This window comes from Lycium ferocissimum, chromosome 9 (genome assembly GCF_029784015.1).
Source record: "Lycium ferocissimum isolate CSIRO_LF1 chromosome 9, AGI_CSIRO_Lferr_CH_V1, whole genome shotgun sequence".
NCBI classification, from domain to species: Eukaryota; Viridiplantae; Streptophyta; class Magnoliopsida; order Solanales; family Solanaceae; genus Lycium; species Lycium ferocissimum.
In genome coordinates, this window is record NC_081350.1 from 34,798,139 (window position 1) to 34,870,227 (window position 72,089).

At 34.9% G+C, this 72,089-nt stretch overlaps 5 protein-coding genes and 1 long non-coding RNA gene across 6 annotated transcripts; 3 read left to right on the forward strand and 3 right to left on the reverse strand.

The window, feature by feature from the left end:
* Positions 1 to 2,109: 2,109 nt before the first annotated feature.
* Positions 2,110 to 2,484, reverse strand: LOC132069450 (uncharacterized). The gene is made up of 2 exons (XR_009417785.1): positions 2,247 to 2,484; positions 2,110 to 2,204 (listed from the first exon to the last, which is right to left on the reverse strand). It is a non-coding gene; the product is annotated as an uncharacterized LOC132069450 (long non-coding RNA).
* A 15,033-nt stretch (positions 2,485 to 17,517) lies between these two features.
* On the forward strand, positions 17,518 to 19,852 carry LOC132030426 (MYB-like transcription factor ODO1). The gene is made up of 2 exons (XM_059420051.1): positions 17,518 to 17,962; positions 18,801 to 19,852. The coding sequence occupies exons 1-2, from the start codon at positions 17,700 to 17,702 to the stop codon at positions 19,378 to 19,380; spliced, it is 843 nt and encodes a 280-aa protein (XP_059276034.1). The 5' UTR covers positions 17,518 to 17,699; the 3' UTR covers positions 19,381 to 19,852.
* Positions 19,853 to 42,858: 23,006 nt separating this feature from the next.
* LOC132031840 (flavonoid 3',5'-hydroxylase CYP75B138-like) lies at positions 42,859 to 50,164 on the reverse strand. The gene is given in 5 exon segments (XM_059421730.1): positions 42,859 to 43,249; positions 43,251 to 43,345; positions 43,348 to 43,476; positions 44,229 to 44,647; positions 50,065 to 50,164. Coding segments are annotated over 5 exon segments (1,134 nt in total).
* A 5,139-nt stretch (positions 50,165 to 55,303) lies between these two features.
* Positions 55,304 to 56,041, forward strand: LOC132031841 (uncharacterized). Its single transcript, XM_059421731.1, has 3 exons — positions 55,304 to 55,400; positions 55,479 to 55,668; positions 55,837 to 56,041. The coding sequence occupies exons 1-3, from the start codon at positions 55,304 to 55,306 to the stop codon at positions 56,039 to 56,041; spliced, it is 492 nt and encodes a 163-aa protein (XP_059277714.1).
* Positions 56,042 to 60,242: 4,201 nt separating this feature from the next.
* Positions 60,243 to 63,082, forward strand: LOC132030427 (flavonoid 3'-monooxygenase CYP75B137-like). Its single transcript, XM_059420053.1, has 2 exons — positions 60,243 to 61,364; positions 62,388 to 63,082. Exons 1-2 carry the CDS (start codon positions 60,414 to 60,416, stop codon positions 63,006 to 63,008), a joined length of 1,572 nt encoding a protein of 523 aa, XP_059276036.1. The 5' UTR covers positions 60,243 to 60,413; the 3' UTR covers positions 63,009 to 63,082.
* Positions 63,083 to 67,789: 4,707 nt separating this feature from the next.
* LOC132031843 (uncharacterized) lies at positions 67,790 to 68,284 on the reverse strand. The gene is made up of 2 exons (XM_059421732.1): positions 68,240 to 68,284; positions 67,790 to 68,137 (listed from the first exon to the last, which is right to left on the reverse strand). The coding sequence occupies exons 1-2, from the start codon at positions 68,282 to 68,284 to the stop codon at positions 67,790 to 67,792; spliced, it is 393 nt and encodes a 130-aa protein (XP_059277715.1).
* Positions 68,285 to 72,089: the final 3,805 nt, after the last annotated feature.

The window sequence follows — 72,089 nt, forward strand, 5'->3', positions numbered from 1 at the left end:
GTGACCATTAACCAATGAAGGGTAAAATACACTGACATTAAAACTATGTATTCCTATCTGCTCATGATGTTTCTTTTAGTCACGATGATTAATTTCAAAGGGTGTGACAGCGACTGTATATTTAGTGAAAAATAGGGGTCCACTATTTGCTATATTTCTTTTTATATACTAGTGTTTGATTGGTACAAAGTCGAGGAAAAATATATTTTGGATGACTAAATTAGTGAAATTTATTATAACTGTAGTATCTTTAGTATTTAGCCCAAAGAGAAAAAGGTAAAAGAAAAAGTTTGACGAATTTGATAGCTTACCATAGTGTCTTGAATAATGGGTGAAACAATTAGCGTGTAAACCGCACGTGTGACGAACACAAATCACTTCCTATGATTCCCTTGCACTAACTACAAATAAAATTAGTGTATTTTGGAGACAAAAATCCATCAACTCCAATCCATCTATCAGCATTCAACAAATTTATCTTTAGGATCTCGTCATTAAGTCACTAATTATGGAATTGACCTTAATCTGGCCTTTACTTGAAAAATCTTGAAGTGGGCTTAGAGTCCCCTCAATAAAGTTAATAAGAAAAACAACTATATAAAAAAGGAATACAATATTTTTAGCATGTATTCCTATGTTTTTAATTAGTAAGACTTAATGAGTGTTTTGTTTGGTTTAATGATGTATGCATTACATACAAATGACATCATTAACTTTAGTTAATGTCACTTTTGCTTAATCTCGTTCTGCCGTCCGACTATAGTGGAATTCCAATACAATTGGACTTAAATATTAACAGCCACGTTTTAATGCTGCAATTAGTTAGCTAATGAGTCGCTTTAATATAGTGCTTAAGCCATTATGACGTAATTGTTGCCTATACATTTCTTGCATTGGAGGAGATTATTAAAGTAATGAACAATGAAACTCGATTTAGATGATGCTATGAATTTAAATAACACCAATTATGGTCCTAAGTTTTCTTTCACTTCTAATTTAAGTTTCATCTTTGATGCTCTAAAAATGGTATACGCTCATCATATTGTGTCCTTTCTTCTTCTTTTTTATTTTTTTAATTTTTTTCCCCTTTCAATTTTATAATATCTTTTTAACTAGATTTTTAGATGAGGTGAGCCGTGAATAGAATGAGAGGGGAAAGTGGAAAAGCCGAAGGTTATAGAAATAGTAGTTTACTACAAGTGGTACATATCATGCAACAATTAATGTCCGCAAAACAAAATCACTAAATATATACATAAAAAGTTTTTTTTAAAAAGACAAATATATATGTACTAGATGGCTATGCGGCGTCTTTATGCCGCGCACGGGGCCCAACACTTCGGATTATAGTATCATGTATATGTAGTTGTGTTTAGATAATATATAATATATATATATATATATATATATATGTTCAAAATACGATTAATTTAACATTGTAGTTTGTGCTCTGTATCTAAAACTTTATTTTATTCGTGTTTGCTACGAAAATTTATTAATACCTTTTAAAAGAGAAGACTTGTTTAAAAAGAAACTATTTTCCTCTCTTTCGATAAAACAATAGCAATATTTTGAATATCGTTGATACTTTCAATTTTAATTCGATTAATTTAACGGTGTAAAATACTTATTATTTTTTATCAAATTTTGATTTAGATAATTCTAATTCAAATTATTAAATTAATTTTACATGTTTAAAATGAAACAAAGTAGAAATTAATTTTTTCCTTATTCTAAAGAGTCCATTATTATTGATTTAATTGTTTGATTTTCTAAGCATTTGTTTTTTAACATTGTTTGTTTTATTAATATGGGATTAACATTTTTTTTTTTAATATTGCTTGATTCTGTTAATATGGGGTCCACTTTTTTTTTCCCGTGAGTTTGGATGTGGTCAGTTCCACTTTTTTTTCTTCCTTTTTTTTTTAAAGGGACAACGGACGATGAAACATGGGTCTAAACCCATGCTTTATATAGTTTCTTCTTTTTTTATTTTTATCTTTTATATTGCTTGGTGTCGTTTAGTATGGGGCCCACCCTTTTGGACATTATTAGTTTGTATTATATTTATGTATATATATATATATATATATATATACACACACACACACTATGTTCAAAACACGATTGATATAACATTGTAATTTGTGCTCCGTATCTAAAACTTTATTATATTAGTGTTTGCTAAGAATACAAAGTCTGCACTTTTTTTTTGACATTGTTTATTTTTTTAATATGGGATTCACTTTTTTTTTTATTATATATATTGCTTGATTTTGTCAATATGGGATACTATGTTCAAAACACGATTAATATAACATTGTAGTTTGTGCTCCGTATTTAAAACTTTATTATATTAGTGTTTGCTACAAATACGCATGGTGTTTAATATGGGGCCCACAATTATTTTCACATTTATTAGAGTAAGGAAAAAATGAAAAAGTAATTAAATTCTATCTTATTTTAATATATAAGTATTTTAAGTATGTTTCGTACAATAATTTCATTTGCTCCCACTAATGGATTGATACGCACGCGTAATGAATCCATTATTATTGACTTAATGAGATACTTTGGAAATTACATGAATATTATTTGATTTTTTAATATGGGGTGCATTTTTTTTTGGACATTATTAATTTGCATTATTTTTAATATATATATATATATATATATATATATATATATATATATATATATATATATATATATATATATATATATATATACTATGTTCAAAACACGATTAATATAACATTATAGTTTGTACTCCGTATCTAAAACTTTATTATATTAGTGTTTACTATGAATACAAAGTCTTTTTTGACATTATTTTTTTTGAATATGGGGTTCAATTTTTTTTTTTTGATAATGCTTGATTTTGTTAATATGGGGTCTACTTTTTTTACCGTGAGTTTGGAGATGGTGGGTTCCACTTTTTTTTTTTATATATTGCTTGATGCTGTTTAGTATGGGGTCAATATATATGAGGCCCACAATTTTTTTTTTTTACAATTTTTTTTATGGGCCTTTTTAATATGAGGCCCAATTTTTTTTTTTTTTTTTTTTTTATATATACTATGTTCAAAACATGATTGATATAACATTGTAATTTGTGCTCCGTATCTAAAAATTTATTATATTAGTGTTTGTTAAGAATACAAAGTCTGCACTATTTTTTTTGACATTATTTATTTTTTTAATATGGGATTCATTTTTTTTATATATTGCTTGATTTTGTCAATATGGGATACTATGTTTAAAACACGATTAATATAACATTGTAGTTTGTCTCCGTATTTAAAACTTTATTATATTAGTGTTTGCTATGAATACGCATCGTGTTTAATATGGGGCCCATATTTTTTTTTAACATTGTTTGTTTTTTAAATATGGGATTCACTTTTTTTTTTCAATATTGCTAGATTTTGTTAATATGGGGTCCACTTTTTTTTCCCCGTGAGTTTGAATGTGGTGGGTTCCACTTTTTTTTTTTTAATACTGGATGTTGTTTAATATGGGGCCCATAATTTTTTTTTACAATTTTTTTTAATCGGATGTTGTTGAATATGGGGCCCACAATTTTTTTTTTTTTTTACAATTTTTACTATGTTCAAAACATGATTGATATAACATTGTAATTTGTGCTCCGTATATAAAATTTTATTATATTAGTATTTGCTAAGAATACAAAGTCTGTACTTTTTTTTTTTGACATTGTTTATTTTTTTAATATGGGTTTCATTTTTTTTTATATATTGCTTGATTTTGTCAATATGGGATACTATGTTCAAAATACGATTAATATAACATTGTAGTTTGTGCTCCGTATTTAAAACTTTATTATATTAGTGTTTGCTATGAATACGCATCGTGTTTAATATGGGGCCCGCATTTTTTTAACATTGTTTGTTTTTTAAATATTCTTGATTTTGTTAATATGGGGTCCACTTTTTTTTCCCGTGAGTTTGGATGTGGTGGGTTCCACTTTTTTTTTAATACTGGATGTTGTTTAATATGGGGCCCACAATTTTTTTTAATACTGAATGTTGTTGAATATGGGGCCCATAATTTTTTTTTTTCAATTTTTTTTTTTAGGGCCTGTTTAATATGGGGGCCAAATTTTTTATTTTTTTTATTTTTTATGTTGGTGTTGGGGGGGGGGGGGGGGTGGTCCACAGACGGACGACGAAAGAAGCACCAACCGGTGCTTCTAATATAGTAGAAATGATGTGTCGACATCACTTCAAAATATTGTAAAACCATGTCTTGGGACATAAAGTAAAATCTCACAACTCACATAAAGTTGAGTTGTGGTAACAAGTCTACATTGCTTATATAAAATTATGCATAGGCCACTGAATAAATTGAGGCTTGCAGCCAAGTAATGCAAAGTTGCAACTCTAAAATACACAAAATTTTCAGAAGATACATGCAATTAAATTCTATCTTTAGAAATATATGTGTAACTAGTCAATTTGTCAGCAGTTCGCGCGGTCATAAAAACAAATCAAATTTCGTCAAAAAATAAGAGAGAATCTTTTTGTGTATGTGTTAATACTTAGTTTTAATACTTAGTTTAGTTAGTTTACCTGTATAGTTACTTAGTTTAGTTAGTTTACCTGTATAGTTTACTTGTACACTTAGGCCCTTCTAGTTTAATTTATTTAACTCTTATGACTTGTGTATCTATATAGTGTTGTGTACAGAAACAAACTTGGTTGGTTCATTTGTAACAATAGAAATAAAAGCTTCTTTCTCTCTCTATATTCTCCAACCCCAAACTCGATTTTGTTGCTTTCTTCTTCAATGATTCCGTATTGTAACATGGTATCAGATCAAGATTTTTGTAGATTCGGATAGCTCTTCGTTTCCTCTTTCGATCGATGTTAGCCTTGTTAGGGTTTTCACATATTTCTATCAGACTCGTTGATTTCTTTGTGGAAAATTAGGATTTCTAGAATCACCTTGTTCTTCAACCGTGAAATTGGGGATTTCACTTCATTCGTTCATAAATAGCTGATTCAAAGGCATATTTGTCTGGTGCTATCTGTATTTTTTTTAATCAATTTTGGTTGTAGTGCCCTAATTCGAACTGATTTGTGTTGATATTGTCCCTATTTCAACTATTGTGTTGACTTGTGTTGATTTGTGGTGCGTTGCTGTTCCAGTATTTGTTGATTCGTGTGGATATATGTGATATTGTCTGTTTCAACATGGTTACTCTAGTAAATAATACTACTCTAGGAGGAAATTCAACTCCGATAGCTACTGCTACTACTAATGCTAATACGAACCTCAATGAGAATGCTGCAACATCTAGTGATGGTTTTACTCTTTTTTCTATCGAATCTTCACACCCTTATTATTTACATCCATCTGACAGTCCAGGCACCATCTTAGTTACTTCTAAGTTTAATGGAACCGGCTATGGTGGGCGAAGAAGGAGTATGTTGATAGGATTATCCTGTAAAAACAAATTAGGTATGGTGAATGGAGCCTTAAGTCGATCGACCAAATCAACACTCTTCTTATTTTGAGCCTTGGTGTAGAGCGAATGACATGGTTCTTGCCTAGATTTTGAATGGGTTAGAACTTGAAATTAGGGAGATTGATGTATACAGAGATTGAAGAACAGTTATGGAAGGACATTGAGAGGAGATATAGTTAGGCAAATGGTACAAAGGTGCACCAAATAAGGAAAGAAATTGCTTCAATCTCCCAAGGTTCCTCCAATATTTCTTCATACTTCTCTAAGCTAAAGAAATTATGGGGTGAGCTTGCTTATTCGATTACATATCCTGATTGCACATGTGGTTGCAAAGAGACTTTTCGTAAAAATGGAAGAGGAACAAAAGTTGCATCAATTTTTAATGGGCTTGAATGAAGTATACTCAGGTGTTAGAAGAAACATTTTGATGATTAAACCATTACCTGATGTTGATACTGTATATTCTATGTTGATCAATGATGAAAGTCAACTAGAAGCACACAATGTGAGTGCTTCTTTCAACACAGATGCTGCATCTTTTTCTACTGGTTTATAGAAGCCTTATTCAGGCTCTTACCCACCTAGAAACCAAGCCACCTATTCACAAAAGGTGAATTTTGACAACAAGAGAGACCACAGAAACAACAACAATCTGTTTTGTAGATATTGTAAGAACCTTGGTCATGTCATTGCAAATTGTAGAAACCTCTAGTATCTCAACAGTCTTAATAATGGTTCCACACTTCCAAACAATTATTCAAACCAAAATCAAAACCAGTATAAAAGAATTGCTGCTTGTGCTCAAGGTGTTCAGGGTCCAACTATTCAAGCTGATACTAGGACCGAATGTTGTGAAAGCCTAGCCAATCTGATGGTAAAGGAGCACAATTATCACCTGGTCAATTGAATCAAATGATGAGCGTGCTTCAGCAGATGAAAAGTTCTTGCACTGAAGAAGGAGAAACTGACACCATATATGTAGGTTTAGTAAGCAATTCTGATTTTAGTAATTGTTGCTGTTTTGCATGTCATATGTCTAGGGTAGGTGATAATCCTTGGATCATAGGCTCAGGTGCCAATAATCATATGACACCAGTTAAATCCTTTTTAACTAACATCACTTCTCTTCCCATTCCTTATCTCATTACTCTACCAAATGGCTACATGGTGAAAGTCACTTGTACTGGTACTATCACATTATCCCCAGACTTAGTTTTAAAAGATGTTTTGTTTGTGCCTTCATTTAGATACAACCTAATTTCTTTACACAAATTGTTATACCAATTCAAATGTGGAGCTTATTTTACTATTTTTAATTGTGTTATATAGGGCCCTTCTCTGAAGAGGCCACTGGAGCTTGGTAAAGTGTCAAATGGGCTCTATATTCTTTATCCTAAGTCTCTTGTTGTTTCTCACTCTGTAAATACCATTGCAACTACTGTTTCTATCGATAATAAAGCCGCATTATCTTCTACTGATTCCCAAAATGTTATGTCTGATTCTATTGGTTTGTCTTCACTTGTTTGCTCTTCTAATAATGCTTCTAATATTGATTTAATTTGGCATCTAAGACTAGGCCACATGCCACATCATAAAATGAAATCCATTCATTTCCTTAAAGACAAGTTATCTAAGAGACAGGACTTTATTTGTAAAATCTGTCCTATGGCTAGACAACAGAGATTAGCTTTTCCTGAGAGCTCCATTAAGACTACTTTTCCTTTTCAACTGATCCACATTAATTTATGGGGACCTTACCATACTAAAACTTACAATGGATATAAACATTTCTTAATAATAGTTGATGACTTTTCCAGGGCCACATGGACCCACTTACTCTCCAAAAAATCCAATGCTTTCACTCTCATCAAATTATTTATCTTCATGGTTCAGACCCAATTTCATACTTCAATCCAAACTGTTAGGTCAGATAATGCATTTGAACTAGGTTCCAGTTTTGTAGCAGCTTCCTTTTTCTCTTCCCAAGGAATAATCCACCAAACTTCCACTCTTTATACTCCACAACAAAATGGTGTTGTGGAAAGAAAACAGAAACATCTTCTAGAAATATCTAGATCACTTTTATTTCAGTCCAAACTTCCTGTTAAGTATTGGGGAGAATGCATCCTTACTGCTACTTATCTCATAAATAGGTTTCCTTCATCCTTACTGAACAATTCCACCCCTTATGCTCTTCTCTACAAGTCTGATCCTTCCTACTCCCACCTTAAGCCTTTTGGATGCCTTGCCTTTCTTTGCAGTTCCCAAACCTTACAGAGATAAATTCAAGTCTAGATCTCTTACATGTGGGTTTCTTGGCTATAGCATGACCAAAAAGGCTTACAAACATCTTGATATAACCAAGTATACTATGTTCTTTTCCAGAGATGTTCAATTTCAGGAAGCAATCTTCCCATACTCTTCTTCTTTCCATCTTTCCCTTTTTCCTCCTCTTATTCCTCTCATTGATGATTTACCTCTATGCTCCTACAACTATCCCATTTCCTCTCCTGTTTCTCCTTTTACTGAACAGTTTTCCAACCATCCTTCCTCTCCTGAAAATCCTGTTTCTCCTAGGTCTTCCTCTTCTGAAAATCCTGTTTCTTCTCCTGATTCTTCTTCCCCTGATTCATCTCCTCCAATTGCTTTGAGAAAGCCATCTAGATCTGCTGCTCAACCTTCCTACTTGCAACAATATTTGTGCTATAATTCTTCCCGTTTCCCCTCTTGTTTGCAAGTTAAATAAGTCTCTTTATGTCCTTAGACAGGCCTTCAGACAGTGGTATGCAAAGTTGTCATCTGCTTTACTATCTGGGGGATTTCACTCTAGCAAGAATGATTATTCTTTATTCCTTAAGAGTATAGGTTCCTCTTTTACTGTTGTAGCTGTTTATGTAGATGACATTCTACTTACTGGGAATGACTTGGTGGAAATTCATGCTCTTAAGTCTTCTTTGGATGCTCAGTTTAAGATCAAGGATTTAGGCCAAACTCACTATTTCTTGGGGTTACAACTTTTCTAATTTCCCCAGGGTATTCTTGTGACTCAACAAATGTTTCTCAATGAAATCTTACATGAGTTCAACTGTACTACAGTATCACTAGTGGTGTCTCCCTTGGATTTTCACATCAAGCTCTCAGTTCACTCAGGTGATCTTAAGCCTGATCCTTCTCTGTATAGAAAATCGGTTGGGAAATTTAATTTTCTCCAGCATACAAGACCTGACATCTCTTTTAGTGTTCAACATTTGAGCTAATTTATGTCTCAACCCAGAGTTCCTTATTATGAAGCAGCATTACCTGTCCTCAGATATTTGTTAGGCACTTCAAACTTTGGTTTATTTTTAACAACTCCCTTAGTTTTTCTCTTATGGGATATTGTGACTCTGTCTGGGCCAGTTGCTCCTCCAGCAGAAAGTCTGTGGTTATGTTCTATTAATCTTGTGACTCTGACTGGGCCAGTTGCTCCTCTAGCAGAAAGTCTGTAAGTGGTTATGTTCTATTACTTGCTGGTTGCCCTGTCTCCTGGAAATCAAAGAAGCAAGTCACTATTGCACTCTCTTTTGCGGAGAAATTTAGGCCGAGCATGTGGGCTCTCGTGCGTTGGTTGCTAAGATTGTTTGGTCGGTGCCCTAGACGAGCTACTCTTGCTCCTCCGTTGTTCCTGTTTCTGTGTACTGTGACAACAACTATGCCATACACATTGCTAAGAACCCTGTTTTCCATGAACACACTAAGCACGTTGAGGTTGATTGCCATTTTTTTCGAGATGTTCTTCATAGTGGCCTCATTACTCTCAATTGTGTCTCCAGTGATTCCCAGATTGCTGATGTGTTGACCAAAGCTCTCCCAGGTGTTCAAAATGGCACTTTCTTCTCCAAGCTTGGCATGGTGTCCCATTCCAGCTTACGGGGGCTGTTAATACTTCCTTTTAATACTTAGTTTAGTTAGTTTACTTGTACACTTAGGCCCTTCTAGTTTCAGTCATTTAACACTTATGATTTGTGTATATATATAGTGTTGTGTATAGAAACAAACTTGGTTGATTCATTTGTAACAATAGAAATAAAAGCTTCTCTCTATATTCTCCAACCCCAAACTCGATTTTGTTGCTTTCTTCTTCAATGATTCTGCATTGTAACAGTATGTGCATACAAAAAGCCTCAAGTTTATTCCATATAAATCCTAAAAGTGGAAAAATCATTAGTTAGTTGACGATCCCGCACATCACTACTCATGTTACACCTCTGAGTCACCTATTATATGATACACATGTTATCAATGTACGTTAATATAAATGTAAAATGAATATCCCACATTGAGGCTCCATTCAACCAAATATTTGAAAGACTTATGGTGACATATTACTGTTTTTATTCCCCCTATTATATTCTATTTTCCCCTTTTCTCAAGGGTGTGTGAAGTAACATGAATTTCAAGAATAAGGAATAGTGATATATGAACAAACGTACAACAACTGTTTGGACTATTGTAATTGTGCACGAATCATGATCATGAACTCACAACTTCTACAGTAATGACAGCACTTGAAACTAGAAATCATTATTAGAACTACAAAGCTCCAACTTTTTAAGCAATTCCACTTTTATGCAAGTTTCCTTTTCTAATTCTCCGCGTATTGTTAGGTACCGTACAACATATAAATATTTCGCTCATAAAGAATGAAGCAAAAAATAGAAAAAGTTATTGCCATAGAAGGTGGCAAACCCAACTCACACAATTTTAAGCAGGTTGGTTCATGATCACTCACATGATAATTTGATCCAGATGAACTTAAAATGACTTCATTAAGCTATTAGGTCAAAATGGTGCAACCCATGGCCACTTGAAGACATATCTACTTTAGGTTCGAGTTCAAAGTTCTATCAAAACCCATTTGATCTGTTGGGTTCAAAATCTATTATTTATATTTATTTGATGAATATTTTAACGATATATATATATATATATATATATATATATATATATATATATATATATATATATATATATATATATATATATATATATATATATATATATATATATATATATATATACATTTTAAGCCAAAACTACTTAGTATGCATGAACACATGATCTCTATATTCTAAGTCTACCAATTAACTCGCCGGATCAAAGTACAACCTATATACAAACATATAAGATCAAATTTGAAATTTAAGAATTATGACGTAATCTTGGAAGAACTTAAGAAAAATAGATTAATTTCCACATAATTTTTTTTTAAAAAACAAAAAGCATAATATAAAAGCAGGGGATTGCTAGCTAGGTTGGATCATGCATGTAATGCGAGTTGGATTATTATATCTTATTTAACTCATTTTGACGAAATTAATTCTACGCTATTTTAGTCCTAGCCTATTTATTAATTTGACCCGCTTTGGATGCATTAAGTTTGACTTAACATATTCATTTTGCACCTCTAGTTGTTTCCAAAGCGGGTATTTATTTCACTTCTAAGTGCAAAATATTTTTTGCTTAGTGGTTCATCTTTGTGCTTATGATCTACGTACTATATCCAACTTCAAAGAATTCCTTCGTGGAAATAAATAATTGATCAATCTTGATGAGACGTGGGAGATTATGAGAAGTTATAGGTGTTTGATTTTTAGTACATTTCATTGTTGTAAGATTGCAGGATACTGGTAGGTGTATTTGATGGCGACTTTCATGTATATAATACAAGAATGAAATATCCATCAGTTAACCTTCCTTAAGGGGAAAGTATATATTCCGAATAACCAGATACATGAATATTTATGAAAAAAAAAATTAGGACTTAGCAACGCACAAATTATGTAGCTAAATAAAAAAATTCGTCACATTTATATATAGCCAATAAATTATTAAAAAATCCTGTTAGCTACGAAATATTTACCAACATATTGCAACAAATTTTGTAACTAAAGCCAACATGGACTATTCATTAGTAATTTTTTTTAATTAGATACGAACTATTTATGCGTGTATTCGAACATTAAAACCAAGAAACAACATGCGATTTTCTCAATGTAGACTCCTATAAGCTAAGTCACCAACTAAGCTTTTCTCGGATTGTTTAATTTTCAAGAAGAGCTCTTCTTTAGCCACCTGTACTCTAACATGGCCTCACAAAAATGTTGTGAATTTCAGAAGCTGCCAAACTTATGCATGCATGCTAATAACAATTAGGATATTCTCCTTTTATCACCGTAAATTTTATATAATAAATCAAATATGTGTATTAAAGTAGATAAAAATATGTGTATTAAAGTAGATAATGTAACATATAGTTAATAGGTTTATCTGATCCGCACATTTTTTATACGAAATATAGGAGTATATATTTCGAAAAGATATATGTGAACCTATAATTTCAGAGCGTAATTTGAACTAATAATAAAAATCTAACCGTTGAATCGTCAAATTCAAATCCAGGAGCGACCTTTTTATAATAGTAGTAAATCAATACTGTCGAAATGACGTACGTCAACTTTGAAACATTAGTCACCTTAGTTAAGAGCTGAAAGTCAAAGACCAAAAATTTGGGCTTTTGATTACCTGTCCCCCTTCTGCAGTACTTCTGCTGATCTTGGAATATGATACACTGTATATAACATATGTTATAAAACATTTGTGTCTAGAGGCGGATTCAGGATTGGGCACCATTATCTTATCAGAAATGCTAACAAATTTTTTAATGACGACTGAGGAATAATACCGTATCGGATCAGTCACTAATAGCGTAGCAGTGGCAAAAATACAATTAATAAATAAAATTTAACACAGTGAAGCAAATGAAATAGATAGCTCGATATAAAGGGTTGCAATATATGTTGATGATGCGAGTTGAATCTAAAATAGCTCATTTAAAGCTTATTGTTTTTCTAAAAATAGGCTCAGAAAAATAATTAAAAGTGACATTCGAGTTCGATCCAGGGTAACATGTAAGGGAAGCAGCAGTTGCAACCAACGTGCCCCAAAGACACTTTTATTTGTTAGAGTACACAATTAAATATATACTAATTTCTCAAGATATATACATAATTATTTCCGAAACTAACGAGTGCACGTGCACTCCCACCCTTCCAAATGGGTCCGCATCTGTTTGTGCCTAATTGACAATTATATGTTACACAATACAAAATGAAGAGAATGAACCTTTGTTCAAGAAATCTCTCTTTTACGACACGAACTCGTAGCCAGAAATATGTACTAAAATATAAATATAACAACAGAACGGATAAGATCTCTTGAACCAAACTTTTTGCGGTTCAAAGCCATCTGTTTAATTTTCAATATAATCCAATTAGCTAACCTTAATTTAATTGCAATGGAATAATCTAGAACTGATCTCTATTAGGGAAACAGGATTGAGAATATTAAGTCATCGCTTGTGTCATCGCTTGTCAAAAATATACTATAGTAATTGATCACTCTTTGGTTTGATTGTTTCTTTAAGCCATGCACGCGTACGTATAGATGTTGTTCTGGTGAAGTAAACAGCAATTTTAGTGGTGTCGTCATGACACCTTTGCATGTGGCACGTACTGTTATTACTTACTTATATATATGTATTTGAGTATTATTTTAAACCATTTGTCATGTTTACGGCTAGGAAGTTATATATATAGTTATATAATATACATGAAAATTAATTAATTTAGGGATGTGCTTGATAAACGAGGCAGGAGACAAGTTTGTAGTTTGACGGTGATTCAACAGATGACTGATTGTATGGCTTGTAAGTATGGATTCAGTGACACATCAAAGTTTTTAACAAATACGTTCGAAATAAGACAACCTTATAAAAAGGAAAAGGGCCAATGTTCTGGTGTACTGTATATACGTTCAAGAAGAAATTACATGGCCAGATATGACGAAACTGAGAAGTGGAATGAATTATCTGGCAAAGGATACAAGTGATTCGAAAAAGAAAGAGAATAATCCAGCTTTAATCTCACAATTGATGTGGGAAACTCAACATCCCTCTCTCCAGGCATGTTCATGACGGAATGTCTGGAGCGGGAACAATATAACATGAAGGCCAATATTGGATATATTTAGACATGAGATAAATCTGACTATACTATGCTAAGAAATATACCCTGTGCGTAATTCTATCTTAAAAGCTAGCTTATGAAGTGAGGATTGCCTAAAATTATATAATGAGCCTAATATTTAAAAATCCCACAATCGATGTCACAAACTCAATAAAACTAGGCAAAATACGTGTAATGCGTTTTTCAATGTATTGGTATATATTGTTGTAAACCGAGCAAAATTGTAGTCATTTCACTAAAGTGTGGAGAAAACCCTCACACATATACAAGATAAGGCAGCGTCTATTCAATGTGGTAGTGACTTTTTTTCCCGCTACCCTTAATTAGACCTTTTTCTAACCCAAAATCTAGTAATAAACTGGAGCAAGTAGGAACTGGGAGAAAAAAACTTGACTTGAACTTCTATATTATCGGCATGTGTTTCGTTTTGTTTAATTAATTTCCATGGTTCCTGTGGTTGTTTTATTTCCCCTAAAATACTTGAAAACTACTTCAAAGTTGTGTTCAAACCACAAAATTATATCTGGGGACAAGAAAATGACATTCCACCTAGCTTTTTGTGACTAACATAGTTTCCTAGTACGCAAAGGGCCTTATCGACGTGTTATGTTAAAATGTGCAATTAACAAACTGTAGAATTTAGATCAAAGGAAGAATAATGGGGGTAAAAATACAGGAAAAAAATAAGTATGTTTTCTTGCCTTGTACAGGTCTACAGGAGACTCTGGCCGACGTGCTCTTACTGTGTGGAGCAAAGAAAAAGAATTAAGAAATAATATAGCAGAATTACTCTTCGAGAATATTCATTAAAATATTTATTTTAATACATATTTATATTATTAGTATTTTTTAGCCTATTATGATCAGGTTATTTACCATTTATTCTAAGATACCAGTTAATGTTATGTTAAATAGAGTTATTCGTGCAATTTTCATTTAATGATCTATTTGTGTAAATATTAGACAAATAACTCTTGTTGCTAAACATGAAAAATTCCTCATTGATCCTACTTAACGATGAAGTATCAATAGATTATCAGAAAATCATGTTAGCTACGGATTTTTTTTAGACAGTTTAGCGACAAAATTGCATAGCTAATTCCTGCTTTTTGTAGTGATTAATGAATTAAAGTTTTTTACCAATTAATTAGTGAAAAGAACGAAGGATCTCATGTTTATTTTGTAAACTACTAGTTTTCGAACACATGCAACATTCCATGCTTATTAGCACAAACTTCTTAAAACATTAGAAATGGTAATTGAATAAGTGTGCGACGAATTGCAATAAAATGGAAAGTGAAGAATGCATGCTCAAATTACCAAATAATGAACTTATACAATCAGTATTCATTATGGTTGCAAAACACTATCTTACTGGGAAGTTACCATCAAGTAAAGTTGAAATGATACCCTTCATTTTCAAGAGAGAAAAGTTTCTTACCATTGTTTTCTATTACTTAATGTAACTAATACTATAGCCTGTAATTGTACACAGTCAACAAATTATATAACATTTTCTTATGCAGTTTTTTTATTTATTATTTATTTTTAAGATAGCAAATATTAACTTCTCTAATATTTCAACGAACACAGTTTAAATCTGATTATGAGCAACGTCACTTGTGGTTACAAATACTTCACATCTCAGAGTTTTTGCCTTATCTTTAAGAAATTGTAACCTTCGTCTTATTCCGGCCGCATACATATCAAGAAATTGTCGTCGAATGAAAGTAATATTTTGTAGAAGTTGTATGGAAATTCGATTAACATATGTCTTCATTAGGATGGCTAGTAGAGCATTGTCATCAATTTTATGGTGGATACCTGAAACTGTATTAATTATTTGTTATAGAGATACTTATATGACATAAGAAAGTTAATTTGATATATATAAATCATAATTGCACGTATAGGTACCATTTGTTTGATTCGAACTTATGAGTCCTTGCATCTGTGAATTTGACCAAAACTATTAGTTGAATCATATATATAATAAAATATAACACGGCAATAAATCAATATCGACATGTTTTGTGCGAGCATGCAACACCGGATTAGACAAAATAAATTCAAATTTTAAATCAAGCCTTCTAGAATACAGATGCATCTAATATATATCACCATCTCGACTTCTTCTTCTCCGCACAGTCCATCCATCATTTTTAGTTCCATTTTTCTGACCTCACTCTCTTTCATAAAATATAGTCTTGAAAGGTTTAGTACAAAGTTATAAAAGGTTTGAAGAGAGAAAGTGAAAAGATTTGTAGAAAAGTAACGAATCTTAAATTTTTGCAGAAGGTGGTAAAGGGAAGAATATTAAGGAGATAATGATTTGACATAAGACAAAAAGATACACAGATATTAATTGAGTAACTTGAAGTGCTCTGTGCAATTTATACAATTTGATAAAGAATATCGAAAACGTTATCTAACGTATGGAAGCTAAAAGAGGCAGAAAATGAGAAAGAAATAGGAAGCTAATAATTTGTGCAGTTAAGAGCATTAATGCCCACAATAAAATCATAATTACCTCACGACTCAAAGTTAATTAATTAAATTCTAATAAACAGACTTTAATTGCATCTTTGGTGCTTGAGTAGAGAGATTTTGGTTATAGTCAAAGGTAAAATAGTATTTCAACTTTTAACTTAGAGACTTCCCACTTTTAATAATATATGACGTGCGATACTCTACACTCTATATCTTGCAAGTTACTACAAAGTTAGACATTCTTCTCCTTAGACATTCTTCGCCTCAATAATAAGACATTGAAAAATCATCGGCGTGTTCTCTAGACTCTTGTTTTTTCATAAATTCTTTTGGTTAACATTAAATGAGGAGAATGTTATTATGGCTCATTGAACAAGTGAGAGAAATGAAAATGATAGCACAGGCAAGAAAGTGGGATACAATATTTAGACCGATCCAGGCGACAATTGTGTAATTTATAGAAAAGTCCACGCCCAAATGAAACTAAGAGTACAATGATTTTCGATAATTTCGCTGCTAATCATATCATCTAAAAGCTTAAAAGCTTAAGTTATTACAGAAAAATATACTTTAATTACTTGAGTATATTATATCTCAATATACACTGTCACATGTGAATCTGATTATTTTTGATAAATCAAAGACGTGAATTTTTTTAGAAAACTATTCTAATTGAATAGAAATAAAATTTGAATCCAGGGCCTCTTCCTTTTATTTTATTTTGATAATATGTTAAATTGTTTGATCAATTCATCAAACAGTTTAAACTTTTAAATAAGATGACCATACATTTTAACACCCATGATTTGACAAATTCATCAAAGTAAACTAATCAAACGATTGGATTAAATAAGCAGACAATTAAGATATGATGGTAAACACAGTACGAGATTACTTCCCATGTTTGAAAGGTCCTGTTAACGTGGTGATGACGAAATGGTTGAGTAAGCGTGCAATCACAGAGAGAAGATAGTGTATGAAAATGGGAAGAAAAAAAAAGTAAAAAAGAAACAAAAACGAGAAGCAAAAAAGAAAAGAACAAATCTTTAGGAGTGTGGGGCAAAAGGGTTAAAGAATAAGACGAATACCACGTCAACATATGCGGTATAGTGAATAAGATCTCGCCATCTTTAATCAAATATTTCGAAGTTGAGTCATAAAAATAGGAATTTTTTTGATGGGAAGCGCTTTCCTTTTTAATGGCTAGGTGGCATAAATCTGAATTAATCAAGTAAATACCAAATACAAGATGATTATTAAAAAAAAGAAAAGAATGAGGATTTCTTGAATTTTAGCTTGGTGTTTGGGTCAGCTATCATTCACTATCACACACTCCCTTGGGTGGAGTCGATAACCCCAGAAAAGGAATTGTAGTTCATGTGTAGCTTTCACAAGCCATTGGTGGGCCATGGAATCTTACATTCTCTCTCACTATATATATAGCCCATACCCTTCCATAAAAATGAAAAATATATATGTCTAAACAAGTTTTCAAGAAGAAAGGTGAGAACTTTACAAGAAAAGTTGAAGTTGGTGGATGTAATCATCATATATATAAAGGTGGGTAGAAGTGCAATTTTTTTAGCAAACGCAACATTTTGTTTTTGTTGTAGCTTGTTTGTTGGTGTTAGTTGAGAGTAGTACATATAGGGATGGGTAGACAACCTTGTTGTGACAAACTTGGAGTGAAGAAAGGGCCATGGACAGGTGAGGAAGACAAGAAACTCATCAATTTCATTCTTACAAATGGCCAATGTTGTTGGCGTGCTGTCCCTAAACTTGCCGGTCTTCGGCGTTGCGGTAAGAGTTGTCGTCTCCGATGGACTAATTACCTTCGACCAGACTTGAAAAGAGGCCTTCTTAGTGAAGCTGAGGAGAAATTGGTCATTGATCTCCATGCTCGTCTTGGAAACAGGTACTCCCACTGTTTGAGTTTATGTGTCATACTATCCTTTGTAATAATCTGTCTCGAAAAGAATGTCATACTTTATTTTTTAGAAATAATTTAATTTTGAACTTAATGAGATGATTTATAGTCATATCAATGTCTAGCTACCACAAGTTTCGAAAGTCTTTTTTTCTTTTCTTAAATCCAATGCTCAATCAAACACCCCATATGAATTGAGACAGAAGGAGTAATATACTTCTCTTTGTGTTTTTTAGTTAAAGAGGAACTTCTTTATTGTAGAGTTTTCTTATCCTTTGTAAGCTTTACTTAATATGATGAGTTTTAGTGGTTAATTTGGGCTTTTATGTAGAGTTTTCTCGTGTTTCATGTTCTTTTTGATCCCTATGTACTGTGTACATTTTCATGCTACAGAAAGAAAGGCAAAAGGAAAAGTTTCTTTTCCTAGAGTTATGATTGAACTCATAATAAATGTTAGTACTATTACGAAAGCTATTGTTGCTTTTAAAAGTGCATGACTTTTGTGGGGAAAAAAGGAAACAAAACAAGATAAGAAATTTATATATATCTTATGCTACAATTTTATTCATTTTTGGTGAAATGAAGCTTCTTGATCACTGATTTTACTTTTACCCTTCATGATTAATCCTGCATTATCAAGTAATGTACTATCGCTATATTAAAATATTCTGGCTTCAAAAAGAAGTGTATTTATTTTATCTTATCAATGATCAATCTATTTCATTTCTTCTTGAAGTGGACTTGAAATAGTAGTTAATTAGTAATTCCTTTTCCTTACCTTGCTTTAGTTTGTCCATTATAATATTTTCAAACTTTTTTGCAACAGGTGGTCCAAAATTGCTGCAAGATTACCGGGAAGGACTGACAATGAGATAAAAAATCATTGGAACACACATATTAAGAAAAAGCTTCTCAAAATGGGGATTGATCCTGTTACACATGAACCACTCAACAAAGAAGAAAATCCAACTGATCAACCAATCCTAGAATCTGGTCAAAATAATGTTCATCAGCAGGTAGTGGTTGTACCGGAGAGTACAAGCGTCACTGCAGCAGCCACCTCGTTAGAATTAGATAACTCTTCTACGTCATCTTCTTCTGCTTCTTCGTCTGAAAACTCTTGTAATGAATCCAAGCTTGTCCTCAACGCGTTTAACGAAAATGATCCACTGCTGAGTTGCCTACTGGAAGCTGATGATGCTCCTCCTCGTATGGATTCGCCATGGGAACTTCCCCCAAAAAGTTTCGACAACATCAACAACATGACAGCATGGGACGATGAAAGTTTCAATTGGCTATTGGATTGTCAAGATTTTGGGATCCATGACTTTGGTTTTGACAATTGCTTCAATGATGTTGAATTGGAGGTCTTTAACACCAAATATGACATGGAGAACAAGCAGTAATTATTAAAATTACTGAATTGGACATAGCCAAGAAATTCTAGTTTTCACAACATTAGTGTTCTTCAAATTACATGCATGTTTACAAAGGTATCATGTCTGGAGTACTAGGAAGTTATATTTTGTTTGTATTGTACAAATTTTATTAATACTGCTTAGAATATTCTCGAAGAGTCCAAGGTGAAACCCTGCTTCTAATTTAGTGGTTTTTGGGCGACCTATAGCTAGCTACCAACCAACCAGTCAAATGAACCAATCATGTTAGGAAAAATAAAGTCCAAAGAGATATAAATGATATTGTATAGTTGTGTCAATTGTAGAGATGTTTAGTGCTATATCCCTGTGCCAAGGATGGGAACATGATATACTTTGAGGCAAATTATTGGAGGGGTTCATATGTACGTATATTATAAGAAACCTTTTGTAAATTATTATGTGGAGATATATAAATTATAATGACACCCTCTTCTTTTTATCTGTCCTCTCTGTAATTTCCTCCTTTTCCTCTTTTCTTCTTTTGAGTCTTGGCAACAACATAACTAGCGCTTATGATTTTCGGAGCTATCATAGATGCAATATATCAATATACCTGATATAAAAGTAGCTGATAATAAATTAAGTGTTGAAAAGTGTTTTTAGGTGTTGAACCTGGTTTTAGAATTGAACAATTACATATTTGGATGGAAGTGTTGAAGCTGAAAATAAATTGTTAGTGTGTTTGATAAAAAGGTGTGAATACTGACTTTTTATTATTCAATGATCAATATTACCTATATATATATATATAAAATTTAAAGTATTTTGACGTAAAAGGACGAATAACGGAAATAGAATAGAGATCTAATTTAGAATTTATGTTTCGGGAAGAGTATTTAGTAGATTACAAAAGATATTAGAGATAAAATCATAAAGCTTGATCAAACCAAAAGTACTGTATAAGCTGCAAAATTATAAGTTGAGATCAACTTATGATTTTTGATTGATTTTAACTTCTAAGAACTTTTGCGTTTAAATAAATTAAAAAGTAACTATAAGCAAATTTGACCTGCTTATAAACTTATTAAACGAAATAGCAAACCCACTCTTAGTAGCCGCAATATTTATATTTATTAAAAAAGGTTATTTACCTTTTTCATTTATATTAATATGGTAACCGCCTTGTAAATATTCATTCTCGCAGGAATCTTGGAACTAATGAATTTTTTTGAAGTTCTTGAAAGTGAGTGATATGATCTGGGAGTTTAAAACTACTCTGCAACAATTGAATGATGTTAATTTTAACACCACTTTAGTAGTTCAGTAGTTTTAGAGTTCGTCACGATGTTATCTTTCTGAAAAAGGAGATATAATTAAAGGAACTACTCCACATTCAAATCAGAGTAAGATCTTAATAAATAAAAAGTGCAAAAATAATGTTTCAAATAGTTTTTTCTACTTACAATATTGTTACACCCCGTATCTTAAAACTAGGGTTATAACCGTAATGTTAGAGTTTTAGCGAAAAAATTGAAAGTTTGTACGTATTACGAAAATGGTTGACAGGCCTATTTCGGGCACCCATAACCCCTTGATTAGTTGGGAATTTGGAGAAGTACCCTTAACGAAAGTTGTAGTACGAAGTTTCTAACCATATAAAAGACCAGGACTATCAAAGATCGGAGCAGGGAGATATGATCGTCGCAAGATGGCTAATTGTAAGGCGCTTAAAATTCGATAGAATCAACTAAGCTTTCGTTACGTCTGCATTCAAGCCCAATTTCATGAAAATATACCTAAAACTGATAGTTTTAGCTCTTTGAATAGCTTTCCACCTGTATATTGGGGAGCGTGAGCAGAGCTTTGTGTTAGGAGTTATGCCAATTTTACTGAACGCTGTCGACGAGCAGAAAAATGTGAAATTTTGACTAAGTGTAAAATGGATAGGGGAGCTCGCTGAGCTCACCCCAAAGCGAGGTAGGGGCAAGCCATAGACTGCACTCAGCAAGGTAGGGGTCCAAAAGTGAAAAAATTGGGAAAAATCGTCTTAGTGTAAAATGGATAGGGGAGCTCGACCCTAAGCGAGGCAAGGCTTGCCTTAGACTGCTGTCACGAACCGACCGGTGGGCTACGACGGGCACCCGGTACTAACCCACCCGGGCACCTCTTATCGTACATTCGTATTCACGTTTAGTTGGACCACATGGCTTTCTCATAATTTCCATACATCAATAGTACTAATCTTATTGGGCAACAACACATTTATATCATCATCGACAACAATGCCCATATCTATATACACAAGCCGATGAGGCTATCAAAATAATGTACAAAATATGAGCCGTCAAGGCTACAAGACATCTAACCATGCACAACTATCTACGAACCTCTAAGGAGAGTATGTATCATCATATAGGCGGGACAGGACCCCGCCATACCCATATGTATATACACAAAAGAATAATACCAAAAGCTGTAGCTCCGGATGAAATGGAGCTCCTCTATGCAGTCTCTGAACAACTAATCTATGGATCAAGCCTGTCTCCCTGTCCACCTGCGGGCATGACGCAGCGTCCACAAATAAAAAGACGTCAGTACGAATAATGTACTGAATATGTAAAGCATAATCAACATCATAGTAGAAGCGTAAGAAATAGCATAAGATAGAAAATCAGGAGGTGATAGAACCATTTGTACCTCTAGTGACCATCATCATATTTACTTACTTGTCTTTCATAGGGACCTTCTATTTCTAATGCTTACTCATGCATATATACATATATATACATATTCGTATTCGTATTTATTCCGTACCCGACCACAAAGGTTCGGTGATTCACATACCCGGCCATGACGAGACTCGGTGATTATACATACCTGGCCCTACCAAGGCTCAGTGTTATCCGTACCCAACTGCAGAGGTGTGCGCGCGATAAGTATCATACCCAGCCATATAAGCTCGGTGTTACATAATAGTCATACATACTTAGATACGTATACATAAGAGCCCATAAGTATCATCAACATCATTACCATCATCGTTTTAGTTACGTCTATCCTTGGAGGATCAACTATCATATAAGGAAGGCAATGGACTCATGAAAGTATCGAGGATCATGAGCTTTAGTAACTTTAGAGATAGAATCATTTGGAGGACATTATGGGACTCATGAAAGAGTATATAGCAAAGGAACCATGCCTTAAAGAAAGAAGGGTTAGCCTTACATACCTCTTTGTCTTCTTAGCTATTTAATGTTCACCATCGAAACTTGAATAATCTACATTTAGAAGGATTCATACCATAGTTAAGCCTTAATGATACCTTTAAACCTAAACTAGAATAATTCATGATTTAACGAAAATTGGGCAGCACTTCCCCTATTACATCGACTTCCACTATACTACAATACAACTCCCAAACATCCACAATAGCATCCACAATATCACAATCAAGTAATCACATTACATTAAGCCTTCAATATTCACTCTCATATTCAACTCATACTTGCAACTTCATACCAACTTTTGCACATTTTCATGCAACGATTCCTTATCACCATTATTGCCTTCCATAACAAGATTATATCCATATCATACTAAGAATCATGACTCAAGTTAGCTTACTACTCACAAACATCATAAAAGCTACATTTAGACTTTATTTTCTACTTCCTTCTTCTACCCAAGTTTTGCTACAACCAAGGATGCTCAATAACATGAAATAAACATGAAAACTAACCTTTTTATCCCATAGGAACAAGCTTTGGAGCAGCTATTAACTTGTACAAAAACCCTAGCTACAATGCCCAAGTATTTCTTGAAATCTACCAACCCTAGGAAGCCTTCTAACACATGAACACTTTGATTCTTGCTATTTGATATTTGTAATCTCTTGGGTTTGAGTGAAATATGTTGGGAAAAGGGTTTTGGAGCCTTGGAGAGCTTGGAAGAAATGTGGGAAATGAAAATAAAGTGAGGGTCATCCATGTTTATAAAAAGAAAATTCTGACTCGACCCGATTATACGGCCAATTATATGGGCCGTATAATTTATACGGTCCGTATAATCAGACCGTATAATATCACCGGGTTTCATCCTTCTCTGGAAGAAATCTATGGACCATTATACGGGCCGTATAATTTATACGGTCTGCACAAATGGCCGTACAACTGGGAATTTTCGAATTCCATTCTCGTCGACTCGTTTGACTTCCAATCCTCGTGGAACCTTTTTGGCACTTATATAAGGCAACACATCTGGAATTTCCAAGGTGTAACAACTACGCTCGGCGAGCCTGGGTGTCCAAAATGCCCCATGCTATAAATTTAACACTTAACTAAAAATTTCATTTATCAGACATTCCAACTTCGTTCTAAAGCCGTGTTGTACCGTTTTCCTGCTCTCCTCATCCTTCCACGCCAAGGTAAGATCGCTCTAACGATTCCTAAGTAATTCCAACATTAATTCATGATTAATAACATGATTCTTCAACCAAAATATAGAATTTCCAAGGTAAATCCTTCTCAAGCGATTCAAAGCTAGAGTTTTGGTGTTCTTCGTCAGAGAAGCAGTTTAGTTTGTTGGATTGGAGCGATTACATGTATGTAGGGTTTCTATTTATGTGTGGGAACATCATTATTCTTTCACACGTCATGTTCTTCTATGATTATATGAAATCTCTTCAAAAACTAAGGTTCTAGACATGTTCATGATAACTCTAAGTACATGTACCATAATATATTATGTTTGTATTAATAATTCGTTATTGTGTTCTTGATATTCCATTTTGGTTATTAAAAATCTGTCCATAATTCATGAAAACCCATACTTTGTATATCATGGGTTCTTAAATGTAAGATATGAAGTATTATGCTTATTTTTATGAAAATCCTACATGTTTCCATGTTTTCATACAAGTACATGTATCCATCTTTTCATACAAGTTATATTATATATTTATCTTTATGTTATAATACAACCACGAATCATGTTTACAATCATATTTATATATTTCATGGGGTATTGAGCCAAATATATCCATGTTCATGCTTTTGGGAGTTGAACAGATTACCGAGAAAGCTCAGATCGCCTGAAACTACGTATGCTAGCGTAGGATAAGGATCGCTCCGCCCAGTTAAGACGATACCTTCATGTTCATGTCTTGTACCCCGGAAAGGTACAAGATGGCTTAGCTGGTTGGGTAGAGATCAGACACCACGTATTTACGTGGTGGTTACACATCGGTTATACTAAGGATCTCCCATTTAAAATGTTTTGCTCATGTTACATATATATATTCATGTTAGATGATACTCATGTTCATGTTCAGCTTACAAATACAGTTTCAGTTTCAGTTCTACTATTTCATGTGCCATGCTTATTTAGTTAAGTTGTTTTACATACCAGTGCAATTCGAATGCACTGACGTCCCCTTTTATTTGCTTGGGGGCCTGCATTTCACGATGCAGTTTTATAGGATGACGGATCTGCTCGTTAGGATTGCTTGTATCAGCTATTGGTGAGCCCTATTCTATTCGGGGTGTTATCTTTATTTATTTCACGTCCATTATACAGTTAAAGTATGTCGGGGTCCTTGTCTAGGTAAACAATTTAGCAGATAGACTCCTATCAGAGGTTTCATAGACTAGCCCAGTTATGTCATGTTAGATGTTCAAAGTTGTATAGCCAGTATTGGCTCATTACTTATTATGTTTTCAGACTATTCCGCATTCATGGTAAATTATTATTTTCAGACTTATGATTATTAATTTCCATGTTTATTACAAGTCATGCATGTTTTATTATGTTCCGCATCAGCTCATGCCCCATGTTGATTTAGCAAGCCATGTGGTTCATTTCGGTCACATTCAAATGTGCAATTGCGTCGTGTTACGCCTGTGCCATGATTCGGGACGTGAAAAATATTGCTTTGTGTATTAAGGTTTAAAGTGTTAATCTCTTGAGCTAGAAAATTAAGGGAAAAAGTAATTGAAAACTTAATTTATCTCATCAATTTCTCCTTAGTTTTGACTCTATCAACGACTAGAAAGCCAGTTCCCGTGCTCACCAAATAGTCAAAAAGTTGGTCGAAGATGGATTGATAATTGATCGACTCTTTAGTATATGGAGACTGTAGTAACTTTGTAAGGGGAATACTTCTTTATTTAGGATTTGCACAATGTCCATCCCAGACCGTAATACATCTAGCTACAATCTAAAACACTATACCCACCCTGCAAAATACTAAATATAATTATCTCAAATTACCATTGCCAATGGTAAACCACGTAAGTTTATATCCAAAATTACAGCTTTCACATTAATGCAATGACAAAATTAGAAAGCCATGAGTTATTAATGTGGGAAGTAGATACCATAACCCCAAAACTTTTTTGTACATCATTATGCTGAATAGGTATACTTTTATCGATAATATGTGCAGAATAGCTCAATACATTGTATCTTCAAGCACACATCACAAGTACATCCAAATTCATCATTCCCACCGAGCATGAGTTGTAGTCCTAAGCTTAGTAGTCAGCCTCTTCCATTCCAAACCACACTATATCGAGAGGTCTGAGGTACCTTCAAGAAGTAGGTGAACACCAATCAACTAAAGAAACTGAAATTAAGAGGAGTGCAAAAATAGATATTAGCGGGTCACAAAGTATGAGTTAGAGCTGTTTCACCTAGTGCACAAATATTTCCTTGTTTCATGGGAGAATTTAACATATGGATAACCTTTTAGTCTCAGTTTCAACGTTTTAGATCACTAATGGAGGCAATGAAGAGATTCCCTCCTGCTATGACCATGTGTACAACACATGGAGTTTATGGGAACTAAAGGGATAACAAAGTCATTAAGGCTAAGCACCAGGAGGGTGTCAAGTGGGCTAGGCCGGACCGGGCCGGGCCGAGCCATTTAAACGTGGGCCACAGGGGGACGGGCTTGGGGAGGGAAAAGGGTGTCCGGCCCAGCCCACCCCGGATAGGGGCTACACCTCGGGCTAACCGGCCGGGCCGGGCTTTTTTTTTTTTTTTTTTTTTTTTTTAAGTTCTAATACAAAAATAGAAATTTACATTTACTACTAATAATAATAAAATTAACATTTACATCTAATGATAAAATTGCTAAATTAAAAAAAAGTTTAGTCGTAAAGCTAGCCGTTGTAAATTTAAAAAACTAGTCGTTGCTAATTTTATTTGAACCCCTAAATACTTTGGTCATATTTTCAAACTATAAATACCCCTCCATTCTTCTTCATTTTCACACAATTCTCTTTATCTAAGTTTGTTATTCAACTAGTGTACATTACTTCACCTCCACCTTCTCCTCGAGTTCGCATCAACTTCAAGGCAGTAGTGGATGCATTTTTTTGAAAGTAAATGAGGAACATGCTAAATGTCAACATGTGGTGACATATATCTCCACAAGTCCAGAGCGTCGGGTATTAGCCTATTGGGGAGGGGGTGGAGGGGGTACCGTGTGTTGCGTAGACACTTGTGAAAAGGCATGAAATTGAACTGAATGATTTATCAAAGGTATATTTGTTGAGATAAGTACTATCACAATCTAATATATACTATATACTGAAAATGTATCAAAGGTATATTTGTTTAGAAAACAAGATTGTCTAGCTTTAAAATACAATTTTAAAGAAAACTAAAGTGCTCCGTAAAAAGAGACTCCTAATTTATTGGGATACAATATTTTTAAAATACGTATTATTAGTAATAAATGTAGTACTTATCTTTTTTTTTTTTTTTTTTTTTAATTCGAAGTGGGCCGGGTCGGGCCGGTGCCCCGGTGGGCCATCACCCGGGCTACTGGTGGGCCGGGCTGGTGGGCTGTCCACCTTCTCCGGCCCCGCCCCCTAATAAAGCCCACCTAGCCCAGCCCCTTACACCTCTTAGTGGGTTTGGGCTGGGCCGGTGGTGGGCCGGGTTTTGGGCTGGCCCCGCCCACTTGACACCCTTACACCAGGTCACTGTCTCTAGTTCATAAAAAATATTTTCTCAAGTGGCATTGGTTAGGAGATCATGGGAAAACTTAACCTACCTAACAGAATTCTTCAAGTAATGGTATAATTAATTAAAGGAAAAAAAACTGAATAAAATCACACCGTAGTATTTGCTCAAACAGAACCAAGGGTAACTAAAAAGAAACTTAGTACTACCAACTTGTATAGAGACATAACTGGTGTTGACATACTATCAAAAGCTCCCAAGCATCAAATATGTCTGGTGTTTAATCCTTGCAATATTTGTTAGTATTAGATTTGTAATTAATTTTCAGATACCCATTTCTCAGATCTCTACTGACCACTCTCTTATTCTATCCTACAATTTTCAAAAGTTGTAGGTTCAACATTTTCAACGGAATCTCCATATTATTATTTCTTACTTCTTCCACTATATCCATCTTTTTATAACACCATAATAGTACACTATAAAAAATTTAGTAATCTAATAAGTTGCACCACTTAGATCCTCGTTTTTTCTCGGTGAAAGCACATGTTACAATAAGTCAGATCACATTAAATGAGTGGAAAGCAAGAGTTTTTAACCAAAAGAAGAAATTGAAATGAGTAGAACACATATGATAGAATGAAGGATAAACATTATAAACCCTCCGTTCCATTTTAAGTGTCTTACTTTCCTTTTTGGTCTGTCCCAAAAAGAGTGTCTCTTTTTATATTTAGTAAGTTGACATTTCAAACATCCTACGTGGCAAGTTTAAAATCACAAGATTCAAAGTACTTTTTGCTACTTTATCCATCTTTAATTTAAGATCACAAGATTCAAAAGTCTCACTCTATTTCTTAAACTTCGTGCCACTTCGTGCCAAGCTCTATTTGTTAAATTTCGTGTCAAGTCAAACTAAGACATTTAAATTGGGACGGAGGGAGTAAATGAAAAAAGAAGTCGGTCATCCAAAGGATGAAACTCCAACATTATGTTAGGAAGGGACTTGCATATTAATCACAAGCTAGCTATTGAAAAAGGACGTATTCAAGCTATATAAGAAACCGACTTCTTTTGGCAAGAGTTAGATTATCATTTGGAATCCTACTTATTAACCATATGAGGAGAAGTCCAACCTATAAGACACATAGCTTCATAAATCGCTCTTGAATTTCACACTGAATTTTCTAGCCAAATCTCAGAATTACGGTTGAATGAACTTCCCTGCTATTTCCATATTTCATGTTTGTAAGTTCTTAAATATCACTCAATGTTGTGCATCTTAAAAGAAAACTCTACTCCAAGTCCTCTATGATTAGTTACTCAAACTTTTCACAATGGATAACGAAAACTTGTTATCATAAACAAAGTTCAACACTTACTCGCAGCAATTGTCCATTTTTATTGACTTCTAGGCATCATCATAAGAACTAAGCTTGACGTGTATCAAAATAAGAACTTTGACAATTAAATCTTTCAATCATAACCAGTCCACAGGCAAACGAAGAAAATAGTAAACGCAACAACCACATTCAATAAAATGGACCAATAATCCCGTAATACCAGCACACTTCTATTAACCCCAAAACAACTAAAGGAGACAAAATTTGATATTAATTATCATTCTAAAAATCTAGAATTGTAGTACAATTTTATTAACACCCAATGCAGTTCTCCACACCTATAACCATAAAAGAATCAATGCCACATTATTTGTCTCTAGACCTCTTATATATGCTTTTAGGGGGTTGGGGTTCCAAACTAAAGAGAAAAACATTGGGAACTTCATCTATATATTTTCAACAATAATGTCCAATTGAAGAATTTAATGTACTTTATATATGAATATGTTGGTAGAACACCTATAAAAAAAACCTGGATTCGAAGAGATTGGTTACTAAGCCACGTCCTCTTCAATTCCCCTAGTCTTCCTCCTTCAGATACTACAATGTTATCATCTCCTGCTTAATGCTCTTCACTTCCACTGTACTATGCCTTTTTATTCCACACGAAAGCAATTTTATATGCATTCAGACATATAATCAAACACATTAGATGAATATGTAGTAGGAAGAATCATTTATATGACTCGTATATATTATCAAAGTACTCAGAAGAAAGAAAAATAGAAAAGAGAGAAGAAGAATCTCATTATTTTAGATTTATCTTCTTTTGTAGGTGAGAAGAAAATTATCAATCAAATAAAAAGAATGCATATTCTTACAGGGCAGTTACTCGATCACGCCTTATGGAACTCAAGAATCCACTGAGGAATTTTTCTCACACAACGCAAAGATAAACTGATTCTCTAACTGCAGGATGTGGGAAGTTGTCACAATTCAGAACATGCAGGTCCAAAATAGGTAACCAACTGGGGAAAAGAAAATCCATGAATATGTAAGAAGAAGATACAAACATATCAGAAAAAAATAAAGCTCAATTGATACCCAAAATTCAGAAAATAAAAAAAAGGAACCGTTTTTATGACAGTAAGGAACAATTTATATCCAGTTACCTGAAAAGTAATACAGTCCGTTTTTATACTAAAACAAGTACCATGTTTCCCCCCTCAGCAGCACTCACTGCAAGAGCAAAAACAAAAGCAGAAGAATGGTGAGAAACTCGAAACAGAGATGATACTTAAAAGAGTGAAGAACAGAGAAACACATAAGCGGACATGCTCTAAAAACTGAGCAGTAGAACTTAAATTCAGAGGAAGGGTTTGTGATATCTGTCTCTACAGTGAAATACATGTTGTACACTAACATAAAGTGCAATATACACGTGTCCTTATGTAAGCATATGAGGACACAATGAGAATTGTATAAAAGACCAAGGGCCCAAAAGTAATACAAAATTGAAAAGTTTGCACACGGTACGATAATTGGAGCATGTGTTCGTCTTTCAAGTCTCATTTCTAATATAGAGTAAAATATGAAATACATGTTGTACGCTAACATAAAGTGGGCTGGGCATAAATACCGAAAATTGAAAAATCGAACCGAAACTTCAACAAACCGAACCGAACCGAACTAGTTTGGTTCAATGTTTGGTGTCCATCGTCAAAAAATCAACCAAAATAAATTAACCGAAGTTTGATAAAACCGAACCGAAAACCGAACGCGCACCGAAATTTAATACATTACCCAAAAAAATTAAAATATCCAGCCCATTAAGTTTAAAGCAAAAAAAACCCAATTGTAATAATTCCTCTTTTGCATTTGTATCCCTAATTTTTCACTTCAATTGAAAAAATCAAATATCCTTAATAAAGAAAGGTAACTAGAATGTCTCTTTAGGATTAATGTATGTCCTTTATGTGTTTTCTTAATTATTCTTAAAGTATATATATAACACCTAGTAATCCTATGTCATGATTATAGTTTTCTGTTCTTGTGTATCCTGTTTGTTTGATTTTGATTTCAATTTATCAGTTTTATGTTTTATTGCTTTTGAGAATATGAATTAGTGTCAATGGAATCGCTTCTAATATTATATTAAAAAAACCGAATTGAAAAAATCGAAACCGAACCGAACCGAACTAGTTTGGTTCGGTATTTGGTGTCCACCTTCAAAAAACCGAACCCGAAATAGCCAAACCGAACCGAAAAACCGAACGCTCACCCCTAACATAAAGTGCAATATACACGTGTCCTTAGGTAAGCTTATGAGGACACAATTGGAATTGTATAAAAGACCAAGGGCCCAAAAGTAATACAAAATTGAAAAGTTTACTCAATAAAGCGCACGGTACAGTAATTGGAGCATGTGTTCGTCCTTCAAGTCTCACTTCTAATATATAGAGTAAAATAGTTTGCACTCTCTACGTACTTTATAACCAGTAAAAAAATACTTTTATAATATTATATTCCGGGTAACGTCGATGTATTTTTTAACCTTTTTACGTTAAGCTGACACGTAAAAAGTAATGCAAAATAGTAGATTCACAAAGCTGAGCACTAACCTGCTAAAATTTGTCGGCAGGTGACGATTGCGTTATAGGATTATCAAGATGGAGCTATTATTAAGTTTATAAGGCACTAAAATGGAGATACTTCCAGTGATAAAATTAATTATGTCATCTTTCGACTAAATGTGATGTTCACATTCCCTTGATACTACTGTTGTTTGCTAGTTGTGGAACCTAGCTATCGACCGTTACCAAAAAATCAAGATTACTATATATCAGTTTAAGTTATGTACTATCTTATAAGTGTAATTTTTTTACATTATTAAGTCAGTCAAAGAATATCTATAGGCAAGCATTCTTAAAATGTAGTAGAATTTATAATCTTGAAATAAAATATTTTACCTGTTACAACAAGTAAAAGTGACGCGATGACCTATTTTACAGAACTTAGTAAGTTGGGAGTGTTAATTTGTGTATTAAACCTAATTTGTTGGCCAAAGTACTTTTATATGAGTTTGATATCGACATCTAGTATTTTCTTCCTGAAGTTGTGTGGTTAATTGTGATAAAAAGATATGGTGATGCAAAATACATTTTAAGGAAGTAAAGTTGGCCTGGACTCAACTTTGTAATATACCTTTCGAAGAACACGATGAACTTCCAATTTTTGGTAATATCAGACTTAATAATGTATGGTTCCCCTCATGATTTGCCTTTTTTCTTTTCCAATATTCTGAGACGTTGACATCATTCCTTATTTGGATTAATTTTTTTGATCTACTCATCCGTTTTTTATCCATCATTTTTTCCTATTCTTTTAAACGAAGCTGAGTGATATATTCTTGAGCTACAGGATTTACTAAATCTTTATGATGAGATTTGATAACAAAAAAGGCAAAAACTTTCCCCTTTGGCATCGTCTGTACTCAATTTATTTTAATAAGTATCATGCTACTATGTTTATGAAGCTTAGACTATAAAAAAGACTGCACATAACATACAGTATATATGATGTATATGTCACTGATATACTATATTCTAACTTAATTGCTACTCGACAAAATTTCCAAGTCTTCTCCTAGCGAAAGTTAAAGGTGTTTACGTACCTTTTTTATTATTTTAATTCATGGTGTTCGGGCTAGCTTTACGCTCAACGTACAGCAACAAAAACATATCCAGTATAATCTCATACCCAACTTATGCGCACTTCAATTAATTTCACAGGATATCTGCTACCTCTCACCAGTACATGTATCAGTTAATTCTGTCCATCAAAACTTGGATTTATGGGGAAAAATCAGTAATATTTATGGTGTGTACGTACCTTAAAATGACTTCATCATACAGAAGGGAAAGATCGCCTTTTAAGCTTAATTTACATGTTGATCAAAGTCATCTAAAGTAATGTAGCTTAAGACTTTTTTGGACAAAATTAGTGGAAGTAAAGTACATACCTACCTTTATCCACAACAAATGACACTGAGAAAATGGTTCCTCCTTTGCTAAGAGGTAGTTGAGAATTATGTCTGCCAATTAGGAAATTATGGAGATCGAATATTATCTCATATCATACTGCTCTTGAAATCCCACTACCCCTTTGAGAAGTGGTCGTATTTTGGGTGTTGAATGAGCAGGTTGGGATCAACCTTTGCTGATTAAAATAGGTTGAGTTAATAAATGTACATCTCATTTATGAATTGCATTCGGGCGATTAAAATGGGCAGGGGCGGAGCCAGTGGCGGAGCCAGGATTCATATTAAGGGGTGTCAAAAAATGTAGAAATGTCGTGACCTAGGTTTGAACCCATGATCTTAAAGACTTTTTGCAACCCCTTAACCGCTATGCTAAGCCTTCAACTTGTATTAAGGGGTGTCAACAGTAGTATACATACCTATAAAATCAAAATTTCACTTATATATACAATGTAATTTTCCGGCAAAGGGGTGTCGTGTCACGCCCCAAAACCCACCCTGGACGTGACCGGCATCCGATGTCATAAACAACATCGGAAGAACCTAAACAACATAATAATAATACTTGAACCCGCCAGGTTCAACATTCGCCTCCAACAGTTTATACATTAAATGTAACAAATCATGAATACATAAACTAAATCGGCGGAAGTCTTTAATATCATAAAAGTTAATCAAACGCGACGATGCCCGAGAGTTAACAAAACTCAACTACTACCCGCAAGAATGTATACTATGGAGCTTCTAAGATAATGATGAATGTCTAAATCGTCGTGACGACCCGAAACTAAAAGGCGAAGAGTAAAGATAGAATGGTGCCCACGAACAATCTTGTGGGCTCACCGAATAGTCTCGAAGCAGCAAGTTCTCTTAAGTCGTAGGCGTATCACGAACACGCTCCTCAATGATACCTAACATACCATAAAAAACAACAATGGTATGCACGAGTGCGGGTACTCGGTGAGTGTCTCGGGGACAACAAATATTATAAAAATAAAATATAATAATACATAAAGAAATCGGTTACGAGAAGATGGCATAAAAACGTCATTCCACTTTTTGATTCTTAATATCATTTGTTAAACGAGTTTACAAAACCATTACTCAATATAAGACAAGTAATCGGCATGTGTATCTTAATAAGAATTATCAAAACCGATTATAAAGTCTTTTGTCAAGTTACAACTTTCAAATATGCCTTTCAAATTGATCAATTAAGATAGTCATCAACAATTCCATAAGAGAATAAGAATGTCACACATGCCAATACGGCCCAAGAATAAATCATATCGAGGGGATCACCATAGGGTTCCCTTGTCACGAAATACACCACACCGGATTATAAAATCCTCGGTGACCACTCATCCTCCCGAATGGCTAGGCATAAACACACGAGAATATGAAATCCTCGGTGACCACTCACCCCTAGGCGTAAGCACCCGAATATGAGATCTCGGTGACCACTCATCCACGAATGGCTAGGCGTAAGCACCGGAATATGAGATCCTCGGTGACCACTCATCCTCGGTGACCACTGACCATTCATCCTCCCAAATGAATGGCATAAGCTCCGGAATATAAGCACACCGGAATATAAGATCCTAGGCATAAGCACACACCGGAATATGAGATCCTCGGTGACCATTCATCCTCCCGAATGGCTAGGCATAAGCGGAATATGAGACGGTGACCATTCATCCTCCCGAATGGAGTTCATAGCATAAAAGTCGAATTACAATTCATCTCAAGGTAGTCACATCACCATTTACCATTAAGGTTCGTTATGCCATATCGTAAAGATAAATCGTTTCAAAGAATGTCGAAAACGTTTCACTTCTTTAAACAAGTTTCAATTTCCACAATTCGTAATAACATACTTTTATGAGTCAACAACCTTTTCAAGTAACTAGTTAAATCATCCATCAAGAGAATTCCAATATCATTACCAATCGTTCTCCTTCATTATTAAGCATCTCTTATAGAGGAAGACATTCATAATATCATATACATATATAGGGTTTGTTACCATCTAGGTTTAATGTGGGTTTGTCCCCTCACACACATTAACCACCATTTAGTCATGAATTGGAGTTCAAGAACCATGAGAAGAATTACTTTTCCTTTCATTCATTAAAGAATCTTCAATAAAATTAATACTCCTAACAATGGTTTCAAATGTGATTTTAAAAGAGACATACAAATCACAACCAAAGAGTTCGTAAAAACCGATAGAAACAGTATGTTCAAAAGAGACATACAAATCACCTTTATAGTTGAAAAGGATTTTTTTTTTTTGAAGAGATATACATTCAAAATAAGGTTTTTAAAAGGGAGACATACATCCAAAATAAGGTTTTTAAAAAAGACATACATCCAAAATAAGGTTTTTAAAAGGAGACATACATCCAAAATAAGGTTTTTAAAAGAGACATACAATCAAAATAAGGTTTTTAAAAGGAGACATACATTCAAAATAAGGTTTTTAAAAAGACATACATTCAAAATAAGGTTTTTTACATTCAAAATAAGGTTTTTAAAAGGAGACATACATCCAAAATAAGGAGACATACAAAATTCAAAATAAAAAAGGACATACATTAAGGTTTTTAAAAGGGAGACATACCTTAATTTGTTAAATAAGGTTTAACAAATCACTTTTCTAATGAAGAACACCCAAACCCTAGCTTGAATCACTTTGGAAAGAATTATGTTGCAACCCTAGGTTTTGATCACAAAATCATGTTAAGAATCATGGGTTTGATGTTAGAAAGGGAATCGAGACTTGAATTCAACCTAGAATCATGATAACACTTACCTTTTAGGGTTTTTGAGGCTTGGGACTTGTTCTTATTGACTTTAGGGTAAATTTTCGTGAATGGGGTCGGGGAAATAAACCCCAACCTTAAATATAACTGAAAACGCGTAAACCCGACTTTTTGACCTAAATCCGACCCGTTACGCGATGGGTCCGCGATGTGGGAACATCGCGCGATGTTCTGCAGCTCAATACTCAGACTTGCACGATTGGCCCGCGATGCGGGGCCATTGAACGCGCCCCCACGCGCCTGAAGAGGCGGCGTGTGTCGGTTCTGTACAGTGTTCGGTAAAATGGACATAACTTCTTGTACGTAACTTCGTTTTGGCTGGGCGACCTACCGTTGGAAAGATATTTCAAAGATCTACAACTTTCATTGAGGAAGTGTTTCCAAATTCGCAACACATTTTCATAAAAATCGCCTAGAAGACAGACCTACCAAAACTTAGGCGAATTTAAGAGGCCTTAAGAACTTCACTAATTGGTTTGACTTCAAAACGACCATCCTCCACCCGAATTCACCAAGAATGGATTCATATAGATAAAATATCATCTTAATACTAGATTTTTATATATTCACACCTAGTTCAAGTTTACGGGGTGTTACATTATCCCCCCTTAAGATCATTCGTCCTCGAATGAGGCTTATGGCCTAAGATTTTCGCTAACCCTCAAACTTTCGAATTATCACTAGTGCTTCTTTATGTGGTAAGATATCACAAACAAAACTCATATAATGTGGTAACAATAACCATATGGTCCTCGCAGAGACTCCCACAACAACCAGACGAGTCTAAGCATGGAATAAGGGATTTACACCCATAGTCTACCTCGAGATTTAACGATATTACTCTTTCAATCTATAGTGGGTTCACCTAGAACTACTAGCATAGCCATTTCAATCTAGGACTGTATAACACTTGGTAAGCCAGTCTGTACCCATAATTACCTCAAAGTACTCTATTCTTATTTCCAACAAATCGGAAGTAGTCTCACGATTCTTAACCACACCACGCAATATTATAGATCCTAGGAGTAATATCGAGGAACTAACTGTTTGGGTTTTCTACCATAGTCGAGGACAAAGCACAGAGTTTTATAATGAATAGTCAAACTTGAATCGGTCAACGGATACGCCTTAAGAGAACATATAGTTACAATACTCGTGCCCGCGTCGTCGGGGTCTTCGGCCTCTCTCTACGAGTCAAACCATAAAGTCGAGCTTGTCCCCCGTTAGCGGTGTTAGCAACCGCTTTACTAGCCCCCATTACCACGAGCATTAGGAGTGTTGTTGACATTACCATTAGGTGAATTATTCGTGGCCGGAAGAGTTAGGCATTTCACGAAGCCACTTCCTACAATATTTCTTGATGTGACCCTTATACCACAATGGTGACAAATAGGATCGTTCCGTCGGATGCTTGTCGGTTACTACCGTGTGAATATCCATTTTGATTACCGTTCCTCGACTTTGTCCACCGGATGGAACACCCCCATTAAAGCGAGAAATAGTGGCCGAGGTGCGAATTACCTTCCGTTTCCCTCCATCATACGAACCGGTGAAACCACCGTAGATCGGGCCTTCTTACTTTGTTCCCTTTCAAGCATCTCTTCGCCCTTCCAATTCTCTTGTTGTTCGGCAAACCCCACCGAGAGATGAGAAAGTGCAAGTAGGAGACATAGCAACAAAGACACGTACGGACTTGATACGTGGTACCAAGCCTTTCACAAAGCGAGTCAACTTATGCTTTTCAGTCGGAATCATGTATAAAGCATACTTTGACAGACGAGTGAACTCCAGACTATACTCACGAACCGACTTGTTACCCTGCTCTAGCTTTTCAAACTTCGTAGCCATAGCAATTCTTTCCTCATCAGACAAAAACCTTTCCATGAACGCCTCTTCAAATTCAGCCCATGTCGGAGCTAAAGCAGTGTCACCTCTCTCAGATTCCCACATCTCAAACCATACGTGAGCAACATCCTTCAACTGATACGAAGCAAGCCTCGCGACACGAATCACGGGCATCCATTGCCCTCAATGCCTTAAAGGTCTCATCTAAAAAGTGTTGGGGGGTCGTCCACCTCTCGTGACCCAAAGAACTGCGGTGGCTTTAAGTCTAGGAAGCTCTAGAAATAAAATTAAATCGCCACCACCACGAGGTCCCACACCTCCGCGCTGGCATTGTTGAGCCACAACCAAAGCAGTCAACATTTGAATGGCCGTCTGCATAGTACCAATCTCAGGCACACCCGCAACAGGAACAGCAGGAGCAGGCGGTGCTGGGGGTGGTGCTTGGTTTCCAGCATCATTTCCATTACCAACATTCGCGCCCCCAAGATTTCGGTTAACTTTCGCAGGACGTCCTCGTTTACCATTTTTGGATCGCGTCAGAGTCATTTCTGCAAGGCACGAATTAACGAGCGAATTAGAACGATCCTAGAAAGGACTTTAAGCTCTACAGCACAATCTAGAATCAAGAAGAATAGGAAACGCCTATAAATGTCCTGGTAGTCTTTCGATTATGCAGGTGATCAGGCTGCACAAGGAAGACTCCACTAGACACAACTCCACAGACACAGACAACTCCTAGGACACATTTAAACCTAGGCTCTGATACCAATCTTGTCACGCCCCAAAACCCCAATTTGCGGACGTGGCCAGGCATCCGATGTCATAAACAACATCGGAAGAACCTAAACAACATAATAATAATACTTGAACCGCCGGGTTCAACATTCGCCTCCAACCGGTTTATACATTAAATGTAACAAATCATGAATACATAAACTAAATCGGCGGAAGTCTTTAATATCATAAAAGTTAATCAAACGCGACGATGCCCAAGAGTTAACAAAACTCAACTACTACCCACAAGAATGTATACTATGGAGCTTCTAAGATAATGATGAATGTCTAAATCATCGGGACGCAGCCCCGAAACTAAAAAGGCGAAGAGTAAAGATAGAATGGTGCCCCACGAACAATCTTGTGGGCTCACCGAATAGTCTCGAAGCAGCAAGTTCTCTTAGGTCGTAGGCATATCACGAACCTGCTCCTCAATGATACCTAACATACCATAAAAAACAACAATGGTATGCCTGAGTACTGGGTACTCAGTGAGTGTCTCGGGGACAACAAATATTATAAAAATAAAATATAATAATACATAAAGAAATTAGTTCTGAGAAGATGGCATAAAAAGTCATTCCACTTTTTGATTCTTAATATCATTTGTTAAACAATTTACAAAACCATTACTCAATATAAGACAAGTAATCGGCATGTGTATCTTAATAAGAATTATCAAACCGATTATAAAGTCTTTTGTCAAGTTACAACTTTCAAATATGCCTTTCAAATTGATCAATTAAGATAGTCATCAACAATTCCATAAGAGAATAAGAATGTCACACATGCCAATACGGGAATAAATCATATCGAGGGGATCACCATAGGGTTCCCTTGTCACAGCGCACCACACCTGATTATAAAATCCTCGGTGACCACTCATCCTCCCGAATGGCTAGGCATAAACTAGGCATAAGCACACCGGAATATGAGATCCTCGGTGACCACTCATCCTCCCGAATGGCTAGGCATAAGCACACCGGAATATGAGATCCTCGGTGACCACTCATCCTCCCGAATGGCCTAAGCACGCCGGAATATGAGATCCTCGGTGACCATTCATCCTCACGAATGGCTAGGCATAAGCACACCGAATATGAGATCCTCGGTGACCATTCATCCTCCCAAATGGCTAGGCATAAGCACACGGAATATGGATCCTCGGTGACCATTCATCCTCCCGAATGGCTAGGCATAAGCACGCGGAATATGAGATCCTCGGTGACCATTCATCCTAAATGGCTAGGCATAAGCACACGACGAGTTCATAGCATAAAAGTCGAATTACAATTCATCTCAAGGTAGTCACATCACCATTTACCATTAAGGTTCGTTATGCCATATCGTAAAGATAAATCGTTTCAAAGAATGTCCACGAAAACGTTTCACTTCTTTAAACAAGTTTCAATTTCCACAATTCGTAATAACATACTTTTATGAGTCAACAACCTTTCAAGTAACTAGTTAAATCATCCATCAAGAGAATTCCAATATCATTACCAATCGTTCTCCTTCATTATTAAGCATCTCTTATAGAGGAAGACATTCATAATATCATATACATATATAGGGTTTGTTACCATCTAGGTTTAATGTGGGTTTGTCCCTCCCACACACATTAACCACCATTTAGTCATGAATTGGAGTTCAAGAACCATGAGAAGAATTACTTTTCCTTTCATTCATTAAAGAATCTTCAATAAAATTAATACTCCTAACAATGGTTTCAAATGTGATTTTAAAAGAGACATACAAATCACAACAAAGAGTTCGTAAAAACCGATAACTTTATGTTCAAAAGAGACATACAAATCACCTTTATAGTTGAAAAGGATTTTTTTTTTGAAGAGATATACATTCAAAATAAGGTTTTTAAAGGAGACATACATCCAAAATAAGGTTTTTAAAAGGAGACATACATCCAAAATAAGGTTTTTAAAGGGAGACATACATTCAAAATAAGGTTTTTAAAGGGAGACATACATCCAAAATAAGGTTTTTAAAAGGAGACATACATTCAAAATAAGGTTTTTAAAAGGGAGACATACATTCAAAATAAGGTTTTTAAAAAAAGGGAGACATACATCCAAAATAAGGTTTTTAAAATCACCTTTATAGTTAAAATAAGGTTTTTAAAAAAGGAGACATACATCAAAATAAGGTTTTTAAAAGGGAGACATACATCCAAAATAAGGTTTTTAAAAGGGAGACATACCTTAATTTGTTAAACAAGGTTTAACAAATCACTTTTCTAATGAAGAACACCCAAACCCTAGCTTGAATCACTTTGGGAAGAATTATGTTGCAACCTTAGGTTTTGATCACAAAATCATGTTAAGAATCATGGGTTTGATGTTAGAAAGGGAATCGAGACTTGAATTCAACCTAGAATCATGATAACACTTACCTTTTAGGGTTCTTGAGGCTTGGGACTTGTTCTTATTGACTTTAGGGTAAATTTTCGTGAATGGGGTCTTTGGGAAATAAACTGACCTTAAATATAACTGAAAACGCGTAAACCCGACTTTTTGACCTAAATCCGACCCGTTACGCGATGGGTCCACGATGCGGGACCATCGCGCGATGTTCTGCAGCTCAACACTCAGACTTGCACGATTGGCCTGCGATGCGGGGCCATTGCACGCGCCCCCACGCGCCTGAAAAGGCGGCGTGTGTCGGTTCTGTACAGTGTTCGGTAAAATGGACATAACTTCTTGTACTTAACTTCGTTTGGGCTGGGCGACCTACCTTTGGAAAGCTATTTCAAAGATCTACAACTTTCATTGAGGAAGTGGTTCCAAATTCTCAACACATTTTCATAAAAATCGCCTAGAAGACAGACCTACCAAAACTTAGGCGAATTTAAGAGGCCTTAAGAACTTCACTAATTGGTTTGACTTCAAAACGACGATCCTCCACCCGAATTCACCAAGAATGGATTCATATAGATAAAATATCATCTTAATACTAGATTTTTATATATTCACACCTAGTTCAAGTTTACGGGGTGTTACATGTCGCTTGACACCCCTCAAGCCAAGGTGGCTCCGCCCATGGGCGGAGCCAGTGTACATGTTACGTGTTCGGGCGAATCTAGTAACTTTGGTCCAAGCCTTGTATTTGTCTTAAGAAAACCACTGAATATGTACACATTCTTAATTTAGAACTCAATAACTTGAAAGAACTATAATACCGAACACAGTAACTTCAAAGAACTAGAATCTTGAAACCAGTTAACTTCAAATCCTGGCTCCGCCTCTAAAAATGGATTTAATCAAAATTATTGGGCTGAGATGAATTTTTTCAAGATGGATTAAATTTTATCTAAGAAATAAAACAAAGTAAAGAATAAAACATATCTTGATAAAAAAAAAAATTATGAGTCCATCTGGGCTGCCAACACAACTTTTAGATGAGATAAATTGTGGGGGTCAAATTGGCTGAGTAAATAAATGGGACTTGAGTGAATTGGACGGATCATATTTTCATGATTTAATTTTGACATCCAACGCTCCCACTCTTGGTACCTCATGTCCTACTGAGACGTGCACTGTGGGAGGATATACCGTTACTGAAGGATCTCGTGTTTTCATAAATGTATAGGCTATATAGAAAGATCCTTCTATGCGGGAATGATTTCAACTACTTCTGGCGGAAGAATTTGTGCGGGCATAGCCATGACAGAGCGGATGTTCATGTATTCACTGGCTTCACTCATTCATTCTTTCGACTGGAAGTTGCCCGAAGGAGAGAAATTGGACCTTACAGCGAAGTTTGGTATTGTTTTGAAGCTCCAAGATTGTCCAATCCAACACTATATGAGTAAGATAATAATGTGTCTGTATCTGCATGATGATTCCGTCTTTTGTATGATGAACTATGGAAATGTGATCCATTAAAATTGATTCAAATGTTTCCATACAGTTGGTACACATCAAGAATATAAAACCTGCAACTCGGTGTGCCTGAATTGTAACTAGTTCAGTCCATACACTTGGTACACATCAAATAGACTTCTTGATGTTTACCAACTGTATAGAATTTCAAATGGATCCCAGTTACAGGGAACGCATTCCCATAGTTGATTGTACAAATGACAGAAGCATCATCTCTACAAAAGCATTTCAATAATCACAAAAACACCAGCAAAAGGCAGGAAACAGGAGATTGCAAACTTCAATGAGAATAATTAAAAGCATCTGTGCTCATCAGACCTTACTCTGTAAAGGGCGTGCAGACTCTTTGGGGTTATTTTGTTCAAGTATATATTATACACAAATTACAATATAAGGATTTATTGCGAAGCATAATAATTACTGCATTATTTGTATTTGTTATTGGCTATTTGGTTCATTGCATTAAAATCCATATATATGGATTGTATAATATAAAATTTGTGTTCCATTTTAAAATTGGATAAAGATTTAATTTTCTATAATACCCACACTGTGCTCGAAGGCTGTTCACATATCTATCAAGAAGATGCCAATCGTCTCGTCCTTTAAAGGAAAACTAACTTAATAAGTAGTACTATGAAGGGCATTCTTTGTCATTTTAAGTGCTCCAATAAAGTAATACATGTAGTATTATTTCAAATTCGATTCAGTATACAATATTTAAGTAGTCACGTAAATTACCTATTTTACATGGAACAATGGAACTTTGAGTTGTTTATAAGACCATTTGCCAGGATAGAGCAACATCTTTTATCTTACTCATAGAGTGTTGGATTGGATAATCTTGGAGTCGGTATAGCCACCAGAGGCATTTTCTTCTTCAAAACAATACCAAACTTTTCTGTGAGGTCTAATTTGTCTCCTTCGGGCAACTTCCAGTCGAAAAAATGAATAAGTGAAGCCAATGAATACAAGAACATCCTCTCTGCCATGATAATCCCCACACAGATTCTTCTGCCTGAACCAAACGGAAAGTAGTTGAAATCATTTCCACTATAGTCCCATTTATTGTCCAAAAATCTCTCTGGATGGATCTCAGTTGGATTTTTCCAGATAGAAGGATCTCTGTATATAGCCCATACATTTACGAAAACACAAGGTCCTTCAGGAACAGTGTATCCTCCCACAGTGCATGTCTCACTTGGAGGGAACCAAGAGTGGGAGCACTGGATGTATGCGCAAGGCTTCTTTCATAACCACATAGAAATATGGTAACTGTGTAATATGAGACTCTTCCACTATATATTATCTTTTCCCACAACTGTCTCCAGTTCCTGTTGTAATTTCCTCAGGACGTCTGGTTTCTTCATAATTTCAGCCATGGCAAACTCAACTGTGTTGGAGGTTGTGTCAGTTCCACCGGCAACCATATTCTGTCCATAGTATTTGTGAGGTTATCATGTGCAACAATTTTTTATTTGTAGAACTGTATATTGGAGTTCATTTCAAGGTTCAGAGTTACCGAATTAAGTCTTTACATATTATCTGATGTTAAATGACTCTTTCCTTAGTGCAGTCAAATAACTAGGTAGCGACCAACAGGTCAAGACATCGAATATGATTCTTCTTATATTTATTACTACTTATCTGCCGCAATAATTCTTCAATACATTTACAATCCTATTTTTCACTTATGTTAGAATTTTATCCTCTTATTATGACTAATAATATCACTATAAGCCAATTTTTCATCCGGAATAGGTAAGGATAGACTATTTGAAGTAAAATGCAAACTTGTAAACCAGCACCACATCTAACGAAAGTGAATTTTCCTATACTAGAAGAATGCAACCAACAGCTCGGGACATGAATTTATGAATCTGATTCTTCTTAAAAAAAAAAAAAAAAAAACTCATATGCCCCGATAATTCTTCAATAAATTTACAATCCCACTTTCTCTTTCATTTGATTCTAATCCTTTTTATTATAACTAAGAAAAGATCTGCCTTCATGATCAGTGTAAGTAATTGTTCATCCATATAGATAAGGTATGAAAGGTTGAAGACAAATGCAACCTTGGCTACTCAATAATAATGCAGTGATGACTATGATTTATTTGAAGTTTGGAACTGGGGAGAGGAAATTTTGTTGTGTTTTAGTAGAATGCACAATTCATATAACATACCATGAGTAAGGCTTTGAGTTCAGTCAAGGTCAGAGGCATTTTGGCATCTGCATCATCTTTCATCTTCAGCAAAACTTGCAAAAAATCCTTGATTTCTTGGTCAACAGCAGTTCCCATCCCACCATTTGTATCTAATTTTTGTCTTTGATCAATCATGGTCTCAAATATCTTATCAAATCTCTTTGCCAACACCTTCATCTTCTTTGTAACACCCTGCAAATCAAACCTTTCCAAGCCCGGGTAAAAATCGGAAACATTTGGAGTACCTAACAGCTCAGTTATCTTAGTAACAACATGCCTAAATTCTGCTCCAAACCTAGCTCTTTTCTCACCTTTCACTGTGCCACCCCATAACCTGCTTGTAATTACCACATTAAGCAATGTCAAGAACATCTGTTCACCAATATTCACAGGCGATGCTATACCCCATTTTAACCGGGTCAAAGTAGAGTACAACATATTGGTGATTCCTACATTATTAACTTAAGGAGTCGCCACCTAATTATTTTTAAAGATGAATTAGGACACCTATTTTAACTAAGTAAATGCTAAACATTAACTCCGATTAATGGCTTGCTTAACTAATATGATTCTAGGTGAGGGTTCTAATTATACTAATGGGAAGGTGTTAAGCATCCACTAGAATCCGTTAAAAACGATTACCAACCAAACTTAGATTAATTTATAGAAGTAATGCATTGAGAATTTTTTGAAATAATACTCCCTCCGTTTCAATTTATGTGAACTTTTTCGGAGTACGAGGGTCAAACTTTATAACTTTGACCGTAAATTTTGACATAGATATTTCAAGTAATGCTCCCTCCATTTCAATTTATATGAACCTTTTCGGAGTACATGGATCAAACTTTATAACTTTGACCGTAAATTTTGACATAGATATTTCAAGTTTGTAAAACTAAAGTTTATATATTTGAAAACTATATAAAAAGTACTATAAGTCATGATAATTTATAATTCAAATAATTTTGAAAAAATGTAAGAAAACTTGGTCAATGAACCACCTCGTAGACTCCTCAAATAATAATGGGTTCACATAAATTGAAACAGAGGGAGGAGTAGTATTTAGTGCACTAGTTGAAAGTAGTGTATAAAGTTAACGTAAGTAGACATCATAGTTGAGCAAAAAGTGAATAATTAGCCAAGTTACAAAGAAAGTAATGGGACTTCATTAGAAATTTTGTCTTATACGTTAAGAAAATCATTTAAACAGAAACTTGGAACTTTTGTGAAAAAATGTTTGACAACTTACGGAAAAATTGCCCCTTTTATTTAGAGGAACTGAGTACAGATAATATTTTTAAGCTTGCAAAAGGCTTGTTTGTGCTTACTGAAAACTGAAATTATTAGCCAAGATATTTAAAACTAAAAAAACATTCACTTGTTTAAACTTCAGTTGGCGTAATTGAATTAACAAAAATTTGTTATTGATCTGAGGTATAGTTAGAGATATACTTCCATAAAAAAATAACTCAAAATTCTGAACCAATGAAAGTAGTCTAAATTAACAACTCTTTAAGACGTCGCTTCGAAATCTCTTGAACTCTAAATCCGTTATCTCTAAACTACCCCATAAGGTTAACTACCCGAAGTACTCTTAACTTAACTATGCATATGAAAGGAAATAAAAATATGCTAGCAAGTCAAGAGATGCGTAAGAAATATATAAAGCGATTGACACAATAGAAGGGGGATATCCGCTGTTTGTCACCTCTCTTTTGTATTTTGTTCGGATGAGAGGTGTTACTGGAGATGTAAGTGCAAGTCTAGGGCTTAGCGGCAACCATGTTGAGTCTCAAAACGAGACTCTTAATTGCTCCAGGTACATTACATGTAAAGAAAAAAAAAATAGGGTGAAGATTAGCGAGACAACTTGTGCAAAATATATTCACAATATATTTCTAGATAAAAAGAAAAATACATGAAGAAATACAAGAATGAAATGATCTACGTCCAGTAGAGAAAAGTTTTCCATTTTGTATCCAAGTCTCATCTTAAATGATTGTAAATTATCAAAGTATGCATTCTACATTACAGTGAAGCAGTGAAACTACATAATGCTCTTAAAATTAATACATGAGATCTGAATCTTAAGATGGCAAAAAAAGAATGCACATAATCAGTAAAAGGGAAAATCGCACACCATACTCCAGTTGTATCTAAACGGTCTGTGGGCAAAAGACCAGCTTGGGGCTGTCCTGGAAATGGTAAAGGGAGAAGAAGAGCATGCGAAAGGACGAGCGCTCTTAGGAGATTGGCTAAAACGAATGGGCTAAAATAGCTGCAGATGTTGGGTTGAAGATGCAACGCCTTTTCCTTCTTACTCCAATTTCCATGGGCTTCTACAGTTCTACTTAGAATAAGTACGCCATCCTTCACACTCAATATTCATTAATATTAAAAGTAAAATATTAATTTAGGTAGATAATTACAATATAATAGTTAGATAATTACAATATAATAGTAATAATAATAGTAGTAGCAGTAGTAGTAATAATAGTACTAATAATTGTTGTATTGGTAACAAAACAATAATAATAGTGAAAATAGTAGTGACGATGAAGTATTTGATTTATCAATAACTTAGAAGCTCGAGGGATAAATTGGAAGAACGGAGGGTTAAAATTGGGTGTCAACAGGAGGCACCGTCAAGTATAGGCACTTCCGGTCTAATGGAAACCCTATAACCCAGTTTTCTTAGGTTATAGTCGCTGCGTCGAAGAAGTGAAGAGTAGAAATGATAGAGAATGAAGACACGTTATATGTAGGCGATGATGAGAGCTCCAAAACTACTGGTAGAAAAATTCTCCATACTCATGGTTTCAAGTGAGTACTAAAGCACTAATGTCCAATTCAAAAGAAAGTTATATACATGCTTAATTTGTGGCTAGAAGTTTGTCACTGCTTCTCTGTGACCTACCCGCCTCGCCCTTTGTGTCATGGGCATCACGTTTTTTATTTTTGGGCCGAAGTAAGATATCATTTTGGTTACAATTATCTCAACTTTTAAGCTCTGATTATAGTTTTAGCCAACACTAAGACATTGTTATCACCATCAATACTAAAAATGTCACGAAAACATTATCTTTGAAAATGTTTATCACTCTCCAACTAAACACCAAAAAGATCTTCCTGTTAAATATTTTTCATAAATGGAAAAATTTACCCAAGGACGGTTCAATAAAATTGGTGGCCTAAAGTCAAATCTTAATAAGAGTTCTCAAGTATATTCAATAAAACTAGCTCACACATGTGCATCTCGTGCGCCACACGTGCATCTCATGCAACTCTATGTGGAGAGCATTCAAGCATGAAGATTAGTCTACTAGCAATTTTTCTCATTTCAGTATTCGAATCCAAAATCTTTGATTAAGAATTATGCAGAAATTTTATCCGTCCTACGACAGGTCCGTGGCGATACTCGTCTTTCTCTTTAACCCTTTTGCCCAAACTCCTAAAGATTTGTTTTTTTTTTTCTTTTTCACTTTTTTTTTCTTCCCATTTCAAACAATATCTTCTCTCTGTGATTGCACGCTTACTCAACCATTTCTTCATCACCATGTTTACAAGACCTTTCAAACATGGGGAAGTAATCGCGTACTATGTTTACCATCATATCTTAATTGTCGGCTTAATTAATCCAATCATTTGATTAGTTACTTTGATGAGTTTGCCAAATCATGAGTGTTAAAATGTATAGCCATCTTATTTAAAAGATTAAACTGTTAGATTAATTGATCAAACAATTTAACATATTCTCAAAACAAAATAAAAAGAAGAGGCCCTGGATTCAAATTTTATTTCGCTTCAATTAAATTAGTTTTCTAAACAAAATCACGTCTTTGATTTAATGAAAAATAATCAGATTCACATGTGAGAATGTGAATTGAGATATAATATTCAAATACGAGATGCATAGAGTTGCACAAGATGCACGTGCATCTCGTGCAACTCTATGTAGAGAGCATTCAAGCATGGAGATTAGTCTATTTTACATCTCCATGTACTAGCTAATATTAAAATATTATGGCTTCCGAAAGAATTGTTTATTTATCTTATCAATGATCAATATATTTCATGTCTTCCTAAAGTGGACTTAAAATAGTTAAATTAGTAATTCTTTTTCCCTTACCTTGCTTTAGTTTGTCTCCATTCTGTTTTTCAAACTTTTTGTAACAATAATTGTATGGTACTATAGCATATTTATTAATTTATTTTAATCAAGTGGTCCAAGATTGTTGCAAGATTACCAGGAAGGACTGACATTGAGATAAAAAATCATTGGAACACACATATTAAGAAAAAGCTTCTTAAAATGGGTATTGATCCTGTTACACATGAACCGCTCAACAAAAAAAAAAAATCCAACTGATCAACCAATCCCAGAATCTGATCAAAACAAAAATAATGGTCATCAGCACGTAGTGATTGTACCGGAGAGTACAAGTGTCACTGCAACTGCCACCTCATCAGAATTAGATAACTCTTGTACCTTTTGCTTCTTCGTCTGAAACTCTGGTTATGAATCCAAGCTTGTTCTCGACGTGTTTAATGAAAATTATCCATTGCTAAGCAGCCTCCAGAACTAGCTTATTCTAGCTTAATGTGCCCATTCGTTTATAAGCTACTTTTGCCATGGTAAAAGTAGTAAATCGAGCCCTACGCCATCATCTCCCTACTCGTCTTGTCGAACTACTAACTCTAATACTAGTTGTTGGACTATTCTACTCAAAAGATACTTTTAACATGGTGTGAAATTATTTGTTCTGGGCCAAACTCTTATGACTATTCCGAAATGACCTCATATCACTAAAAATAACCTTAGTTACACCTTTTATGTAGCTTTCTAATCTTTTCAACTATTAATATGAGATTTGATTGCACACTCAATCGTAGCTTGGGTTCTCAAAGATATTTATCTGGAATTTCTCGATGTTCATCTAAATGCAGTCAATCTTTAATTCTATGACTTAAAAGTTATTCACATCCTTTCCTTACCGATGCCGTTTTAGAGTCCTTAGATTTTAATGGGCAGTCATGTACTCATGCTTATTGCCAGTATCAATTTCATGGGTGAACGAATTATTTGATTTCTGCCATAAACCATTTAATTTTTAATATATACATATATATATATTCATCCTTTATGATGCAACTGCTAGAATGCTAAGGCCTCGTAAGTTTATATTTTGTAAAAATAGATCCATAAGTTGGTAAATATATTTACTAATCATGTTTACCAACCATTTATATCAAATATTAAAAGATCTACAAGTTGGTAGTATATTTATGACAAATTTACTCTTACCAATCATGTGGGAGGATTATATTAACGAGTAGTTACACTACAATTCACATTCAATTTTCCATTTTATTGAACTAGAGTTTGATCAATTGATATTGTATTTTTTAGAAAGGCCTTCTAGTAGCATATAATTTTGTTATGAACTATGACTTGCTCATTTGGTAAGATTGTATAAGAATTGGGAAAGTTCTGATGGTTTTCACAACTTCTGGGGTTTTAATGTCTATAAGAAAAACTACAAGTTAAGAAATCCAAATTGCATGTCCAAACAAAACTTCAACTTCAAATCATCATGATTTCATGTCATGATTTCAAATCATGAGATGAAATCGCATGTCCAAATGCCTACTTAGTTTGAATAGGTCTTAATCATTATGATTTTCAAAAAAGTCTTAGTATAATTAAGAGATATTATTGTATGGATAATATTTACCACCACTTTGTCCACAATAGCTCCACCCCTACCCCTACCCCACCCCCACCGCACCACAAACCACCCGACTTCATCTCTACCTCCCACTACTCCACCACTAACAACCTCCACCATCACAACCACCACTGCTCCCATCCTCCAAACCCTCACCACCCCACCATCATTAACCACCTCTGTCATCACAATCACCACCACCGCCCGCACCCTCCCAACCCCCACCGCACACCCACCAGTACCCCCAACACCCACCTACCTACCCCTACCCGCACACCACCCGCCCACTCTCCACCCCTGAGCCTGAGATAATGTTGGATTTTAACATGTCAATATAAGCTTGTTTCGAGGGATTCAAACTCACTAGCACGATTAATCCAAATTCGAGGTCGCTTATGACCCATTTAAGGGAGAAAGCTTCCCTACTGGTGATTTTTTTCATTCTCATAGCTCAAACCTGAGTCCTCTGGTTAACATTTTGTTAATAACAAAATAAGTAAATTACGAAATAAGGAAAAGATCTAACAATGACAAAGAGGAATGCCCTGATTGCTGGTACGAAGTACCACTGGCGATGAAATTAGCCTATGAAACTTTTAAATTATTACAAAAAATGGCTAGATTTTCATTTTTTAGCAAATTTTTTACTGTATGTATGATGGCGACATACATATGTATGTATGACAGCTGATGTAAATATGTATGTGCATGTATAAACTGTATGTATGTTTGCCGCTAGTTTATGTGTGCATGTATGATATGTTTTGAAGAAAAAAAAAACTATTGCTATATTTTGAAAACTCAATAATATCATCATAACTTGTTATTAGAGACATAAATAGTGCTATTTATGAAAATTTTCCTATTAAATAAGTCAACTTTTTCAATTTCTTAATTAGTTTTTATTTTATAAAATTTAAAACCAAATTAAACATATCCAAAGTTCATAAATCTTTCATCCAAATCAAATCAAATTCGAAATACAAAAGGAATTCGTGTTCGATTTAATCTTAATAATGCTCAGCCCTATTAACTGTCTGTGGTGGATTATAACGAACAAGTGAAACAGAAAAAAAAAAAAAAAAAAAAGAGACAAATAGCAGGTTAAATAGAAAAATATAATTCACTTCTTGTTCAAGAAATTATTGGCCTGCATCTTGTTCAACGGTGCACCCCTGGATCACGTACATCTCATATCTTTTATTTTTAGAGAATTTTTTCTAGAAAGATGTTTATAAAATTAATCAAACAAAATAGTGTATTAGAAAGAATAAATTAGTCAAAGTATAATTTCCTACCTTAATGGTATAAGTTAAAAGAATTGTTATAAAGAAATCAAAACAAAAAGGAGATATATGTAAATTAAGTGCTTCCTCCGTCTATTTTTACTTGTCATGTATTAACTTGACACTATCTATATATAATATAAAGTTAGGCATAGACAAAGTGATGTGACACCTCTCTATAGCCAGCATTCATATTTATGTTTTTTTTTTTTTTTTTTTTTTTTAAGACAAATGGAGTATTAAAGAAAAAAGAAAGGGTTGATCTATTTGCTTTAACTGATAAAAGCCCAAATGGCCAATAAAAACTGATAAAGTACCGTTTAAAAAGGTTATAAAAACAGAGCTCACGTAGCTAAACCACTTAAATACCATTTGCAGTTATTTTTTTCTCCTTCATTTGTTGTTTTTTTTTCTCCTTTATTTGTTTTAATGTCCACCTTCATAACAAATAGCTATTCAACTCCTACTCTTAATAATATTAAAACTCTCATGCTTTAGTTTTTTACTTTCATAACCCCCAGCCATTTAATTTAAAAGTTTAAAATATCTTATGGTATTCCTTCATTTCTGTCTATATAAGTTCAATTTTTGTTCATGAAATTCATACCCAAGATTATCCTTTTCATTTTATATATTTGTAGTGATTCCCTTATATCATTATCATAGTGTTAGATTCATGCTTTAGTTTGGCTCGATGAAGAAGGCTCTTGAATGTTGATCAGTTTGTGAGATGGGGTGTCGGCAAGAGCTCGGAAAATTGTCCACTGATTCTGTACTTTTTTTCCCATTTATTTTCTTATGATTAAGGTCCCAAGGAGGATGTGGTTGTTATATTTTTTTTCTTCTTTATTTACTTTTTCTTTTGTTTTCTTTATGAGATTATTGTACATATGGCATCTTTTAAAAAAGGAAACGAGTAGCAGCACTCGTTAGAAGAGATTTTAAAAAAACTTAGATTGATTCGAGGAAAAATTATTTTTATATGCCGATGTGAAGGTTACGGAAAAATCTTCAAGGTGAACGTTTGAACAAAAAATATCCAGATTCAAAGGACGTTTTGAAAATCTGATTCTACTTTGTAAATATCTTTGCTGCACCTTCAAAGTTAGTTTACTCAAAAAAGGTTTTGATTTTTAAGAATGAACCAAGGTCAAGAAAAGAGATTGATTTTCAACTTTCATTTTATGTGGAAACAATTCTTTAACAACAACAAAAACAACAACAACAACAACAACAAAAAAAAAAAAAAAAAAAAAAAAAAAAAAAATGCCGCAACATGCATGTTTTTTCAGATGGACGACTATATATTACTCTTTTCAAGAGGGATATCAATGTCGATAAAATCATGTAAGATATAATCGCTTTCATATGAAGAACCATTTGCATTTAATTTAAGTATTTGTTTATTTCTTCTATTTTCTCTCTTAATTTGAAAAATGATGTATTTATATACTTTAAAATCGGTGTAAGTTTCCTGAATGAATAGCATCCTTATCTAATGTTAATGTGTTATGGGTGTCGTCTCCATAAAATATACTAAAGGTCAAACGACATCCTTATCGAATAGTTCGAAAAAAAGTCTTAAAGGAATCTGCCAATAACTCAACAAAAATACACTGCCAAACATAATTAAAACTTGATAGTTGATTTCCACTAAAGGAGGTGAGGAAATCAAGACAGTAAAAAAAAGAAATCATGAAGGAATTTACATTTTGCGATATGTAAAATTAGATTTTTTTTTCTTTTTAGGTTTTCACTCCCAAAGAAGATTAATACAAGTGACTCTAACAACCTGAATTCATCCCTTTCTTGTATGCAATGTTTTCGTTTTCCAAGATAAACATAACCAAGTGGGTGAAATCCTTTTTGTTTTATATTTTAATTTTATATTCTTATTTATGTAAACCTTCCAAAAAATATTTAAAAAATAAAGTGTATCTACTAAATTTCTATTTTTTATATAGAGACATGAAGTTGGGCAACCATTTCGACATGTCTGCTTGGTGTAATGTAAATTCAAATGTCGGTAATTAAAGAGACCGCGCGAAGCGCGGATAAGTACACTAGTTATTGAAAAGGCTAAACTAAAAATGGAAATTTACTATATCAACCCTAATTATTGATAAGTCATCTAATGATTGAAATCAATAAAACATATTTTAAAAATTGTGCAGCCCAATAATTAATAATAACGGTAAAATAGTATGAAATGATAAATTATCTCTTAATTTTCAAACTGAAAAAGTAAAAAAAATAAACAACTATTTTTAATATACAGAACAAGTAAAAATGGAATTTGGAATACTTTGAGTAAGGTATGTGAACTTATCCCTAAAAGCTACGATGTCCTGAAATTTCCTTTAAAAGAGCACATTTATGCTGGCATTGAAGACAATGCTTATAACCTAATTTAAAATTTCCTTATGTGTCTTGTGGACAGGAAAAAGCACCAATTAAGTTGGACGGTATCAAAAGTTAGGAAGATGCACCAACTAAGTTGGACGGTATCAAAAGTTAGGAAGATCCCTATCTTGTGCAGAATAGCTTGGTAGGCTCAGTACTTGTTCATTTTTGTTATTTCGATGTTTGTGCTCTACGGAGTTTTTCTAGATCCCCAAATCTGTCAAAACATGTATTTTAAAACAATGAACTTTTTAATTTAATTTTTTTCTTTTCTTTTAATTCTTACTTTTTTGTTATTTTAGTCTTTTTTTTTCAGTCAAAATCTATGTGTTCACTTGCCTATTACGCGTGTACCTCACGCATTTTATCCAACTTAGCTAAAGTAGTGCCAAATAAGTTTAGTCAACGGCTAAAGGGGTTTAAAATACATGGTTCGAGGGTCTAGATGAAACTCTATAGAATGTAAACACTAAGATGACAAAAATGGATAAGTACAGGGTCTACCAAGCTATTCCACCATTATTTAATGGCCCTAAAAGGATCTTATGGTTGCAACTTGCATCTTGCCATATAAAGTAAAACAAGAGATAAAAGTTAAGCTTGGCAACTTGCTATGTATAGTCAAAAATGGCAATTCGCAAGTAAAGCTATGAGTTCGAACAGTAGTGGTAAAAGGCGGAGCCCGAATTTTAATTCAAAATTTAAAGTAAACACATTAAGAAGCAAGAGGTTCAACATCTACTATATATACATAAAAAATAATTATGCCTAGTTATGGTGGGTAAACACTTATTCACCCTGGATGTTTATATCAAATCAATGGATGCATGACATGTGTTTGAATATATAAAGCTATCACTTAATCATGATTAATTAATATATAGATTCACTTTATTAATACACTTAACCATGATAAATTGCGAACATGCGGGTAAGTATTTACCGATGTGGTGATACTGAAAGAAATAAAGAAAAATATTCACACACTGTTTGCACCAAATTACATTATAGTTTATTTCCAGGATAAGATGTTGGAATTAGCAAGGATTGCCATATTGATTCAAACGAAGTTGACAAAGAAATGGGAGGGAAAACCCTAAGTCTAATCGAGCAAGAAAGAAGAGGAAATGACTGTTGTGATTCAACAAAATAAAAACGATGGGCCAAGTTCTAGACTAAAGAAAATTGGGCCCAACAATGCAGGTAAAGGAAATGGACCAAGAGTAAATGGAAATGGGCCCAATTCATCAGCACATGAAGCCTCACGTGCCAACAATGGAAATGATCATCCAACATGATGTGTTGGACAATTCTCAACCCTCAGATCATTTCCATACATACTTGTACAACACACAAAGGAGTGGAATCTTCCATCATTTTCATAGTTGTAATTAGTTAGAACAAAACCAATAGGAATTTAGCAAGTGTACAAATATTATTGGTTGCTATATTTGCATTGCATTGTATAAATAGGTGTACATAAAATCATTGAAATCATCCGGAAAATTTCTCTATTTTGCATTCTTCTTCTTGTTTTTCCACATGGTATCAGAGCAGATTTGAAGTTTTTCAGATCTGGTTTTATTTTCACTGTTTAGTCTTTATCATCTTCATTGCTTAATTTTTCTCTTTCATAATGGTTGAGTCTAATATAACAACTTCATCTTCTACTGTTGTCTCCACTCAAATGGACAGCAGTAGTCCATACTACCTTCACCCTTCAGACTCACCAGGCATGTCCTTGGTGAACTCCATGTTTGAAGGGAAAGGATATGGAGGTTGAAGTAGAACTGTTCTCATTGCTCTTTCAGCCAAGAACAAAGTTGGATTCATTGATGGAACCAACAAGTCCCCTGAGATCACTAGCACTGACTTCAATCTATGGAGCAGATGCAATGACATGGTAACTTTTTGGTTGCTGAACTCACTCTCCAGGGATATCTCTGATAGTGTCATTTACTCTAAATCTGCAGAAGATCTTTGGAATGATCTTGAAGCAAGGTTTGGACAGCCTAATGGTGCCAAACTTTATCATCTGTAGAAGGAAATGAGTGATTTAACTTAAGGTTCAAATGATATTGCTAACTACTACACTAAGATAAAGGGACTGTGGGATGAACTGGACACTTTATATGCTAAAAGTATGTGTTCATATGAATCCAAGTGTAGAGGAAAGGACAAGGTAGTCAAGTCTGTTCAAAATGAGAGGCTAATTCAGTTCCTCATGGGACTGAATGATGCCTATGTATCAATAAAAAGCAATATTATCATGATGAGTCCTTTACCCTCAGTTAGTCAAGCATATGCACTGCTTATACAGGATGAGAAACAAAGAGAGGTGTTTGTGCAGTCTCATTTCCCTAACAACTCTTGATCTTTCATGGCAAGTAATGGAGGTAATTCAGGAGGACAAAACAATGGTCATAAGTTTCAGAATGCTGAGCACAAAGGAAAGAAGAACACTCATATTTGTTCCTACTGTAACAAAGTGGGACATATAGTTGACAGATGCTATAGGGTTATTGGATTTCCTTCTGATTTTAAGTTCACTAAGACAATGGCTTATAAGACAAATGTCAGGAGCAATTTTGGACAACCTAATGAAGAAGGTGGATTTTCCAACTATCGATCAAGTGATGTTTTGAATCAACTAAACAAGGATCAATTTGTTCAGCTGGTATAGTTATTGAACTAGTGGTCAATCAAGAGGTTCCCTCAAGCTCGGAAGTTAATGTCAATGCTAATGCTACCCTGGATGGTAATGTTTTGAATAAGTCTATTTTCTGTTTAATTTCAATCAACTCTAACCCTTGGATATTAGATTCTGGGGCAACTCAGCATATGTCATTTGATTTTAGCCTTTTCACTAATCTTAGAGCTTTAACTAAATCTCTCAATGTCAATCGTCCTAATGGTTTTAAGGTCAAGGCAACTCATGCAGGGAGTATTTGTTTATTTCCTGATCTAATCATTCATAATGTCCTTTATGTTCCATCTTTCAGACTTAATCTCTTATCCATACACAAGATGTGTGTTCAGCTAGACTGCCTAATCACTTTTTCTTCAACTCAATGTGTTTTGCAGGCCCCTTCAGTGAAGAGGCCTCCGGAACTTGGTCAAGCTAGGAATGGTCTCTATCAGCTGTTTTCTTCCGGTCAACAACCTAAGAGTCTAGTCAAGACTAATGCATTTTCGTTTTCAGTTTCCAGTTTTCTTAGATGTAATTTTGTTCCTGTTTTATCTCAAATCAAGGAGAATTCTAATGTTCAGTTATGGCATGTAAGACTTGGGCATATGCTTTTTTCATCAATGAGAAATATTAGTTTCTTGTCTTTTAAATCTATTCCTGATTGTGCTTGTGATGTATGTCCTCTTGCTAGATAAACGAAACTCCCTTCAATACAAGTTCTATAAAAACTAAGTCCATTTTTGAACTTATTCACATTGGCACTTGGGGTCCCTATAATAAAACAACCTACAATAGATACAAATACTTCTTAACTATAGTAGATGATTTCAGTAGAGGGACTTGGACTTATCTTTTAAGCACTAAAAGAAATGCTTTTTCTATGCTCAAACAATTCTTGTCTATAGTTGAGAGACAGTTCAACATTAAAGTCAAGACTATAAGATCTGATAATGCTCTAGAGTTAGGAAGAGGGTCTGTTGCATCTGAATTTCTTTCCTTTCAAGCCATTTTGCATCAAACTTCTTGTGTGTCAACCCTACAACAAAATGGGGTTGTGGAAAGAAAGCATAGACATTTGTTGGAAACATCTAGAGCTCTGCTTTTTCAGTCTAATTTACCTATGATTTATTTGGGGGGGGATGCTTATTGGCTGCAACTTTTCTAATTAACAGATATCCTTCTAGAGTTTTGGAGGGAAAAACTCCTTATGAAATAATTTTCCAAAAACCTCCTGATTATCATTATCTCAGATCTTTTGGATGTTTGTGTTATGTTTCTACTTTAAGTCAAAATAGATCAAAGTTTTCACCTAGGAGGTTCCTTGAGTTTTTATCGGGTATCCCTATAGGCAGAAGGGAATACAAGGTTTTGGACTTAAAAACAAGAATTTTTTTTGTCTCCAGGGATGTGTCATTTCATGAAAACAAGTTTCCTCTCAAATCCACCTCAAGTTCTAATTCTTTGCCTGTTTTTCCTATTCCTTCCTTACATGACTTCCCAACAACAAATCTACCTAATGTTTTAGATGATGATGCACCTACTTCACCAACTTCTCCTATTCAAGATAGTCCTGATCAATCTCCTATTCATCATACACCTGAACAAGCTGAAGATCCTATTCAAAACCTCTAAATGAGCCAGTACATCAACAAGACAGCCAACCCCTTGTAACTCCTAGGAGAATAACTAGCCTCACAAGGAACCTGCCTACTTATCTGATTATCTGTGCAATAATGTGTATCTCACAGACCTCACTTCTTGTTTTTCCTCTCCTGTGTCACCCGCTATTTTTCCTTTTGCAGCTTTGTCTTCAGATAATCAACAACTTTTTAATTCCATTTCTAATATAGTAGAGCCTAATAGTTTTGTTCAAGCATCACTCCATCCAGGGTGGCAACAAGCAATGTCCAATGAGATTGAAGCCTTGGAACTACCAGACTTGGGAAGTAATGGAATTATCTAAAGGACACAGAGCTTAACCTTGTAAGTGGGTTTACAAATTAAAGCACAAATCAGATGGAAGCATTGAAAGGTTGAAGGCTAGGCTAGTTGTCAGGGGAGATATTCAGAGAGAAGGAATTGACTTCACTGAAACTTACTCCCCAGTAGTTAAGATGATAACAATCAGAGCTATTCTAGCAATTGCAGTTAAGAAAAAATGAGTGCTTTTTCAACTAGATGTGAATAATGCCTTTTTACATGGAGACCTCAATGAAGAAGTCTACATGAAATTTCCAGCAGGCATGGATTCACCTGGTGCCAACTATGTTTGTAAGTTAAAGAGGTCTCTGTATGGGTTGAGGCAAGCCTCAAGGAAATGGTATGCTAGGCTTGCAGCTGCTTTAGTGTTTAAAGGTTTGTTGCTTCCTTAAATGATTATTCAGTCTTCATCAAAAAATTTGGTGATCTAATTACTATTGTGGCAGTTTATGTAGATGATATAATTTTAACAGGAAATGATGCTTCAGAAATGGTAAAGTTGAAGTTGTTTCTTGATACAGAGTTTAAGGTCAAGGACCTTGGTCATCTACATTATTTTCTTGGTATTAAAATGGTAAGGGAAACTCATGGTCTTATTCTAACACAAAGGAAATTCACTATGGAGTTATTATCTGAGTTTGATGTATCTCATCTACCATTGGTGTCATCTCCTCTTGATCCTAGTCTTAAACTGTCAGCTGAGAATGGTGAATTAATAGCAGATCCTACTACTTACAGAAAGATATTTGGGAAATTAAATTATTTGACACACATTCGACCTGATCTATGTTATGCAGTTTAACATTTGAGTCAATAGATGCAGCAGCCTCGCATCCCTCATTTCACAACTGCTTTGAGAGTGATCAGGTATTTGCGAGCTGATCCAGGTCAAGGTTTATTCCTGTCTGCTAGTCCTTCTTTTTTTTTTCTATTCTAGCATTCTGCGATGCGGATTGGGGTGCATGCATCGATTCACGCAGATCTATTAGTGGTTTCTACATTACATTTGGGGGTTCACCACTTTCATGGAAGTCTAAGAAACAAGTTTCAGTCTCACTTTCCTCAGTTGAAGTTGAGTATCGGTCTATGAGAAGGGTAGTTACTGAGATTACCTGGTTGAATTGACTTTTGCAAGATCTGGGTTCACCTCCTTCGCTTCCTATTCCGGTCCACTCTGATAGCCAAACAGTTATTCAAATTGCTCACAATCCCGTCTTCCACGAGCATGCCAAGCACGTGGAATTGGATTGCCACTTCGTCCGGCAACAATATCTCACCGGATTGATTTCCTTGACATTTGTGCCGGCTGCTTCTCAACTAGCCGACCTCTTTACCAAGCCATTATCAGGCGTTTCTCATCAATCCTTGCTAGGCAAGTTGGGTTTCAGTTCCCTCCCCTCCAACTTGAGGAGGGGTGTTGGAATTGGCAAGGATTTCCATATTGATTCAAACGAAGTTGACAAAGAAATGAGAGGGAAAACCCTAAGTCTAATCGGGCAAGAAAGAAGAGGAAATGAATTTGTTGTGATTCAACAAAATAAAAATGATGGGCCAAGTTCTGGACTAAAGAAAATTGGGCCCAACAATGCAGATAAAGGAAATGGACCAAGAATAAATGGAAATGGGCCCCATTCATTAGCGCATGAAGCCTCACGTGCCAACAATGGAAATGATCATCTAACATGATGTGTTGGACAATTCTCAACCCTCAGATCATTTCCATACATACTTGTACAACACACAAAGGAGTGGAATCTTCCATCATTTTCATAGTTGTAATTAGTTAGAACAAAACCAATAGGAATTTAGCAAGTGTACAAAATATTATTGGTTGCCATATTTACATTGCATTGTATAAATAGGTGTATAGAAAACCAATGAAATCATCCGGAAAATTTCTCTATTTTGCATTCTTCTTCTTGTTTTTCCACATAAGAACTAATGTATCTGGTAAGGTCTGCCGGATACTTTTTGTCTTGATCCAAGATATTTCATTCCTTTAGCAAAATTATTTTTGTTAAAGTGATGATAAAGCATTGTTTCTCTTCCAATCTCATTTCCCTCTAAAGCTAAAATCATGTCTCTCAACGTCTTGAAACCTCTGTTTGATTCTTTCCCATGGCCCTGGAAAGAACCCAATATTGAGCAAAATGGTGTATTTTTCTCTTATGTGCTTGGTATTTTAGCTTTACTATGGTTTCTTTGGTTTTTCATCAATAAGTCAGATAAGGGACTGCCACCAGGGCCTAAAGCTTTGCCCTTGATAGGTAATCTCCACTCTCTTGATCCTGAACTTCACACTTATTTGGAATCTCTTTCCCAAACTCATGGCCCCATTTGTAGACTCTGGCTTGGAAAAAAAATTGGGATTATCATTACTTCTCCTGCATTAGCTCGTGAGGTACTCAAGGATCAAGATACCATTTTTGCTAACAGAGATATGCCTGCTGCTGGTAGAGAAGCTACATATGGTGGCAAAGACATAGTATTGAATCCTTATGGACCAAAATGGCGCATGTTGAGGAAGGTTTGTGTTCACGATATGCTTAGTGGCTCTACTTTAGATTCTGTTTATGAACTAAGGCGACGGGAGCTTAGACAAACGATCAATTACTTTTATAGTCAGGCGAGATCGCCTGTGAATATTGGTGAGCAGATGTTCTTGACTGTGCTTAATGTGATTACAAGCATGTTATGGGGTGGCACTGTGAAGGGTGAGGAAAGGGCTAGTCTTGGAGCAGAGTTTAGGCATGTTGTGACTGAGATGACTGAGCTGTTAGGTACTCCTAATATTTCCGATTTTTATCCGGGCTTGGAAAGGTTTGATTTGCAGGGTGTCACAAAGAAAATGAAAGTGTTGGCAAAGAGATTTGATAGGATATTTGAGAGCATGATTGATCAAAGACACAAGATGGATAGAAATGGTGGCCAGGAAAGCAAGGATTTTTTGCATGTTTTACTGAAGTTGAAAGATGATGAAGATGCCAAAATGCCTCTGACCATGACTGAACTCAAAGCCTTACTCATGGTATGTTTTCTCATTTTATACCTACTACAAGAAAAGTACTTTCATTAGATGTGATGTTTGTTGTTTCCTTCTACATGTTTTTTTCCAAATAAACCAAAAGGAGTTCTTCCTTTGTTGAGTTTTCCACATCGGTTGTGGATGGGGGACTGGTCTCTTTAGGTCTTGGACAGTCCTCACCTCGTAAGCTAGCTTTTGGGGTTAAGCACGGTCCAAGGTCCATTTCTTATCATGGAATTAGAGCCACACACATCCCAGTTCTTGGTTTATCCGATGTTGGGCCCCCATATTATATTGTCCATGCTCCAGTTGCAGATCTAGGTGTGTGAGGGGGTGTTGAGTTTCCCCCATCGGTTGTGCATGGGGGACTGCATCTTCTTATATGATCTTGGATATTCCTCACCTCGTAAGCTAGCTTTTGGGTTGAGTAAGGTCAAGATCCATTATTTTCATCCTTTCCCATGTTCAAACTTGAGAATAGTCCTAGTCATCACTGCATTATTATTGTGTAGACAAGATTGCATTTGTCCTCAACCACCCATATCTCATCTATGTGGATGGATAATTGGCCCATAGTGGCAGGTCCGTTTTTGTGTTTGCTATATTAAAAGGATCAAATCAAATTATGGAAGAACTATTTTGCATCTCAAGTTCATAAATCCATGTCCTAAACTGTTGGTTGCATTCTTCTGCTACAGGAAAATTCAACTTTCATTTCCAAGTTTGCATTTGCATTCAAACAGTATATCCTTACCTATTATGGAAGGACAATAATAAAAGTAACTGATAGGAATGTAAATATTGACCAATTATTGTGGCAGATGAGAAATAAATATAAGAAGAATCAGATTCATATATTCATGTCCTGAACTGCTGGTTGCCACCTAGTTATTGGACTGCATTAATTAGTATAAGATAATATGTAAAGACTTTACTGAGGACCTCGAACTGAACTCCAATATAGAGTTCAACAAATCTGAATTTTGTTATACATGATGAAAATAACTTTACAAATAATGTGAACAGGATATGGTTGTTGGTGGAACTGACACAACCTCCAACTCGGTTGAGTTTGCCATGGCTGAAATTATGAACAAACCAGACGTCCTGAGGAAATTACAACAGGAACTGGAGAGAGTTGTGGGAAAAGATAACATAGTGGAAGAGTCTCATATTACACAGTTACCATATTTCTATGCGGTTATGAAAGAAGCCTTGCGCATACATCCAGTGCTCCCACTCTTGGTTCCCCATTGTCCTAGTGAGACTTGCACTGTGGCAGGATACACTGTTCCTGAAGGATTTCGTGTTTTCATAAATGTATGGGCTATACACAGAGATCCTTCAATATGGAAAAATCCAACTGAGTTCCAACCGGAAAGATTCTTGGACGATACATGGGACTATAGTGGAAATGATTTCAACTACTTTCCGTTTGGTTCTGGCAGAAGAATCTGTGCGGGGATAGCCATGGCAGAGAGGATGTTCATGTATTCATTGGCTTCACTCGTTCATTCTTTCAACTGGAAATTGCCCGAAGGAGAGACATTAGACCTTACAGAGAAGTTTGGGATCGTGTTGAAAAAGAAAATGCCTCTGGTTGCTATACCTACTCCAAGGTTATCCAATCCAACATTGTATGAGTAAGATAGAATATGTTACTCTATCCTGGTGATCTTATGAACAACTAAAAGTTCAAACATGAAAAAAAAAAACAGAAAGTTCCACTGTTCATGTGAAATGGCTGATCAGAAATGACCATCCTCTTTCGTAAGACAAAAATTAGTTCCAATTTCATCCTTTAAATTCAAAATCTTTTCAAGGACCTGAGCTTTGTTAAAGTCATTGTCAGCACTAATTATTTACTTATATTAAGTGGTGATCGAATAGCACGTAAAAATTAGATATTAGCCATGTACTTCATATTTTCCTTGTTCTCTTGATAATGTTTGCTTCAAAGGATAATTGATGAACAATTTTTAGTGTTCTGGTACAAAAATCCTCGTGCTTCAGCCCCGTGATTTTTCTGTCAATGTCACCATATATCAGTCTCAACAAACACGAGCTCGCTTGCAGCTAATTATTTTGGAAAGTATTAAGAAATTTTCAGTATGGGACCAACTCAAGATCATCTATATACATCATTGTACCAGAAAAAACCTGCATTCCTGTCTGAACCTTTTAAGTTGTTGATTTGATACTCTTTTCTTTGTTTTATTACATAACAACAATTGATGTCTGACTGAATCCTTTCAAATATCACACTATCTTCCCACAAAACATGATTTCAGCAACTCTAAAACGAACTCCTTATTTTGATTTCTTTGTAACAATTTGAAACTGTGTCATATGAAGCTCGTAAAGTTTGTGGTTATCATTGAATTATTTGATGCTTTAAGAATAAATGTTTTGCTAATCTAAAAAGACTTTTTATGGAAATTTACTAAGCGAGTATATTAGTGCGGACAAATAATCAAATCATACTTGTTGCATTAAAGATAATGAGTTAAATCATCACAAAAAGAAACCAAAATAAGAAACGCAAAAAGTAATATGCTCCTTGTAAACCACAAAGGGGTGGAGCAAGCGTAATTTTCATGGGTTAGTTAATCCAGAAAGAATTTTTAGTCCGGACCTTGTATTTTTCTTACTTAAGAAATTAATTAATTATGTACAAATTATTTAGTTTAGAATCCAGTAGCTTAAAAGAACAAGAATCCCGACCCATAAGCTTCAGATTCTGACTCTCCCTCTGAATCCACAACAAAGATTAGTGTTATGAAGCAAACATAGAGGGATGTTTCTAAAATTATCTCAAATATGATTAACTTATTTTGGAGTGTCATGTCATATTATCAGTACAAAATATAACAGGTGAAATTTACGTTTTAGTTAACTTGAACAAAGTTAGATGGCTTTAGTGTGACCACAAAAATAGAAAAAACAATTTTTATGTGATAAATTTTAAAGTTGGAATAATTTTTACATGATAAAAAATAGAAAAGTGATTTTTGGGTGATAAACTCAAAATTGAATAACTGTAAAATCTATTCCAAAAATTTGAATTTTGACCTATATATGAAATTGTTTAAACTTAATTACTATTATTAGAAAGTTTACTATTTAATTACCCAACATAACTATATTTACCAATTTTATACAGATTAAGAATTAGCCTTCAATCTTCCCCATTTTGTCACACCTTCCCTCTTTTTCACACATCTATTTGACAGCACTAAACGATATGGCCATTGGAAACACAAGGTTAGAAAGACAAACTAAATATTTTTGCCAACTTTCAACAGTAATCACAATTGACGCTGCGACTGACTAGTTCACTTTTTGTTCGATGGCGTCTATTTGGTGGGGTGTGTCGAAAATGTATAATTCTCTCTGAAATTAAGTACTCCTAAATCTTGTTTTATTTTTTTGGCTATCATTTGAAAGGTTGTTATCAAAATATATTAATTTTTAATTTTATTTTATATGTTATATAGAGCCATAATAAAAGCAAAAAAGTTGTATTAGGTGATTAAACATATTATAAGAAAAGGAACAGTGAAATTACAAAAAAAAAAAAAAAAAAAAGGAAAAATTATATGATATAACTACTTAAGTCCCGCTAATTACGTGTTTTAGCAAAACTTTTAAATTATTACAAAAAATGGCTAGATTCTCATTTTTTAGCAATTTTTTTTACTGTATGTATGACGGCGACGTACATATGTATGTATGACAGCTGATGTAAATATGTAGGGAAAATACATAAATACCCCCCCCCCCAACGTCTACTCGAATTAATTATGACGCACCCAACCTTTGCGGGCGACCTATTACCCCCCCCCCCGTGTCTTGTTTTTAAGTATTTTAGTGACCTTTTAGTCGTTCGGCACCGGCGTGACTACACGACCTGCGGCGCGTGAGGGAGATTTGAACCGTTATTTTTGGCCACGTGGATAAAAAATAACGATAAAACCCGCCCCCCCCTCCCCCTTTATTTTCTCTTCCTTCTCTCTCTTCATTTTCTAATTTTGACTCATTGTTGCCATAGCTTGAAGAAAAAAAAATTGAAATCAGGCTATGGATTCTAGTGGTAAGCATTATTTTCTCCAATCTCATTATTATTCTCATCTTTTATTTATATGTTATATCTTTCACTTATTTTTTTTTCTAGGGTTCTTAATGAAAGAGTTCAAATCGGAGTTGAACAATCTTTGTGCGAAAATGACGATCCAAAGATGAAGCGTCAAGTGCGATGCCGACCTGCAGTATTATTAAAAATGCAGTACTTTCTTGGTCTCCTAATAATCCGGAAGAAGATTTTGGACATGCCCATTCTATGGGGTACGATTTTTTTTTTTTTTTTTTTTATGTTGCATGCCTTATTTCTGCCGCACATTACGATTGTGCCTAACTTGTGAGTTGAATTTATTTTATAGGCTAAGAAATGTAAGTTCTTTGAATGGAGGGATGATCCTATTGATGAAAGGTCTAAGTTTGTTATTCACAAATTGATTAAGAAAATGGAAGAGCAAGCAGTGGAATTGAAGAAGAAAATGGCGGAAGAAGTTGGTTTGACAAATGAAATGGAAGAAGGAGAGTCTTCTTGCATTGATGGAGATATTGGTAATGGCAATAGTGAAATAGCCGTCGGTAATGAGAATATCACTAAAAATGAAGAGATGAAAGTGTTAAAGGTTGAAGAAGAGATGAAAGTGTCAAAGCTTGAAGAAGAGATGAAAGTTATGAAGCTTGAACAAGAGAAGAAAGGTAGATGCTTTACTATTAACAAGTTTTTGTTTTTGTGTTTCTTTGGTGTTGTTATTTGGTTTATTGGATGTTCTTGAACAAGCATTACCAATGTCGATTTCCATAGTAGGATTACATGTTTGTATGTTGAAGAATGTTTAAGTGATTGTTATTCACTTTATGTATGTAAGTTGAAGAAATTTCTTGTCATGGATGTTCAATTAAAAAGTTGTCTTCATTCAATTTGAGAAGAAAAACCATAGATAAAGATAAAGTTCATAGATATAGATTTCATTGATAATTCATAAACTTTACATAATAGGGAGAAACCTAATCTATTTCAATAACCTCCCTCTTGATATTAACAAAGAAGGTTACTTTCTCATTATGTTCACAACCGTTAAAGCATAAGACATGTCCCTCCCTTAGAAGGTTTGCATCAATGAAATCCTTCCACCCTTGGCAGAGGCGGGTATGCGCAACAACAACTTGTGTAGTTGTGTTTAGAAGAAAATCTTGTATGTCAGAAGGTAGGATCAGCACAAAATACATGAGGCATTATGAATAATGAAACACGTTAATTGAAATAAGTTTGCAAAATAACACTTACAAAGTCATCGTTGTCAACGTATGATTTGGTTAGTTTCTTCTCGAAGTAAATCACTTCATCTTCACCTAGGGGCATTTTGCTATGAAATTCGTTGTTTGAATGAGAAAGAATGGTGTAAGGATGAGTTGAAATGGACAGCTTAATAGCTTATTTATAGGCTGATGATATTGAATGATTACAATTCCCATTAGCCTTCCCAACTACCAGTCAATGTACCTGAATTCAATTAGATTGAATTGAATCGTCCAATGAAATTTGATTGCATTCATTTCAGATCAATGTACATGAATTCAAAGACGGCACATAAATCGCTTATATTTATATTTACACACATGACGTACACAACCTGTTGCACATTTAACTTTCTTTGCTCGATGTACACTCGCCCAAATCATAAATCACTGCTCAAGTGACACACTGCACAAATATGTTTACCAAAATGTAGTATGCAGTACCACAGCTAACAGAGCACAAACAATGGACAAAAACAAGTATGATTAGTAAGTCATTCTAACACTTAATTAAGCAGAAAACATTAACTTAAGTCATTGTAACTGCTAATTCAAGTCTTCCAAACTGCCTAATTCATACAAAGTGTTTAATATCCAAAAACAACTTAATTCTAGTCATTTAAATAATGGTCATCACTTCATGGCCTCTTTCCTTTACTGCTAGTGGCCTTGTTGAGTTTGTCCCTTCTAATCTCATCAAGCATGCTCCTTGAGTAGCATGGTTTGCCTTTGTACCTCATTCTTGACTTGCCTTGTGACAAGGTCTCTGTGACTTCAACGGATCTTATAGTCGACTTGCTTGATGTTTACCACCAAAATTGGCACTCTACTAGTAGGCGTGCCATCTTTGCAATAAACAAATTTGAAAATTAATCACTTCACAACTTCACATACCAATGCCATTATAAAGAAAATATTAAACTTACATTCAGGGATGTATAACCACTTTCAGCAACAAAGACTCCCATACCAATTGTTTTTTATCTTTTATTTGGGTAAGTAGGGGGACCCTCAAAATCAACTCTTTTGAGAACAGTAGGGGCAGGACTAGCAACAACCTATGTTACCTTTCTTGACCTTCCTCTAGGCTTTGGAGTAGCAACTGCAGGTTCTTTTCTTGGCCTTCCCCTTGGTCTTGGAGGAGCACTAGGCACATTATGTTCTTTTCTTGGCCTACCCCTTAGTCTTGGAGGAGTTTCAGGTACCACAAGTGCTTTTCTTGGTCTCCCCCTTGGCCTTGGGACATTGTTTGAAGCAGCAGTTGTTTGAGAAGCAGCAGTTGTTTCAGAAGCAGCAAAGGTTTGAGAGGCATCATTGGTTTGAGAAGCATCATTGGTCTGAGAAGCATCAAATGTTTGAGATGCAGTAGTGGTTTGAGAAGTAGCAAAAGCAGCCCATGTTCCACACTACAAGTAAAATGCAAAGTCATAAAAATTCAATAGTGCAGTGCAAAGTTAAGAAAATTGTAGGAAGGACATACCTGATGCCTCTTTTATTGTGGTTTTTACCTCCACATTGGGCACGCAAGTCATCAACATCAACGTTCTTGGCATTTTTCCAGTTTCTTTATTTATTTGGCCTCTTTCTTTCTTGCTTTTGAGGGCACACGGCTTTTTTTTTTTATGATTGGTGGTGCAATAGCAGGATTAGCAGACCTAGGCCACATTGCCATATTTGTCATTGGTTGAATGTAGTGACAATATATTTTGAACCAGTTTTTCTTGCTATAGCAGTCATGGACATAGTCAATAGGTTCATACTTCTTGTACAACATGGCACAAATGGCATGTGGACATGGTATTCCTTTGAGTACGCCATGACCTACAACTACATTTCTCATTGACAATATCAACGGTGTCTTGATATGGACCATCAAGAATCTCAAACCATGCTCACCATTAAACACAATATTACAGTTCATTGACTTCCCCATGTTTTCTTCTAATGTCCTTAATGACATTGGAGATATTCTTGTCACCCAAGTGTTTGCAAAAGACCTCATCACACCTATCCTAGTCATTATCTTCATCCTAATCTCTTCTAGCATAGTTATGATGGTCTTGTGTCTTGCAGGCAAGATCCAAGCATTAAAGCTCTCAGCCATATTATTGTCAATGATGTCACACTTAGTTTCAGTATTAAAGTATACCTTACAAAAAGTGTGTTCCTTGTAGTAGAGTAAATCCTTAACAATCTTCTCACCACCAAGCAGCTCTAATTTGTCTAAATTTCTCCTCAAATCTGCCTCAAATGTGCTTCTAGCATATTTCCAAAAAATCAGCCTCCTTTTAAGGCCTCCTTAATCTTTTGACAAGTTTGCAAGGATGTGTCTAGCACATTGCCTCTACTCCACTTCTGGTAGCAGCTCTTTTATAGTGGCAAGAAGCCCCTGAAAAAGGAACAGTTTAGTACCTTCTGCATATAAAATCAGCAAAGTGTAACAACATAAACAATATAAAATCAACAGTTTAGTACCTTCTGCATATCTGAAATGACTGTGTAACCAGTCCCATCCCCTAAGTTCAAGTCTTCAATCAATATTTTCATAAACCAAGTCCATGTGATTTTGTTCTCATACTCCACAATGACCAAGCAATTGGCAACATCTAGTTGTTGCCATCCTTATACAATGACTAGCGGTTGACCCCTTGCTACAACCCTTTAAGAAATAGCCATCTTACCCAATGCATCTTCTACAACCACTCAAAAATGACCTTTTCAAGGCATCAAAACAGATGTAGAAACCTAAGAAGCAAGGCCTACCATCTTCAGCAAATTCTGTAATAGACACTTTCACCACACAAGTACTTCCTGGATTTTTTTTCAACACTTCATCTCTGTAATCAAGTATTCTTCCAAACTCTTTTACTTGATCACCCATGATCTCTAGTAAAACCTTAGATCTAGCTCTCCTAACAGTGGACCTGCCAACATGTACACCAAGTTCCTTCCTAATTGCCTCTTGGAGTTTGCAAATTCTGATGTTTGGTTGTTCAGTAATTCTATCTTTGTAGTGGCTGGCTAGGTACTTAGAATTGCACATATAGTTCCTTGTGGTACGAACACATCTATGTTCAGGATAGTATGTTTTGATTTGAAAATTCTTGGTTGAATTGTCCAGTTTAGCATAAATTAACCAAGGACAACCATCCCTACATGTGACCCTCACCCTTGAAGGCTCATTGACGAACTTATCTAACTGAATATGCTTCTGAAGTGAATATCTAGTCACAGCATCTCTAAACTCAATAACACTTTGAAAAATCATACCAAGCTGCCATACTACCTTCTTACATGTAGGGTCAAACCTTGTGTATTTACTTTCCCTTCTAGGTTTCAAGGTTACCCCTCTCAAACATCATCCTCATCAGATGTACAACTATATGCATCAACTAAAGTAAAAGGGTTCATCACCACCTACCCTTCCTTCCAAATCTCTTTTATTAGGTTCTGTTTCATCAAATCCTATGTCTTGTTCAACTTCACTTAAAGGTACGTCATCAAGGTTAGGTTGCCCCTTTTTCTCTCTTCTAGTCCTTCTCTTATAAGCCCTCCTTTCAGCCCTAAATGTTCTAACTTCCTCATGTACATCAGATCCATCATCACCATCTGGACCATCAAATACTGCCACATGGTCTGATTCTACATCTGATTCAACATCTGATTCAATATCAGAATCTGTTGAGTGAAAGTCAACATAGTCCTTTACTTACTTGCTTTGCATTTTCACCATTTGCAGGTTCAGTTTGTTTGGGTGAATTTTTAGCAGCTTCTGTTTGTGGGGTTGAAGAATTAGTGGGAAATTGAGAGGGTGAAGTAGTAGTTGTTGCAGTTTCAAGTGGTGTATTTTCAGTGGCTGGGTTCTTATTAGGGTTGCTTTGAGAACCATTTGGTTCACATTGGATACCCTCGCCAACTTTATTAAAAGCATCACTTTTTGTTTGGTTGTTGGGAACAATATATTCCAAAGGCAATGGGGGAATATCTGGTTCATCTATTATGTGGCAGACATAAATCTCCAAAATGTCCCCATCTTTCAAACTTAGGGAAAGGTCAAAAATATCCTTGTCAGTAAGTATATCTACAAGAATATCACTATTAGGGGACTTCACTTTAAAACCACAACTTGGACTATATCCTAATTCCTTTATGTAGTCCCTAAGCTCAAAATATGACAACCTATCAACATCGATATCTAAGAATTCTGTACAATTACCACCCTCATATCTTGGCACACCACTACTTAAATCAAATACCCCATCATAAAACCATCTCAACGTAACATAAATAAATTTAGCCATACCTGAAAGTTACAAAGCAACAATACTTAACAAAACCCCTAAATTACAAAGCAACAAAACTTCTCACCAACAAGCAACATCAAAGGGAAACATATGATTTTTAACAAAATCAGCAGCAAAAGTTACTTGTTCATTTACCTTATTCTACTAAAAAAAACCTAAATAGTGCAAGATCGCTACAAGGAAACATATGATTTTTAACAAAATCAGCAGCAAAAGTTACCCCTAGAAATCACTAAGTATTACGCGAATTAGTGTATATGGTGGAAGATCACTTGAAAATTGTCGAGGTAAATAGTGCAAATGCAGTGAAAATCGATGAGAGAGAGGGGGGAGGGGGGGGGGGGAGTGGAAATGAATTTTCGTTTATGTTTAAGGTGGTGAAATGAAAAGGGAGCTAAAAAATAATGCTGATTTGGAAATTTAAAAGGCGCGTGTACTAGACATAAGTTAAAAAAAATGGGGGTCACTAAAAGGTCACTAAAATGCGAAAAAATAAGGCGGGGGGGGGGGGGGGGTAATAGGTCGCCGCAAAGGTTGGGTGCGTCATAACTAATCCGAGTATACGTTTGGGGGGGGGTATTTATGTATTTTCCCTAAATATGTATGTGCATGTATAACTGTATGTATGTGTGCCACTAGTGTATGTGTGCATATATGATCTGTTTTGGAAAAAAAAATCTATTGCTATATTTTGGAAACTCAATAATATCATCATAACTTGTTATTAGAGACATAAATAGTGCTATTTATGAAAATTTTCCTATTAAATAAGTCAAAATTTTCAATTTCTTGATAAGTTTTTATTTTATAAAATTTAACCAAATTGAGAAAATTGCACCCCATGTCAATTAGGGTAGCAATGCTACCAAAATGGACTAATTTTTTAAAATCTTACAAAAAATGACTCACTCCCTCCTCCTCCTCATCCTCTCTTTGCACTCACTCACACCTCCATCGTCGTCACTACTCAATCGATCTAACTCCGGTGAAGCAAGCCATCTCCGGAAAAACAACGCCCAACGATCTGACCGGATTCGCTTTTAACGCCTTCACC

What these genes read in the sequence shown, in the direction of transcription:
- LOC132030426 (XM_059420051.1), top strand. Translation starts at nt 17,700, where the DNA reads ATGGGTAGACAACCTTGTTGTGACAAACTTGGAGTGAAGAAAGGGCCA. An exon ending in CATGCTCGTCTTGGAAACAG is followed by an intron (nt 17,963 to 18,800) that starts GTACTCCCACTG and finishes TTTTTGCAACAG; the next exon opens with GTGGTCCAAAATTGCTGCAA.
- LOC132031841 (XM_059421731.1), top strand. Translation starts at nt 55,304, where the DNA reads ATGGTTGAGTCTAATATAACAACTTCATCTTCTACTGTTGTCTCCACT. An exon ending in TCACCCTTCAGACTCACCAG is followed by an intron (nt 55,401 to 55,478) that starts GCATGTCCTTGG and finishes TTGCTCTTTCAG; the next exon opens with CCAAGAACAAAGTTGGATTC. An exon ending in TGGAATGATCTTGAAGCAAG is followed by an intron (nt 55,669 to 55,836) that starts GTTTGGACAGCC and finishes ATCCAAGTGTAG; the next exon opens with AGGAAAGGACAAGGTAGTCA.
- LOC132030427 (XM_059420053.1), top strand. Translation starts at nt 60,414, where the DNA reads ATGTCTCTCAACGTCTTGAAACCTCTGTTTGATTCTTTCCCATGGCCC. An exon ending in AACTCAAAGCCTTACTCATG is followed by an intron (nt 61,365 to 62,387) that starts GTATGTTTTCTC and finishes TAATGTGAACAG; the next exon opens with GATATGGTTGTTGGTGGAAC.
- LOC132031843 (XM_059421732.1), bottom strand. Translation starts at nt 68,284, where the DNA reads ATGCCAAGAACGTTGATGTTGATGACTTGCGTGCCCAATGTGGAG. An exon ending in CTTGCGTGCCCAATGTGGAG is followed by an intron (nt 68,138 to 68,239) that starts GTAAAAACCACA and finishes TTTTACTTGTAG; the next exon opens with TGTGGAACATGGGCTGCTTT.